General features: G+C 56.4%; 2 protein-coding genes and 1 pseudogene across 5 annotated transcripts in view; 1 reads left to right on the top strand and 2 right to left on the bottom strand.

Moving 5' to 3' along the window:
- The first annotated feature begins 201 nt into the window (after nt 1–201).
- Nucleotides 202–32,846, top strand: CTTN (cortactin). Of its 3 annotated transcripts, none has more exons than XM_035013491.1 (18): nt 202–271; nt 4,459–4,556; nt 6,722–6,808; nt 6,915–6,988; nt 8,713–8,842; nt 12,229–12,339; nt 13,506–13,560; nt 14,324–14,434; nt 17,012–17,122; nt 17,626–17,736; nt 18,542–18,652; nt 20,343–20,398; nt 22,832–22,901; nt 24,988–25,136; nt 27,520–27,609; nt 29,641–29,797; nt 30,582–30,653; nt 31,739–32,846. In XM_035013491.1, the coding sequence occupies exons 3-18, from the start codon at nt 6,722–6,724 to the stop codon at nt 31,873–31,875; spliced, it is 1,632 nt and encodes a 543-aa protein (XP_034869382.1). In that variant the 5' UTR covers nt 202–271; nt 4,459–4,556; the 3' UTR covers nt 31,876–32,846. The 3 variants fall into 3 exon arrangements, with proteins under 3 accessions (XP_034869382.1, XP_034869385.1, XP_034869384.1); XM_035013493.1 differs by having other exon boundaries at nt 212–271; nt 4,463–4,556; XM_035013494.1 differs by lacking the exon at nt 18,542–18,652.
- A 5,283-nt stretch (nt 32,847–38,129) lies between these two features.
- Nucleotides 38,130–38,594, bottom strand: LOC118016171 (annotated as a pseudogene).
- Nucleotides 38,595–49,473: 10,879 nt separating this feature from the next.
- SHANK2 (SH3 and multiple ankyrin repeat domains 2) overlaps nt 49,474–68,656 on the bottom strand; it is a 480,608-nt gene continuing 461,425 nt past the window's right edge. For both annotated transcript variants that reach the window (XM_035013495.1, XM_035013496.1), the window contains 4 exons: nt 67,535–67,646; nt 66,660–66,680; nt 62,864–65,273; nt 49,474–53,341 (listed from right to left, as the gene is read on the bottom strand). In XM_035013495.1, the coding sequence (XP_034869386.1) occupies nt 52,771–53,341; nt 62,864–65,273; nt 66,660–66,680; nt 67,535–67,646 (3,114 nt within the window). In that variant the 3' untranslated portion in view covers nt 49,474–52,770. The remainder of the gene's footprint in view (nt 53,342–62,863; nt 65,274–66,659; nt 66,681–67,534; nt 67,647–68,656) is intronic.

Consider the following 68,656-nt stretch of genomic DNA (forward strand, 5'->3'; position numbering starts at 1 on the left):
GGCGTTGACTTCATCCCCAGGTCGGCTCCGCAGCCCGCGCCCGGGCGGAGCTCGCGCCTGCGCCACCGGAGGGCGCAGCCCGTGCCACGTGGGCGGTGGAGGCGGCTCCGGCCGGAGGCGCCCGCGGCCAGCCGCCCACCCGGAGGGCCGGGGGCGGGGCCTCGGCGGGACCCGGATGCGGCCCCGCCCCCCGCGCGGAACCGGAAGTGGGGCCGGGCGCCCGGGAGCGGCGGGCGCGGCGGAGCCAGGGCCGGGCCGACCCCAGGCTGCGGTGAGCGAGCGCGGCTTCCTCTTGGGGGTGCCGGGCCGGGGGGCCCGCTCCCCTGCCGGCTGCCCTGGGCGCCGCCAGCCCCGGAACGGGAAGGAAGCGGCGGTCGCTGCGGTCTCGCCGCTCTTCCGCTCGCGGTTTAGGGCGAGGGCGAGGGCGCGGGCGGGGGGGGGGGGGCGCGGGCCGGTCGCTGGGCTCCGAGAGGAGGGCTCCGGGCCCCGAAGGGGAGAGGCTGGGGCTGCGGGGAGGAAGGGGGGCCGGAGGGTCAGACGGGGGTAGGGGTCCTCGTCTGAGTGCAGGGTGCCTGGGTCCCTAGGGGGGAGCCGGTGAGAGCCGAGGGAGAAAGACCGGGGGTCTGCGCGGGGCGGGGTCGGCTGGGGTCCGAGGGGCCGGGGAAGGGCCGGGGTCGGGCGGGGAGAGGCCTGGGGCCGGGGAAGGGTCCGGGTCGGGCGGGGAGGGGCCGGGAGTCTACGCCTGGCGGGATCCGCCGGCGTCCTAGGGGCCGCGGGGTCGGGCGGGAGGGGCCGGGGGCCGGGGTTTTCCGGTGCCCGCACCTACCGGGAGCTTCTGCAATCAGGTCAGTTGGAATGCAGCGACACGCGCAACTGCGGCTAGTTGAGAGGCTCTAAATGTGGAGCAGTCCCTCCTCTGGGTGTGTTGGGAGTCACCAGAAAGGTTCTTTGGGGCTGTTTGTTGTGTTTCCATCTCTTGAATATTACGGGAGCTCGATCGCCCCACTGGAGGGTTGGGAGAAGAGGGGACAGGGCCTCCTCGGACTGGAGTCTGTGGACGAGTGGGGCCTCTGGGGGAGGAATCCAATTTTCCGCTGACCGCAGCTCTGGAGGCATCCCGAGTGGGCGCTCCCCTCCCTGGGACTGCCCCGCCAGCGCCCCATTTGGGTTGCGTCGACTTGGCCCCGCTGTGCTCTGTCGGGGGTTAACCCCCTGGGTTCTGGCTGCCTGGTCCGGCCCAGCGGGCCCAGGGCTGGGAAGGGCTGTGCGTTGGGCAGGCCCCTGCTGTCCCTGCCCTTCTCTGACCGTGGGGTGAGTCACTGCCCCAGTGCGTGGAGGCAGCCCTGTCTCTCTCAGAAAAGCACTCCCATATCCCCGAGGAGCAGGAAGAGCCCTAAAGGCCACTTTCCGGTTCTCCAGAGTAAGAATAAAGAGGGAGGGGGTGCCCGGTTGTTTTTGATACTTTGTCTCCCAGTGCCTACCTCTGACTTTTGGGTGGATCATTTTGATGGGCTTATCTTTAAAGCACTTCTAAGTGGTTCTGATTGGTGGTTCATCTTTGTTGGGTGCGGGGCAGCCCAGGTAGGTGCTCGGAAAGGGTGTGGTCGAGGGCCTGAGTCATTGGGAGCACCCGGACTGCCTGGTGTGTTCCCCGGGCCCCCGTCGGATATGGCCTCCAGCACGGGCCTCGTCTTTCAGGTTTGCAGGTGTGCAGGCTGGTGCTCTGAGCAGACCCAGGGGAAGCATGCCCAGGCGCCAGGGGGCTTTTCTCAGCGGAAGTGCGGCATGGAGGAGTGGGTCTCCGGGCAGCTGTTTTGGCTCCTCTGGGCCTTGTTCTCGCTGCTTCTCTGCTGCCCTGGCGATTATGACCTTAATGGGAAGCTAATTCTGTCCCATCATCTAGAACCTTGTCCTGTAGAGTTTTCCACTCGGTTTATATGGCAGCGTCCAGTGACGTCACACTTGTGCGGTCTTGATGAGTGAGTACGTGTGACGTTTGCAAGGAAGGTCTGTTAATGGTGAGGGGTGTTTTCTGTTAACATTGTATTTGAGATGCAATTCACATACCGTATAATTCACCCATTTAAAGGGTACAATTCGGGCGCCTGCGTGGCTCAGTTGGTTAAGCCACTGCCTTCGGCTCAGGTCATGATCCCGGAGTCCCGGGATCGAGTCCCGCATTGGGCTCCCTGCTCGGTGGGGAATCTGCTTCTCCCTCTGACCCTACCCCCTCTTGCGCTCTCTCTCTCACTCTCTCTCTCTAATAAATACATTTTTAAAAAATCTTTAAAAAATAATAAAAAATTAAAGGGTACAGTTCAGTCATTTTGTCGTATATTCACACAGTTGTGCAATCATCATCACAATCCATTTGAGAATAATTTTATCACCTCAGAAAGGATCCCTGTTACCTCCTTCCAATACTAGGTAACCACAAATCTACTTTTTGTCTCTCTAGATTTGCCAATTCTGGACATTTCATGTAAATGGGACTATATGATACCTGGGGTTTGGTGTCTGGCTTCTTTCCCTTAGCGTGTTTTCGGGAGTCACTCGTGCTGTGGCGTGGTCAGGCCTTCCCTCCTGGGCGTTGCCAAATAACAGTCCTCTGCGTGAAGGGATCACATGTACCTGCTGCCTCACGTGGGCATCTGCGTTGTTTCTGCTTTCAGGCCATAATGAATAATGCTGCTGGGAGCGTTCCTGCGTGAGGTTTTGTGCAGACATAAATTTTCCTTTCTCTTGGGTCTGTCTCTGTGGGTGGGGATCGCTGGGCCACGTGGTAACTGTGTTTAACTTCTTGACGACCTGCCACACTGTTACTCATTTTACTTCACACCAGCCCTGTGAGGCCGTTCTGGTTTCTCCACACCCTCCTCAAACTTGTTATCGTCTGATTTTTTATTTTAGCCATCCCGGAATGAGTGTTGTGGTAGCTCACTTATGGTTTTGATTTGCATTCCCTTCATGGCTAGTGATACCTAGTATCTTTTTGTGAGCTTAGTAGCCATTTATTCATCTTTGGGGAAATGTCTGTTCAGATCCTTTCCACTTGGTTTTACAGTGTGGTTAATTGTCCTGTTTATTGTTGAGTTGTCAGAGTTCTTTCTTTATTTTGGGTATATGATCGGAAAACATTGCTTCTCTCAATCTGGGAATTGCCCCGAATCTCTTGCCGGTGTCTTCTGAAGCACAATGTTTGCGATTTTGTCCAGTTTATCTGTCGTTTCCTCTTCGTGCTTGTGCTTTTGGTGTCACATCTAAGAGCGGTTGCCACATTGAAGGTGATGAAAATCTGTGCTTATGTTTTCTTGTGAGAGTTTAATAGTTTAAGCTTAGATTTGAGATCTTTGACCTGCTTTGGGGTTAATTTTTGTATATGGTGTGAGGTAGGGAGCCAAAGGCATTATCCTTGGGTCCAAAAACATACCCAAGCTTTTACATGTTCAGTTATCTTTGTGATTTTTTTTTTTAATTTAAAATTTTGAGGGGGTAATAAATTGTTGTAGATTTGAGGCTCTTACTAGCTGCCCTTGGGTAGATTTTTATAGATGCTTGCTGATTACAGTAATAACCTCAGTCCCTAGCATATACTAAGCAGCCTACAGAAGGAAGTTAGGGTTTCCAGAGGGGACTGAGGAGAGAGAAGGAGTGAATAGTTGGGTCAGGAACTCAGTAGGAAACTGAGTGTAGGGAAGGCTAGCAAAGCACCATCCCTCCAGTTCCTAATGTGTGCCAAGGCTGCAGGCTGACGCAAGCGGCTCGTGCTTGTGACTGGCTTGTTCCTAGGGAGCGAGGGGACCGGATTCCTCCGCTCTGTAATGTTTAGCAGTACAGTGCCGGTGGAGGTTGTTGTCTCGTCCTCGGGAGAAGGTGGTGCGTCGGTGGCCCAGGGAAGTGGAGTCTTGATCTCTGTGCTGTAACCATACCCGCTCATTAGAAGCACCGCCTGTTCTGCGCTGCTCCCCGCGTCACCCCGCTTCTCATCCAGGTAGCCGTCACTGTGCGGCTTTTGTCTCCCAGCCACATCGTGATCCCTTCAGAGTTTTCCTTATGTTATTTTTTTAAACTCACAGTAATAGAATTTTATTATTTTTAGCAAAGTCATAATTTAGAATGAGCAAAGAACGGGGACGCGTCGGGATGATGGCCAACAGAAGATGTCTGCTAGTGATTGCAGCAGTAATTTCTGTTTGCATGAAGAAGAAACTTTATACAGCTATAAGCCTTTTGAAACTTGCTCTTTTCTGTATTTTCTCAATGTGTCTGAAAATCGATTGAGCTTTTAGGTTAGTAAGATGCAAATCTTGCCATCCTCCTTTCAGATTTCTTTACAAAGCCTCGTGAACCGTGGGAGGATGTCAGAGTTTCCTGAAAGGACCTGTGCGTACAGGGATTTGCCCAGACTGCCTGTCAGTAGACATCCGTCTGAGCTTTCTACTCTTCATCTTTTTGCAGACAGAATCCACTCCCAAATGCCTGGAAATTCCTCACTGGATCACTGGGCTTTCCACAGAGATTCGTGAGCAGCCTTTCATCTTCAGCCAGAAAGAAAGGTTTGTGCATCGTGAGCAGCCTAATCTTCTTCCCCCTCGGACTGTCAGGGTGGATCCCTGAGCAAGGAAAGGGGTGGGTGTTCTCCCTTTGGGTGTGCAGAGATAGGGACAATATTTTTCTGGGAGGAAATTGCGTTGTTTAAAAAGTAAAGTCAGGGCGCCTGGGTGGCTCAGTTGGTTAAGCGACTGCCTTCGGCTCAGGTCATGATCCTGGAGTCCCGGGATCGAGTCCCACATCGGGCTCCCTGCTCGGCAGGGAGCCTGCTTCTCCCTCTGACCCTCCTCCCTCTCATGTGCGCTCTCTCTCTCTCTCATTCTCTCTGTCTCAAATAAATAAATAAAATCTTTAAAAATAAATAAATAAATAAAAAGTAAAGTCAAGGGACGCCTGGCTGGCTCCATCAGAAGAGCATGTGACCCTTGATCTTGGGGTCTTGTGAGCCCCACGTTGGGTGTAGAGATTACTTAGAAATAAGTAAGTTAAGTCAGTCAGTCCAGTTTCCAGTGTTGCCTGCGGTTTAGAAATAGCAACGGGTTCCAGAAAACTCTGGAGTGGAGGAACAGGAAACATCTCTGTCCTGGGAGGAGCCGTCTGGCGTCTTGCTGTGGAAGGTGGAGGGGCTGCCAGGCAGGATGGTAGGAAGCAGGTGCTAGTGCTCACCTTGCCCTCGAAGGAGGCTGGCTTCCAGAAGGACCACTGGAGATGGGCTCTGCTGTGTTCTGCGGATGAGTCTACAAAAGCAACGGGCAAGACCTCTTTCACCTTTGCCTGAGGGGGAAACGTAGCCTCACGGTCGTCCCCGGAGACCCTGCCCTTCTGTGTGACCGTGTCCTCAGTGGTTGGAACCTCAGTGGCTTGAACTATGGGCAGCTGAAGTCCCACAGTTGGGTGGCCCCTTTCTAGTGTGGTGACATACGGGGCACACTTGACTGAGAGCGGCAGACTGGGCGAATCAACTTTCGGGCAGCTGCCCATGCATTTGTAAGTGGGCGCACGGGGACGGAGCGTATCTGGTTGCTCCTCCCAGGGCTGAGGGTTTAGTCTGTTTGTTCTCTAAAATCGTGTCAAAAGCGGGTTACATCTGGGAAATGCTTGCCGTGCCTGGGACAGCCAGACGGAGCAGAGCAAGGTTTGCGGTGGCCTTGGGGACAGTGTTGATTCTGCCTTACCCAAGATCAGGTGACTGCTCAGGTGACGGCGACAGCAGTCCCATCTGGGAACTTGAGAGCGCTTTGAGGCACCCCTCACTACCACCTTGAATTTGGACTTGAGGCCCAGCAGAGCTGGGGAGGGGGTGGTGCGGATCTAGATGGGAGGTTTTCGGGCTTGTGAGGGCCTTCTGTCCTGTCTGAATTCAAGCCACAGAAGCTTTCGGTTGATCGAGTTAAAGTAATCTTCCAGGTGCTTCCTGGGCTAGGTGAAATTTTATTAATACTTCTGGGGAAAAGGAGTCCGTTCTTCTCAGACATCGTTTTCTCTTGAAACTCTTAAAGATTAGATTTTACCTTTGCGGTTAGGAAGAGCCTTGAGCTGGGCAGCTGTGAAGCCGTCGTCCTCTGTGCCAGGTGAAACCGTCTGCTGGGGCGGAAAGGCGACAGGCCGTGCTCGGGGCTGCCCGGTGCGGGGAAGCGTCGCAGTCCACGTCCTGGGTACTTCCCCAGGTAGACGGTGAAGCGACCCTCTCGTTAATCACTTGAAACATTTGTTCACTTGTCGGAGTCTGAGTTAAGGAAGTCACTGTTAAATGTCCAGTAATACTAGAAATCAAAATGGGTACTTTTCTTTTTTAACTGTGGTAACGTAGGCTTTACGCTCGCGGTGTGGGGTGCTCTCCTGTTCGGTCAGTGCTGTTGTCACGACTCAGTGCAGGAGGGATGTATTCTTAAGGAAGTAAGTGCACGCGAGACTTTTTTATTTTCCAGAGGTGTTCTCATTTGAATTGAAACAGATTATTTCCGACCGGTGTTTCGGATGCCACTGGAGAACAGTGCTAGAAATGCAGTGTTCTGTTTCCTTCCTTTGGGGTGTTGTGGTCCACGCGCGGGGCTGGTGGACTCTCCCTCGCCAGCGTGGCTGCACCTCCCCGAGCCGGGTCGGAGTTGGGGGGCTGGGGGGCCGGGAGCCGCCTGCTCGGCCTCCGTGACCCCACACACTGCTTTTTCAGATGTGGAAGGCTTCGGCGGGCCATGCCGTGTCCATCACCCAGGACGACGGGGGCGCCGACGACTGGGAGACCGACCCTGACTTCGTGGTACGAGTCACCAGCCCACCTTGGCTGTACTTCTCCCAAAAGGGGCTTTCCTCTGCTGTTCCTCTGGGTCGTGTGAAGTCTGCTGATCCTTTCTTCTTCTTTTCAGAATGATGTGAGCGAGAAAGAGCAGAGATGGGGGGCGAAAACCGTGCAGGGCTCTGGGCACCAGGAACACATCAAGTAAGAGACTTTCTTCCTGTTGGAGTGAAAACGGCCCCCTGAAAAGCGGACAGCAGATGGGGCGGGGGCCCTGGCCTCTGTCCCTCACGCGGTCCCTCCGTCCGCTGTGCGAGAAGAGTGTAGGACACAGTGACGTACTTCTGCACATGTGTGCATGTGCATGTGCGCTCACATGCGCAGGGACTTCAAGTTCCCGCTGCGGACGAGTATTGTATTTACGATTCCAGAGTCCACTCTTCCAGTAGCCGAAGCTTCCTCACAGGATGCGGTCCCCTGCGCTCCCTCTGCAAGTGGCCGGTCTCTAACATGCACCGTGTTTTTGAATGCCTTAGACCTGAAACATCCTCCCCCCGTGATTTTCTTACAACTTCACTACTTTATCACTGGCCTTTGGGTCCTGGGAGCTGGATTCTAGGCACTGTATTCTCGCGAAAAGCCCAAAATAGGAGAACTGATGGTCGCCATTGTAGGAGAACATGGCCTTGTTCCCGACTTGGCCCTGCCTTGACCTGTCACCTCTCTGGGTGGTGTTTCCTTGTCAAGAAGTGTAGATAAAAGCAACTTTTAAAACGCACTCAGACTTTAGTGTAGGTCATGCTGGCTTCAGAACGTATCCGCCCTTTCCCTGTCGTGAAGGGCCGTCCCTGACCCTGTGACCTGTGGTGGCCATTTGCACCATTTGTCTTACTTGGCCCCACTATCTCTCAGGAAGATGAAGCCGTTCTTGGCTGAGAAAGAGGCGGAAAATCGTCCATAGAGAGGGTGAAGTCTGTAGTGTGGGCATTTTAGACCGAGTGTCCATTCCTCTCTGACCTACTGTGCCCACACCCACCGCAGAAGCCCGTGGAGGGCGTCGAGGGAGGGCCCTGGGCCTGTCTGGAGGGGAGCTGGCACCGTCGTAGGTTAGGCCGCCTCCAGAATGGGTTAAGTCACCCATTTCTCTCCTCGTTCTCTCTGTTCCTGTGGCTTTGAGACGTGTTGGCCTTCATAGGAGCTCCTGGTGGAGCAGCCCCTGGGACGGTTCTGGGTGCCCTGGGGTCCTTCGGGGGTGAGGAGCCGTGTTCTTGCTCCTTCTCCTGAGGGGCTTGGGGGGGGGGGGGGGCAGTGTGCCACTTCATGGTCTCCTGATGGTGACAGCTCCCTGACCTGCCAGATGTTGACCACATCCTGTGATCTGTTTGACGATCCCCAGCGTTTCAAGTAAAAAGTGGCTTTGGATGATAAATTCTGAAAGTCTTTCATTTCAGCTTTGGATATTTACAAAGCTGGAGTATTTCAAGTAAAGGGATGCTGTCTAAATGTTCTGTCTCACTGTCTTGGACCAGTGTCCTCAGGGTGTCTGGGGTAAGGGACTGCTGACTTTGTTTCCCCTTCTGCCTTGGGTTGGGGGCCGCTCACAGAACTGGTTCTCCTGGTCCTGTTACCTGATGAAACAGAGAACTTTTCTGCGTTTGAGAAAAAGTCCACGTTTCAGGATAGGTACTCGGGGGCTTGGGATGCCTCCCTTTAGGTGCCCAGGTTGGTTTCTTGGAGACCTGGTGGAGCAGGTGGGCCAGCAAGCAGAGGGGTCAGGAAAGCACAATGAAGGTGGGGATTTGGGGGCCTGGAATCACAAGATCGCAGGTTTGTGAAGATGACATCCCCTGTTCTCGTGTGTCCTTCTCGGAGGTGAGGATGCGCTTCCTTTCTATCCGTTTGTTTTTATTTTCTCTCTTTCCTTCAAGCATACACAAGCTGAGAGAGAATGTTTTTCAAGAACACCAGACCCTCAAGGAGAAGGAGCTTGAAACAGGACCGAAAGCCTCGCACGGTTATGGAGGGAAGTTCGGCGTGGAACAGGACAGGATGGACAAGGTGAGGCGTGGCAGCTGTGTGATGCTTCTCGAGGAGCCCCTAGTCGGCAGAGCGGGGGCTCCGGCCTCCTTGGATTAAATGTTTTGAGTCGGTTTCTGGGAGCTGAGTAGTGGTCCTCTGTTGATTGACCTGACTGGTAAACTGCTCCTGCTGTTGAGAAGCTCTTTTAGGATTCTCTTGGTTCCTGGGTGTGGGTGACGTGTAGGGAGGCCCAGGGCTGCTCTGGGCTTTGGGAGGCCCGCCCTGTGACCCGGACAGAAGCCCAGAGACATCTTGACTGCAGGTGTGGACTACTGCGCGCAGCTCAGCCTGCAGCCGGAATCGAATCCGGGGGCTCCCTCGTTTCCCACCACAGGTGAGCGTTGGGCCAGCAGGTGTGCTGACGTCCTTCGTGCATGAATGACCTTCACGCAGGAGTCTGGCGCTCCGTGTAACACGGAGTCCCTGCCCATAGGCCAGGAGAGAACACTCCCTCTGAGAACAGTGGGCGAGCCTCCCCTGAGCCATCACCGGGCGAGTGTAGGCATCCGGGGACGCGGTGTCAGCATTGTCGACTGAACACGTCAACCTCTGACAGCACTCTGCGTCTTCTCTGTCCTGAGAGGGAGCAGAGGAGCTCTGGAGGGCTGATCCTGCAGGAGAAGGCAGAGCAGGGGCCAGCGTGTCCCAGGCTTCGCCACTGAGGCAGTTCTTTACGTTCTTCAGACGTCCCTGTAGACGCGAATTTCCCAATCTGAACACTGTGAGATTGTTCTGACCCAACAGATGTCTGCCTTCATTCTGCGTAGAAGGGAAACCATCAGCTGATAGCGAGTTCTGGTCTGTAATTCCAGACCTGTCTCCCCGCCCCCCACCCACCGCACGCATGGATCAGATTCAGTGTCTGAGCTGACATGGAATGACACTGCGGGGTCACGGTGTGTGTACCTGTGGGCCCCAAACCAGGTCCGAAATTTGCCTAAGCTGGAGTTGGACAAAGTGCGAGCTGCAGGAAAGACACAGGGACGTTTCCTGGTGTGACTGTCATTTCCGGAGATGTCTCAACAGGGAAAGCGGGGAGCAGAATAATCTTTGGATTCTAAAAAAAAGCCTGGTAGCTTTTTGCAGTGCAAATAGACAACACCTTCATGTGCTTGGGACAGTGAAAGAATCAAGTAGGTGGAAGCTTTTCCCACCCCAAACAAAGCCTGTGAGCATGGGATTGTGGGCAGTTAGAAATGCATTATCAATTTGGGCCCCCAGGTCTGGGTTGGAAAAATGACACATTGGGGACATGTGTCAAGGAAGCGCTCCATGGCAGGAGCGACACGGTGTTCACTTCTGGCCTCTGCTACTGGTGGGATTGCCCCTCCTGCCCTCCCAGCACCGGACTTTCTAGTCGAGAAGCTTCCCTGAGGAGTCCCCCCTCCCGCCAGGCCACAGCGGCCCTTCCCCTGTGCCTTCTCCCTGTTGTCCTCTGCCCCCCCTCCACATTGCCACCTTTCCGTGGAGGCTCTTCAGGGCTGAGACCTGTCCTCATCTGGTGCCTGGCCGGGTACTGTGAACGTGTTCAGGGACGTCTTATGAGTGCCCATGCGGCACGTCTCTGGCCGATATGTTAGCGGTCCCCAGATGGCTCGGGGAAACACCCTCGTGCCTCTGGGGCCGGTAGAGTGGGTGGCGCCCCTTAAAGAGGAACCTGGTAGGGATGCTGATGTGGCTCGTGGTTCCTCCCTCCGCGCCTCACTGCACACTTAGGCGAGGGTAGCTTGCAGCTCCTGGGGGCATGATTGGACCAGTTGTCAGAAATAATGAAGATTCCCAAACCAAATAACTCTTACTTGTAACCTGTTCTCTCCAGAAATTGGAAAAAGCCCTAAGATCTCTGTGTTAAGAGTTGAGGACAACGCAGTAGAGACTTTCAGAGTAAGACCCATCCCGGGCAGGCACGGATTTGCCAGAGGTGTGTGGTCTGGGCAGGTGAGGCAGCCACCGGCCCCTGTCTGCGAGGCTTTCAGGCCCCCTGCCCTTCAGTCAGGGTCGAGCTGGCCACGGCCTAGGTGGCAGGCCTCGTTCCTGGTCCCAGCCACACCCCGGAGCTGGAGTGTGCATCCAGACGGTGCCCTGCCCAGGGCTGACCTCTAGTTACAGACATGACTTTGGTCAGTGGCGTAAATCCGTGTTGATAAACCAGTTTAGAATAATTGCCAAGCTGTCACTCTGGCTACATTTTTAGAAAAGTTTTCTTAAAACTTCTTTCCCCTCTTTCTGCTGAGATTGGTGCTGGGGGGCCCCTTCGGCAGGCTGCACCTCGCGGTTGCCCTATCAGCGCCTTCTGGGGGGACTCGAGGCTGCGGGTGGCCGGTGCGTCTCGGAGCTCGTCGGTCAGTCCCGACGTTGAGCAGCCTCGGGGCGAGGAGACAGGAATCCAAAGGTTATTCTGCTTCCAGGAAAACTCCACTGCTCCTTCCCCTGGGATACAACAGAACGGACTCCTGAGTTGCCTACGGAGGGTCAGCAGCGGGGCTGACCCTGCTTTAGTTCAGCCTGAACCCGGGTGTCCTATGGATCTCCGGAGACAAGCAGCGGGCATTTGAGGGGTGCTTCCCGGGTGGTGTGACTGTTGGAGCTGGAAGGAGGGTTCAGATGTGCCGTCCCCGTTCTGTGTCACAGGGCTCCGCCACCCGTGGTCACTGTCCACTCTGGGGGCGGAGCCGGGTGCCGGGAGGCTGGGCAGGGCTGGGGGCTGCTCAGGGTTCGGTAGTGTGTTCAGCTTTGCGGGCTGTGGGGTCTCTGGCAGTTTCCTGAATTTGGTGGCTGAATCTCAGAAGTGGCCTCAGTATGCAAATGAGCAGGTGTGGCTGTGCTCCAGAGACTATTTACAACGAGCTGGGTGCCCGGTGTGGCCCAGAGGCCGTGGTGATGGGGTCTGCACGGCGGCGGCTGAGTTCGCCTCCCTCGCCGAGGGCCGTGTGGGGACGCAGTGGTGCCCGCTCCTCACCTGCACAGGGTGCTCGCTCGGTAGACTAGTGGCCAGAAGTGTGTCGTAACGGAAGCACGCTGTCCGCAGCTCTGTCCGTTAGCAAGGTATTTCTGGTCCCCGTCCCTGCATCACGCGGTACGAACGTGCTTCGCTTCAGCCGGCAAGTAACTCGGGCCAGCAGTCTCCGTGGGCAGGCCGGGTGTCGCAGGCCGGGCTCGGGGCCTAATTGACCTTGGGGTCCTTGCCTTGTCCCCATTGCGTCCGAAGGCCCCGCCTGGCAGGTGGCCCGTCCGCCGGTGTTCACCCTGTGTGTGTTTCAGGGAGGAGCCCAGCCCAGACTGTGGGGGGCTGGTGCCGCATGGTCCTATTGCGGGGGTGGCTGGGCCGCCGGCAGCTAACACCCCCTCTCCGCACCCTGTTGCAGTCGGCTGTCGGCCATGAGTACCAGTCGAAGCTCTCCAAGCACTGCTCCCAGGTGGACTCCGTCCGGGGCTTTGGAGGCAAGTTTGGTGTCCAGGTGGACAGAGTTGACCAGGTGAGTGTATGTCGTGGGAACCAGCGCCCGGGCGATCGGGGAGTCTGCCGGGACGGTCACGGTAGCACGAGGTGCCTCTGGCTCGGCACTGCGGGGTGGGCGTTCCGATGGCAGGATTCCTAGAAGCACCCCCCTCCCTGCCCCCCCCGCCAGGCTCTGAGATGATTGGCTGGCTGGGCTAAGAATTGAGAACAGGAACGTGTAAGGATCTTTTTTGCTGTTTGCTGTAGAAATCCTCCGTGTTGGTATCTGTTCATCAGGTGGACTGGGGACAGCCTTAGATTTGCCTGAGAATGTGTCCCTGGGGACCATTTCTAGCCACTCTTGCTGCATGGACGTCCCAGTGACAGGGCAGTGTTCAGAGCGGATATGGCAGAGGGCCCCCCCCCCCCCCGTGCCCATTTCCAGGACTAAGGCCTGGTGTCTGAATCTCTGACCAAGGACTGTCAACACCTTTGTTTTCTATCATAGCATCTGAGAGCCTGGACTCGAGTTGCAGCTCAGTCTACATTCAGGCTTTGCTCCCTGTTAGCCGTGGTTCTGTGTTAACTGTACCACGGGGTGATGGTGCCTCTCTCCCGGGGCTGTGCGTGCAGATGCCCCCACCGCCCCCGTTCTCGTGCCTGATGTCCGTGTTGCTCTTGGAAGAGCTCACGTGCAAAGCAAGGTCACGTGTGGCAGTGGGTGTTGTCCCAGGTTGACATCGTGGGCCGGAAATCCACGAGTGGAACTTGCTGTGCAGCTTGGCCCACACAGCCCACGGGGCCGTGGTCCCACAAACATCAGACACCAGGGCTTGGGGCGCTGATTAGACCTGCACCTGGCTTAGGAAATCAGAGGTCAAAAAATAACGTGGTTCTTGTTTTTAAAAATGTTGTATGTGGGGCGCCTGGGTGGCTCAGTCGTTAAGTGTCTGCCTTCGGCTCAGGTCATGATCCCAGGGTCCTGGGATCGAGTCCCGCATCTGGCTCCCTGCTCCGCGGGAGGCCTGCTTCTCCCTCTCCCACTCCCCCTGCTTGTGTTCCTGCTCTCACTATCTCTCTCTCTGTCAAATAAATAAATAAAATCTTAAAAAAAAAAAAAAAAAAAGTCGTATGTATTGGGGGTTCAGATGAACAGATTTGGAGGTATTTAAAAATGTGTTTCCCTTTTTGTGGTACCTGCAGTCTGCTGTAGGCTTTGAATACCAGGGGAAGACCGAGAAGCACGCCTCACAGAGAGGTAAGCTGTGTTGTGCTTGCGGGGGGGGGGGGGGCCCCCCCCCCCCCTGGGGGGCGAGAGCACTGTCGCGGGGGGGGTTTCCTGGGCAGGGCCGTGCTCCCTAAGCATCTGGGTCGCGTGTCACCCTGGCGCCTCCCAGCCTGCGGCAGAGGCTGCCTTTTCTCCCTCCGAGCGGCGTTGGCCCGGGAGAGTCTGGTCTTGGGTGTGGCTGGCGGAAAGCTCATTGTCCCCCAGCAGTGGAAACCGGAGCCCTTAGCTCACTGATGCTTTGCTGTGCGTGTGGTCCTCAGACGGCGCCGGCTGACCTTCCAAGTCGTGCCGGTCTTGGAGAGCCTTTTTTGGGAACGGGAGCATGTCACTTTCTCAAAGCCTTTTTTGCGCATGGGTTTACTTCTGTGTCTTGCGTGTCATCGGATGGCTCCCGGAGCGGGCGCTCTGTCCGTTTGGCCCCGATGGACCTTCCCAGTCCCTTTGGGAGGGGATGAGCTGCACAGCTTGCTTTATTCGGATGATTCATTTCCCAAGTGGGACTGCAGCGCATGTGTGCCGTTGAGAAAGACACGCCCCTCTCGTGGTTGCTGGGGACCACGCTGGAGACGGAGTTGGTCACTCGTGGGTGACCCTGGGGGACGTTTTAAACTGGGTGCCGATCTCTTGATGAGTCCTGACTCCGACATGTGTTTGTCTTGCTCGGTCAAAGAGCCGAAGTGACAGTTGAGCCTGTCACCGGGCTTCTTTACTGACTGCTGCCCTGTCTCTGCAGACTACTCGAGCGGTTTCGGCGGCAAGTACGGCGTGCAGGCCGACCGGGTGGACAAGAGCGCCGTGGGCTTTGACTACCAGGGCAGGACGGAGAAGCACCAGTCGCAGAAAGGTCGGGCCAGCGCGGCTCCTGCCTTCCTCCCGCTCTGTCCCGTGTGGACAGACGTCCATCCGTACCGGGAGAATTTCTCCCCCGTGCCAGGCGGCTCACGGGACCCTGCGCAGCCTTTTTCACTGCGCGTGTGGGGACGCTCTTGTCCTGTTCAGGTCAGCGTCGGGGCTTTGTCGTACGTCTATCACTCCGTCCCCGTCATGTGGAGAAGCTGCAGACACGTAACCATTCCTTTTTAGAACGTGGAATTTAGGTCATTTATGATTTTTGAAGCTAAAAATCGACTACAGTGAATATTCTTGTCCCCGTGTGTCATATACATAAGTGATTATTTAAAAAAGTGAATTTCTAGAAAAGGAATTGCAGGGTCGAAAGGACGTTGAGTTTATTTTATTTATTTATTTATTTAAAAGATTTTATTTATTTATTTGACAGAGAGACAGACACAGAGCACAAGCAGGGGGAGTGGGAGAGGGAGAAGCGGGCTTCCCGCGGAGCAGGGAGCCCGACGCGGGGCTCGATCCCAGGACCCTGGGATCATGACCCGAGCTGAAGGCAGAAACCTAATGACTGAGCCCCCCAGGCACCCCAGGGACGTTGAGTTTAAAATTGCTGTGGCTACTGCAGATTGTCCTCACCTGCTGTGCTGACTTTTCCCTCCGTCGTTGGGAATCCTGCCCCGGGGAGGGGTGTCTCCATACAGGGTTTACAGATGCGGTCCCTCCCGCGGAGGCCCTGGATGCTTGGTTCTTCTGCGTTGTTTATTTCGTGTGGCCTGCATACTTAATTTTTTTTTTTAAAGTAATCTGTACACCCAACATGGGGCTCAAACTTACAACCCCAAGATCAAGAGTCACATGCTCCGCCGACTGAGCCAGCCAGACGCCCCGCACATGTAAATTTTATATGTAAAAACAGAGCGCACACGTCTTCTTTAAAACCCCAGATTTCCGTAAGAGGCAAAAAGAGAAGTCCCCACTGGAGGCACGGCTGGCTCGGGATTTCCCGGGGATGTAGCCGTGAGGCCTGCGGGGCGGCCGGGCCTCTGCTTTGCTGTGGGCATCTCTTCCTGTCACCAGGCCTGCCCGCCTGTCCTGAGACCACGGCCCCGGCACGAAGTATGCCGCACAGGGTCACTTTCAACTCGGCCTCCTCTGTCCACTTGGGGCAAGCCCGTCCTCCGCTGCCCGGTACGGCACGCAGCCTGTGAGTTGGGGCCTGCCCTCGGATCTGCTCAGGGCTCCCGGACCCTCTCTCCTACGAGCCTGTGAAGAAGATTAAAAGCTGCCTCTGGGAAGTCGGGGAGCGGAAGCCAGAGCCCGTGGGGCAGACAGGGTTCCTCTGCAGCCCAGGCCTCCCCCCGAGGGTCTGATCTTGGGTCTGTTCTGGGAGTGGCCCTGGGGGAGCCGTGCTTAAGTGTCAAGATACGTATTTCAGTGACGTTGCTTTGGGTAGAAGTAGTGTTTCTGGAAGATGCTCCGTGTGTATCTTTCTGCTGGCTTTAGTTGGTGAGGCAGAGGGACCTCGTGAAAGCTGGCCACTACGGCTGCGGGGCTCATCTCGCTCTCAGACATAACACGCGTCTTTCTTTCCTTTTTATTTCTTTTTTAAAATTTAAATTCAGTTAATTGACATACAGTATATTACCGTGTCAGAGGTGGAGTTCAGTGACTCATCCGTTGCGTATCACACCCAGTGCTCATCACATCTCCTGCCCTCCTTGATGCCCGCCACCCAGTGACCCCAGCCCCCCACCCCCGTCCAGTCCAGCAGCCCTCAGTGTGTTTCCTAGAGTGGAGAGTCTCTTATGGTTTGTCTCCCTCTCTGATTTCGTTTTATCTTTCCCTCCCTTCCCCTAGGATCCTCTCTGTTGTTTCTTAAATTCCACTTATGAGTGAGATCATATGATCGTTGTCTTTCTCTGATTGACTTATTTCACCTAGTGCAATACTCTCTAGTTCCATCCATATCTTTGTAAACGGCAAGATTTCATTTTTTTTGATGGTTGAGTAATATCTCATTGTGTATATGAACCACATCTTCTTCATCCATTCATCTGTTGCTGGACATCTAGGCTCTTTCCATAGTTTGGCTATTGTGGACATTGCTGCTATAAACATTGGGGTGCACGTGTCCCTTCGGATCCCTACATTTGTGTCTTTGGGGTAAATACCCAGTAGTGCAATTGCTGGGTCATAGGGTAGCTCTGTTTTCAACTTTTTGAGGAAATGTTTTCCCGAGTGGCTGCACCAGCTTGCGTTCCCACCAGCAGTGTAGGAGGGTTCCCCTTTCTCCACATCCTCGCCAACATCTAACACGCTTATTTCGTGATCTCCTTTGGAATGCAGGGAAGATAAGACAATTGTTAAAATCCGTTATACAGGCTGCTCTTCACATTTCTGTTGTTACATATACAAATAATACTTCCCACTGTCTCCCATATTAGTGATCTTACAGTGTGCCTGAAAGATTTTTGGTTTGTGTTGTTTTGTTTTTAATTGGGTGATAAGAGTACTTTCTCAAATCAGCTCCCCGATTGTGTTGCTGCTGCATAAACAGTACTTCCCTTGTTTGCAGATTACTCCAAGGGCTTCGGCGGCAAGTATGGCATCGACAAGGACAAGGTGGACAAGAGCGCGGTGGGCTTCGAGTACCAGGGCAGGACGGAGAAGCACGAGTCGCAGAAAGGTGCCTTCCACTTTCTCCTCTCCTCTCGCCTGCAGCTGGTAGCATGATGAGTGTTGGCCAGAACAGAAAGGGAGAGTGTCCCTAGGAACCCCTAAAGTAGATGCCTCTTTTTAATTAAATACCGCACTTTGAAATACAGCAAATCCATAAGTGCAGCTGTTAAATGAAGAAACCATATCCTGACACATCTCTGGCCCTGGCACCCCAGCAGTTGCCTGTAATAATGGCCACGTGTCGCACATCTGTGTTATAAACGTGGAGATGGTGGTGACTCGTGGGGGCTGCTTTAGGCTGCGTCCTTGGAGCTCTGTACGCGGGGTCCTCTTTGTGCTCACGGTGCCGAGAGTATAAATCAGGCTGCTTTCCAGACGTTGTCGAGGAGGCCTTCTTCCTGCAGGAAGAGAGAGAGGGGTTTAGCAGGTTATGTGTGTCTCACTGTATTAGGAACATGCTGCCCGGGCTCCCCACTAACACTAGATTGTGGCCTTTTCTTGTGCGTGTAGACTATGTGAAAGGGTTTGGAGGAAAATTCGGTGTACAGACAGACAGACAAGACAAATGTGCTCTTGGCTGGGATCACCAGGAGAAATTGCAACTGCACGAATCCCAAAAAGGTACATTTATTATGCCTACTCCTCCCGAGATCATTCCAGAGTTTGTTTCCGTCCACAGGTCCATCAGTGTGCTGTGTTTTTGCTACATTTCTGTCGTGTGTTGTTTTTCTCTCCACCGTTTGGGGTTGTCCTGTGCTTGCCACATTTTTGAAACGCTCCCCCGCTAGCGTAGCAATGAGCCCCCCCGCCTCCGGGAGCTGCTGATGAGGGGCACCGTGCCCGCCTTGCTCCCAGAGCATCCTGGGAACGCTGCTTTCTGCCTGCGTGTGCATTCCCATTGATAAAGTATGCTGCGGGGCACTGCCTCCGCTTGGAAGCGTGTTCTCGTCAGAACGAACACCGTCCCTGGGACCTAGGCTGCGGGGTGGGGGGGCCCCGTCACATGTGCCCCAGCCTCGCACCCACCCTTGCAGCCAGCACCCTGGGAAGTGGGGCCGACCCGCGGGGCCCCGTGATACTTGCGTACAACGTGTCTCTCTCCACACGCACAGAGATGCGCGCTCGTGTCTGCAGCGCGGGGAGGACCCCGGAAGGAAACCTCAAAGCATGGAGTGCTTTTTCTGAATTATTTCAGATGCAGCTCCTAACCTATTTCCAGATCTTGGCTGAAGCGTTTCGAGTTTCAGTGTGTCCTGTGACCTTGGAGCCGACTTTGGCCTCCTCGTGAGCCCGGGAGCCGGCTCCGAGCCCCTGCACTCCGCCGAGCCCTGCTTTCTAGACGATGTATTTGATGCTTGCTGAAACGATTCTAACCAAACTGTGTTTCCTCTCTCGGTTCTCTCCACTGTTGCTGGTGGATTTTCAGATTATAAGGCTGGTTTCGGAGGCAGATTTGGCGTTCAGTCCGAGAGGCAGGACTCCTGTGCTGTGGGGTTTGATTACAAGGAGAGGCTGGCCAAGCACGAGTCCCAGCAAGGCATAGTTGCTCACCAGCCCCGCCCACGCCTCCCGCTTCCCCCTCCTGTGTAGCCCCATCTAGCACAGACTTCAGGGGCTCAGCCTTCCGAGGTAGCCGCTGTCCCTTGCCAGGGGCACGTGGGTGTTTTCAACCCAGTTCTACGCTGGAGTGATTCTCACTTGCACCCCTTTCTGCTCCTCTGCCCCTTAGAGCTTTGTGTTTGGTAAGATGAGTAGTTTGCAGGGTTATGTCCTGCTAACCCCGTAACATGACTAGGGGTGGGGTGGGGTGCCCAGCAACCTTCTCCAGGAGCTCTTGCTGCTGACGTGACCGCTGGGAGTCACCCAGTGAGCTGTTTGGTTCCGCCTGGTCCCGAGCCTTCAACCAGAGGGAAGGTGGCAGCGAGGGGCCCGGGGCCGGCGTGTTCTGTGTGGTTTCTGTGTTTCCCTTGTGGTGGTGTCTTCGGCTGGGGTGGGGATGTTTTCTGTTTGTTTTTGTTTTTTGGGTGAACTTACGTATAAGTTCTTCACACAGAGCCGATAGTATGTGTTCAAAACTGAAAAGAAACGGGGAAGTTTTAGATGCAGATACTGGGACTCTGGCCAGTGCATTTGTCCTTTTTTTTTTTTTAAGATTTTATTTATTTATTTGACAGAGAGACCCAGCAAGAGAGGGAACACAAGCAGGGGGAGTGGGAGAAGGAGAAGCAAGCTTCCTGCCGAGCAGGGAGCCCGATGCGGGGCTCGATCCCAGGACCCTGGGATCATGACCTGAGCCGAAGGCAGACGCTTAACGACTGAGCCACCCAGGCGCCCCTGTCCTTCTTTAATTACCGTCCAAACTTGGCCTGAGTTCTGGGGGCAGAGTTCAGGCGTCCGGTGCCAGGGTCCCGGCAGGGCAGGAGCGTGTACTCGGGTCCATCCGGCGGACGGCCCGGGGACGGCCTTGGCTCTCTCCGTGGCACCAGGGCTGCATGACGGCGTGACAGTCATGCAGATCTGTGTCGCGGGACATAAGTATTCGGCCAGTAGAATTTCCCCGGGGAATTGTTTTTCTTTTAAAAAGCAAGAGAAGGGGCGCCTGGGTGGCTCAGTCGTTAAGAGTCTGCCTTCGGCTCAGGTCATTATCCCAGGGTCCTGGGATCGAGCCCCGCATCGGGCTCCCTGCTCTGCGGGAAGCCTGCTTCTCCCTCTCCCACTTCCCCTGCTTGTGTTCCCTCTCTCGCTGTGTCTCTCTCTGTCAAAAAAAATAAATAAAATCTTTAAAAAAAAAAAAAAAAGGCAAGAGAAGCCTGCGGTTGAGCCCCCTTGTAGCGCTCAGTGGAGCAGGACGCAGGAAGGGATGCGGCCGGTCAGCCGTTGCCGGGCGGAAGATTGTGCTCTTGAAGTGGTGCATTCCCCGGCCCGTGCTCTGGCCTCCTCGCTCTCATTGCCTCCAGCCCTCGCCCGGCACCCTTTCTGTCCCTTGGGAGAATGCGGGAAAGCATGCACACGCCTCTTTCTGCCTCGCGCCTGCCTGCCTCCTGAATACCATTGGTAGAAACAAAACTCAGCCTTGCAAGTAAAGACTCATTGTTTGGCGGTTCTCGTTTCTTTGCGCGCTGGGTGCATTTTCGTGGGCTGGTTCTGGATCTGTCTGCATGCCTCTGCGTGCGGCTCTGTGCTGGTCCTCGACCGCAGAGTAAGTGTTGTCTTGTGCTGCGTTTCAGACTACTCCAGAGGATTCGGCGGAAAATACGGGGTGCAGAAGGATCGGATGGATAAGGTGAGTATTTCCAATCCAGGGCCGAGTGTTTTCTGCGATGGGTTTGGGAACACACGGAGCTCTTGCTGTGTGCTGCTCTGGGGATGGTCTCCGGTGGGTGTCGGCTCACGTGTCCGGAAGGACAGACCCTGGAGCGGTGCTTCCCGTGCGCCAGGCCTGGCCTCGCATGCCGGGGGTGTCCCGTCCTGGGCCGTGCACAGCTGCGCCGTGAGGCAGATACTGTCCTTGCCTGTTCCATAGTCGGCGTGTGGCCGGGCCACCGCTGGAACCCGGGCATTAGACTCCAGGCCAACGTGACAGCCCAAGAGCGTGTGGCTCTCTGAATTCAGCTTAGTGGTAAACCAAATTGGAAATTGGGTTCCTTGGTCACACGGGCCACGGAAGAAGAGCTCCTGGCCACGCGTGAGTGCTGGTTCCACGTTGGAGCATGCAGCCCCGGAACGTCGGCCTCCTGCGGAAGGCCCACGGCACAGTGTGTGTCTAGGGTCAGAGCCTGGGCGCTGGGCCGCCTCCTACAGCGTTCCCCTCGAGATACCCCGTTCCTCTTGCCAGGGACTTTGTCCCTCCCGACGGCTTCCTAGCCTTGGCAGCTCGTTCTTAAGCGCGGTCGGATGGCCTTTCTAGCTTGCAGCCCAGCTACGTCAGTGTGGTGGGCTTACGAGCTCCACGCTGGGGCCTGGGAGCGGCTCCGTCCCCTCAGTTCAGCTGAACAAAGTCAAGCCGTCCCGCCCAGTCCTGGGCCTGGCCCCTGGTCACCGATGACAGGGCTGGTCCTCCTGCAGTCCTGCTCCATGGGGCTCACAGCTGGCCACACAGACATCGTCACCCGGGGGACTCTGCCACGTGACCGTGTGTGGGCCCCGGGAGTGAGTGGCAGGGCACAGGCTTGGAACGGGGTGGGGACTGCCCGGGTTCCCGTAAATGTGCGCAAGGGGTTCAGAGCCAGGCGGTGACACGAGGTTGTCCCTAGAGAGGTGGGTCCCTGGGACTTGGGTCTGCAGTAGTCCCTGGGGTGATGGAAATGGGTGAGAGGTGTCCTGCAGGCTGGACCAGGGGACAGGGAGCAGAGTCCGTGTTGAGGAGTAGCAGCAGAGGGAGAGGGTTCTGGTCAGGAAGGAGGAGGGAGGATGGGGCGTTGGGGAGACAGCACAGCTGGGACAGAAGCCCCCAGGGTGGTGGCAGAGACGACCTCAAGCAGCATAGTGTGCTGGAGAACTGGCTGGACGAGGCCGCCACCCCTTGGAGCAGTGGGGAGCAATCCAGAGGGTGCAGACACCCTCCGCTCAAGGCTGCGGGGCGGGGGGGGGCGTCCGAGACTGTTCTGGAAAGAGGCGTGGCAGACACGGGCAGTTTGGGCGGGCATCTGGGAAGGGGCAGAGGGTTTGTTGAGGGCAGCCCAGCAGCTGCACTTGGAGGCGAGGCAGGGATGGCTCAGGGACCCCTGGGTGTGCAGGCGCCGGGACTGGATGCCGCTGGGTTGGACGGGCAGGCGGGGGGCGGGGGGAGTGGGCTGGGTCGCGTCCCCTGTGCTGCCCGTGCTGTACCCCTCAGCTTCACGTGGCCGGTGAGCTTCAACTGCTCGCCTCCTTTGGGCCCCCTTCCTCCTTGTTCTGTGTGGCAGAAAAGCAGCTGTGTCCTGAGCCCCAAACGTGTTTCTCTGGGAGGTGTTTACTCACGGGGAAACTGAGGATGGCCGGAGGGACTGTGAGCCTGTCTGTGTGCGTCTGAGTCCGCCTCTGGATGGACGGTCATCACTGTCCCTTTGCTGTGACAGAGTTGGGTCCTCTACAGAACGGGAAGCGGGGATCTCGCGCATCAGGCCCCGTGAGGCTCCAGCGTGACCCACGGTGTTGTCCCTGGCAGAGCAGAGGCATCGGGGTCCCTGCAAACACGCAAGCCTCTCTCGGTGGCCGGGAGGGGCGGGGCTTGAGCACATCGTCGGGATATGATTGCACGAATGCCGATACGTATTTTGGGGGCGAGGGGTCAGAGCAGTTTTATCAAGTATGGGACACAGCGACGGGTTTCCCATACACCCCTGCTTTCCCTCGTGCACAGCCAGCCCCTCCTACTACCAGTTACCAGCACCGCCCCCCTGGGGGATGCGCTCGTTACAGCCCAGGAGCCTGTGCGGACACGTGTTCATCGCGCAGTGTCCTTAGGTGACGCCAGGCTTCGCTCTTGGTGTCGTACGTTGCGTGGGTCTGGGCAGATGCGTGATGACGCGTCCCCTCCGGTGCGGCATCACACGGGGTAGTCTTACCGCCCTGATGCCCTTGTGCGTGGGCAGAGAGGTGGAGGTGAGACCTCTGGGCGCTCTCGGCTCTTTTGGAAGCTGCAGGGCAGGCTCCCACGTTCGGGTGAGGTAGGAGCCCTCGCAGGCTGAGGAGGAAGGAAGGCGCTCCCCTGATTCTCCCGCTTCTGTCTTGGTAGAACGCTTCCACGTTTGAGGACATTGCCCAGGTGGCCCCTGCTTATCAGAAGACCATCCCCGTCGAGGCGGGTAAGTCGTGGCCGACCCCAGTGCCGCGGTTTTCCCAGGACGAACTTTTGCGCCGTGGGTGTTCCTGTCGTGGGCACAGCGTGGGCTGGGAGCGACGGAGAGCGCCCTTGTTCTGCTCACTCGGGGAGGGGGTTTTGCCGTGCCTTGACGGAAGGCCTGCGTGTCCCCGCGGATGCTCGGAGGCTCCTTTCGGACGCAGCGTGTTGCAGTGCTCTTCCAGTGGGGGTCTGTGTGTGTGGGGGAGTGCCTCCCAAAGCAGAGCTGGGCCAGCCACCCATCTGCAGGGGCCCCCCTCACTGCCAGGGACCAGGTTCCGGGAGGTTCTAGTGCGTGCAGACGCCTCCGGCTGGCCAGTCGGCCGCAGCTGTGATGTGAGGAGCGTGTTGCTCGCTTGTGCAGAAGCCGAAGTAGACGCTCTCGCCTTTTCTCTCTCTCTGGTCCCTGCGCCAGGCTGCTCCCAGCCTGTCTTCAGAGCTGGCTGCCACCAGAGAAGGTGTCTTCTCCCGCCTCAGTCGCATGGCCACACCCTGAGGAGCACTGCTGAGTTGGGGGAAATGTATAGAAAGTGGTAAATGGACGGTAGGAGGCAGAGCATCCCCATTGTTTCCTGTGGACGCCCCGGGTCAGCGGTTCCCAGACTTGGGGGTCTCGGGACATCTGACACTCGTAGGGATCCTTTGTGAGGCTTGTGTCTCTTGATCTTTGATGTAGTGGGATTAAAACATGAGAATTTAAGATTTTACTAATTCACTTAAAAACAAGGAAACATCACATGTTAACATCATAATACTGTTTATGGAAAAAATAACCACATTTTTGAAACAAAACTCACACAGAAGCGTGGCATTGCTTTGCGTGTCTGTAAATTTTCCTCGAAGACCTTTATTCTTAAGCTGCTTCTGCATTCGATCTGTTGTGGTAAAGGATGTTTAGGAAGGAGCTCTGCACTCCCCCAGGTACGCTGTCGGAAAAGAGAAGGGCGTTACCCTAGCTGCGGATGCTCCTTCGCAACCCTGCACTGGGACGGGCAGTGGTTTCCTGGTGCTCCCAGTGGGTCCTCTCCCTCACAGGCTGCCGCATGGTTCTGGAACACGCATTGGACGTTTGCAGAGTACTAGACCATTGAGTTAGCCGAACTCCCAAATGTTTTGTTTTTCATTCTGTAGTCCCCCCAGTGACATTCATTCACATTATCGTCAGTCTTACCAGAGTCCTTAGGGACCTGGGAAGTTGTCGTGCTCGGAGCAGATACAGGTTTTTCACAATTCTGATTTTTCTTGAAAGCTTGAATTTTCCCGTTGACGATAGATACTGCCGTTTTTCTTGATATGATAGACTGAGTTGATTCATTTTATTTTATTTATTTATTTTTTTTAAAGATTTTATTTATTTGAGAGAGAGAGTGAGAGAGAGAGCGCACAAGAGGGGGGAGCGGGAGAGGGAGAAGCAGGCTCCCCGCTGAGCAGGGAGCCCGACGCGGGACTCGATCCCGGGACTCCAGGATCATGACCTGAGCCGAAGGCAGTCGCTTAACCAACGGAGCCACCCAGGCGCCCTGAGTTGATTCATTTTAGAGAGAATGTCTGCCAGATACCAAAGATGCACACTCCTACTTTGTCAGTTATCTCAGGGCAAAATGATGTTCCAGGAAGAATCAGTGCAACTTGCAGCTCAGCGCACAAATCATTTTCCTCGAGACGGCTGCAGAATTTGCTTCTGTGGCCCCCTCCCACCCGCCACCGGGGATTGGCAGATGTACGCCCCAGGCTTGAGATCGACACAGCATCAGTGCTTTGTATGGCGTCATCGAGGGCACCGTTAGGGAAAATGTATTTCTTCCCTCCTGAGTGTGTGCTGGTGAAGAATCCAGGGCCGTTGGGAATGTGAAATACTCCAGATACCAGGCTCCCGCCGTCTGGCAGTCCTCCGGAACGTGCGGGAGACGGAGGCGCCGAGGCCGGTCTGGGATGGGCAGGCTGAGCGGGCCGCTGGCTCCTGTGGGGCGGGCCACCCTGGCGCGGGGCTGTGGTCGGGGGGACACACTGCCCCTCTCACTCCCAGCGTGCATCTCTCCTCCCCTCTGTAGTGAACAGCAGAACAAGCAACATTAGAGCGAACTTTGAAAACCTGGCAAAGGAGAAGGAGCAGGAGGACAGGCGGAAGGCGGAAGCCGAGAAGGCCCAGAGGCTGGCGAAGGAGAGACAGGAACAGGAGGAGGCCCGGAGGCAGCTGCATGTGAGTGTGGGGCCCGTGGTCCGGAAGGTTCTCCGTGGAAAACGTTTGGAACCCTAGTTTGAGGCTTGCTCTTAGGAACTGTAACTCTTAGCCACACACATGGCGGGGCCTTTGACCGCCAGGTACTAGCCGGTCAGCCGTGTTGCTCCCGTGCCCACCCGCCTCTGAAATTCTCCCTCCGCGGAGCCCCGGGCCCCACGTGTGCCTGGCGGTGTCCGTTCTGACCTGTGGCCCTCTGGAAGCCCCTTCCTCCTGGGGAGAAGGCCAAGAATACAGAGGGAACTCCCCGTGAAGGAGCAGAGCCGCTTTCTGCTTTCTTTTTCGACTCTCGCGTCTTTCTGCACCTGCATCTGTCGTGTGCATGCGTCTTTGTCCTGCTGTCCCCCAGAGGAGGCAGGAACGGGGGCTGCGGGAGGAGAGCGGGAGCGCCTGGGCGTGTTCCTCGGCCTTCTCCCCAGGCCTGGATGTCCGTGGCTCTGGTCCCCACGTTGCCACCTGCTGAGCAGGCCGCCTGTGTCCGGGGCTCCCCGTGCTGCGGCCTCGCCTTCTCCTGTGGACCGGGGACGGAAGAACTCAATGCTGCGCTCCCGGGTAGTCGTGGAGCGGAATGAGAGATAAAGCCCATGAAGTTCTTTCGTAAACCGGAAAGCTTTGTTCCATTCCATAGACGTCTCCCCCGCAAAATCAGTAGGTAGGGCTCCGAGAACCCCCATCGAGAGGGAACGGGGGGCCGAGGAAATGAACGTGCCGTGGGCACCAGAGACATGAACTAAATGCGCCCCGAAGGTGGTTCCATCACATGCAGAATAAGAGCCAGTTTGTGTAATTACGTCTTGTTAATTCCGTGATTGCTAGAAACTTTCCAAGTAAGGAGCTCATGAGTTGGGTTTTCTTGGTTGTTTAGCACATGGATATACAGACTACAAGGCGTTTTTCCTGACATCTCGGTCTCATCAAATAATCATTGCCTTCCTCACTTTCTGCCTGCACGTCGTGACGTCTAGTCCCGTCAGCATCTGGACGGCGCAGGACGAGCGGGTGGCTTGCGGATGGCTGTCACTGTGGTTCTTTCTGGCGCCTTTGCTTTCCCTTGTCTTGCTGTCCCTTTGGCCGTGTTGTCCTCCGCTTCCAGCCCCTACCCCTCGCCTCTGCTGGCCCCTGGGAGCCCTCCCTGCTCAGTCCTCACTCCAGAGTCCTCTGGGCCGTGGGGCGCTCCCGGCGGTGGGCGGGCAGGACTTCAGCACGAATGCACACGTACTTGACTCTCGGGTCCTGCTGGCTCGCCATGAGACGTTATTCTCTGCGGCCAGCAGCTGTGAGAGGGGCTGTCCCAGACCCTTGTACGGCAGCTCAGGTGCGAGCGGCAGCCCGGGTCTCGGGCCATGCATGCGGAGCCAGCCCGGACGGGACCCCTGCACGGGAACACGCCCAGGCCTCGGTGTTTGAGCTGTGGCCGGCTCCAGGCAGCCTGTGAACCTGACTGTCCCACTGGCAGCCCGGCGGGACGGAGGCCGGGGAGGGTTCAGGTCCTGCTTCCGCCGCATCCTGGTGCAGGCCCCTCGCGGTCCTGTCTCTTCCTCTGTGATGCCAGGCTGTCCGCACGGGTTTCCTGGGGCTGCCATCCCACGCGATCCCGGACTCTGCCTCAGAGCAACACACGTGGACCCTCTCACAGCTCTGGAGGCTCCAGAGGAGACCTGTTTCCTGGCCTTTTCCAGCTTCTAGAGGCACCCACGTTCCTGGGCTCGGGGCCCCTTCCAGCCTCTGTCTCCGTGGTGATCTCTTCTGATGGGTCGCTCACATGCCTGCCTTCTTCTAGATCCATCCCTGTGGTTACGTCGGGCCCACCTGGGAAAGCTGGGATTGTCTCCCACCTCCCGTCCGTAACTGCTTCTATCCTCAGTCCCTTTGGCCCTGCGAGGTCACCGCCTCCCGGGATCTGGGGGCTGGGGTGTCCGTGTCTTTGAGATGCCATTTTTCTGTCCACTACAGCCCACGCTCTGGCCCCCAAAGATTCCTGTATGTCTTATGTGCAGTACACACCCTATTTGTAGGTCCCCAGAAATCTCAGTCCCAACAGCAGCAGCTCAGAACCTCAAGGTCCTCGTCTGGTCACCTGTGCGAGGTCTGGGCCAGGTACAGGGTGGCAGCCTGCCTGCCCCCTGTGGTTTGCATGGTGACAGCAGGAGGACTGGGGGTCCCTGACGTCCTGGCTGTTGATGATGCGTGACCTTCACTTCACCTTGTCCTTAACCGTTTTGGGTGCTGAGTCTCCATGCTTCATACTCCCCACGCTCTGCTCCTGGCAGTGAGCGCGGTCCCGTAAGCCTGGGTGGACCCTTTTCTGGTAGCCTTCTGACCGGCGCTTGCCTTTGAATTACAGGAGCAAGCCCGAGCCCAGAAGCCAACGCCCCCAGCCTCCCCGACTCCTCAGCCGGCTCAGGAGAGGCCACCCCCAAGCCCCGTCTACGAGGTTGGTGTTTTCGTTCAGTGTGCAAATGAGTCTGACCCCCCGAACACATCCTTCGCAGGTCCATGCCACTGTCCGTGGAGGGGTCCCCTACCCCACTCTGCTTGGTGCCCCACCCGAGGGGACGGCCTGGGGAGGAGCCCTCGTGAGCGCTGGGGGCACGCGCCGCACGTCCAGCCTCTCTGTGTGTGCGGCCGCCCCGCTGGCCTTCCTGGCCGAGCCTGCTGCCTCCCGGGCGGGTCTCCTGATGCTGCGTAGATGATTTCTAGTTCATCTCGACTGCTCTCTGCAGCACTTGACACTGACCCCACTCCCTTCTGGAAACCCATTTCCCGGCACCCAGCTGCCGTCCTTCCACGTGAGCCGCCCTCCCCAGCTCTCCTTCCCTCAGTCCCTCTCGACCGTTGTGTTCCCCGGCGACTGTCCTTGGCCTGTAATCCTCATTCCCGTCATCGGTGCCTTGCGACTGCCCGCTCACGTCCCTCACACCTGTCTTCTCTCCTGGGCTCCGAGTTACTGGGCTGCCCGCCCCACCGTCCCCCGTTCCATCACGGGTCTCTGCCCGGCCTCTCAGGAGCTCCTCTGCTGCTGCCTCGGGGGCCACACCTGGCCGAGCCCTGTGTCCCGTCCCCTCTGCCCCGGCCACTGCCCTGGGTCCCCTGCCCACCTCTCTCACCGGGACATCCGCAGAGGCCTGGGTTGTGAGGAACAGAAGCTGCCTCAGCCCTGCTGACACTTGCAGGGGTGAGGCGTCCGGTAGCTCGTGAACCGGACAGCTCTGGGCAGCGAGCCTGGGTCTTGGCGTAGGCACAGTGCCACCAGGGCCCTCTGTGAGCTGCTGCCCCCTCGTGGTGGCTCTGTCCTCCTGGACTCGTAGGCATTGTGGCGTGGCCTTGGGGCTCGTAACCCAGTGGCAGGAGGGGCCTTGAGTCATCTCCCCTTGTCCTGTTCCACTGCTGGGCCGGTCACTGAGGAGTCGGTCCTTGGAGAAGGCGGTGTGACTTGCTGTCCCTAGTGGCAGGGCAGGTGGGTCCCGTGACCGGCAGCCCGGCCAGAACCACGTGATACGCTGGGGACAGCGGTGTATCCCGCTGGGATGGGATCCCCCACACCCCCGACCTGCTCAGGATGTGCGGGGCAGCCAGCATGGTGCCCCCACACCAAGACCCGGCCTCAAACCCTCAGGGCGTCCCCTGCACATCCAGGGCAGACTTGCCCAAAGAAGGCTCTGGGCCTGTCGCTCTCCTGCGGTTAGTCCCTTGAGTGGCTCGGTGCCTGGCCTGGATGCGGAGTCCCCTCTCCGTGGCCTCCCTAGTGGCTCTCACGGGCTGCCCGAGCCATGATGGCCCTTTGCCGGCGAAAGCCAGTGCCTGACCCCGCTGGTTCTCACTGGGGCATTTCTGTGTGTCCCTTGCTCTCTGAGCCCCCGACGGTGCCTTCAGATGGTCCCTGGTCGGAAAAACGAACTAAAGCCACTTGCTTCCGTTAGAGTCAGAAGTCACGACGACTGTGAACAGCCTGGCGTTGGTTTCCTCTGGGTGTCTGCGCTTGCCCGTGGCTCGCCGGCCCCCCTTCCCTTCCGCTGGAGGATTTGGGCAGACCCGAACCCGCCGGCTGGGGGTGGGGCTACGAAGCAGCGCGCAGAAGCCCGGCAGGCCTGGCGGGTCCTTGGGCACCCCGGGCAGCCTCGGCGGCCCGGGCCTTTACTCACAGGTCAACCTGCCCCGGGCCCCGGGGTTCAGCTGCAGGCACGACTCGGGGCGGTGCTGTTCCCCACAGGCTGTGTGGTTTCGTCACTGCAAGACTCTGGGGTGTCGGGGGCTGTGACGGTGGGGTTGCTCAGCAGGAAATGGCATGTGGTCCTCTTAACGGTGCTGTGCCACGATTAGAATCCGAGCGTTCTCAAAACGTGAGCAGACGGTGCCTCCTCACCGCGGGTCCGTGTTGCGACCCCCCTGGGACTGACAGGGAGCCCCGTGTTGGGGACCCAGCGTGGGCTACAGGAAATGTCTCCTTGACTCTCCCCTACCCCAGGACGCGGCTTCATTCAAGGCCGAGCCCGAGCCCGAGCCCGAGCCCAGCTACAGCATGGAGGCAGCCGACTACCAAGATGCCGGCAGCCAGCAGGGCCTGGCCTACGCCTCGGACCCCGTCTATGAGGCCACAGAGGCCCCCGGGCACTATCCAGCAGGTACAGGGGGAGGGGCGCCCCGCCAAATCCCTGTCTGTCTCTGCTCGTCTGTGAAAGTGGTGTCCGTCTCCCCGTGGCCTGACCCGCCCCACCTGGCCTGTGCTGGCGGGGTCCTCGTCTCCCCCGCTGGGAGGGCACCAGGCCCCCCTCCCCCGGGGCTCGGCGCGGCCTCCCATGGGGGTTATAGGAAGGCCGCGGCTGCTGCGGGGTGGTGGGTGGGGAGGAGTGTGAAGGGAGTGGTCTCTGCTGCTCTCCCTTCACGGTAGCAGCTCGGGCAGAGCCTCGCTCCAGGAAGACAGAGTGTCTTGAGGTCTTTCAAGGTGATTCCTATGAAATCAGAAAATTTTATACATGTTTCAGTGGGATGAACGCCCAAGTCGGTCTCTCATCTTTAAAGATGAGGTTTCCTTCCGTATATTTGGGCAGATTGAGCCTGAACCCGTCCGAGAACACAGCTCAGGACAGAGCCTTGGCTTTTCCCTGAGTGCGACGGGAGGCGTTGGGCAGCGCGGGGCCCCTTCTCAGAGTACCAAATACATACAATTTAACAGCCCGTCCTCTGAAAGTTGCCTCGGTGCCCACCCAGATCGTCACACGCCCCGGCTGGCGTCCGCGTTGGGAAGGGGTGGGTTTGCTCCGTAAACCCGGACTCCTTCCTCTTGCTGATCGGCGCCCCAGGCAGGGCTGGCTGAGAAAGGCGAGGAGGCACTTTGCAGTCAAATGCTCTGCCACTGGAGGAGGCACTTTGGTTAACCCTCAGCTTTTGTCCCGGTTTTTTTTTTAGAGGAAAACACCTACGACGAATATGAAAATGACCTTGGGATCACGGCCGTCGCCCTGTACGACTACCAGGCTGGTGAGGGACCCACGTTCCTACCTGCTGCTTGTTTTCCGCTGATGCTGCTCTTAGGAGTTTGACTCCCAGAGCGTTATTACAATTTTTAAGAAGTAACTTGTTTTGAAGTAATCTCAAAGTTACAGAAACTCCATTTTCCCCGCCATTTCTATGCCTCCTCGGACCCTCGGTTACTCTTAGCCACAGGGGTGCCCCAGGCCCCCCAGAGGCCCCAGTGTGAACTCCCCGGAACCGAGGCCACTGCCCACCCCAAAGCCTACTCCATCCAAGTGGGAGGGTCAGCCCTGAGACACCGTGAGGTCTGCTGCGGGTCCCATTTTTACCAGCTGTCCCAGCCACCTCTTGTCCCGTTTGCGCCGGTTGTCTCTGATCCACCCCATGGCCTCATCCTGGGGTGACCCGCGGCCCGCCTGAGGCTGTGCCCTGAGGACTGGGCGGCCCCGGGAGAGCTTCCTGCTTTTTACTGTGATGGGCCCCTCCATCTGTCCCGCACTGCAGTGTCCCCACCACCCGTGGTCCAGTGTGTGGGCCAGCGTTTCTCCTGCTGCTGCTGAGGGCTGTTGTGTGGTCCTCCCAAGATGCTGGGCATCCTCAGGCTGCCGGCCATCGCTCCAGGCGCACCGCCAGCCCCTGGTGCGGTGTGCCCGCGTCCCCCTCCCTGTCGGTGGTGCCTCCATCCTGCCCTAGGAAGAGCACGTGCCCCTCCCGTTTGCTTATATCTGTTTCCACGCACTTGTCGGCACGGGTGTGGATTTTGTGAAATTGGGCATCTGTAATTTTTACACCGTGGTACATTTACCCTTGTACCTGCCGCCCCAGCTGCCACCTCGGGCTCCTTCCTAGGCTCCCCTTGGCGCCTTGTAAGCACGCTCTCCAGTGGGAGAATGGGAGAAGTCTGGCGCCGGGGGCTCGCGTGCTCGGGGTGCTGTGTGAGGCGAAGGGCAGGGCAGCGGAAGGAAGGCCGAGCTCTGGGGGAGGGCTTGCTGGGCCGCCCGGCCGGGGGCCCGGAGCATGCCCCTTCCAGCAGACCGGGCCGGGCTCGGTGTCAGAGTGTCACCCTCCTGTCTCTCTCCCCTCTCCCGTAGCGGGCGACGACGAAATCTCCTTCGACCCCGACGACATCATCACCAACATAGAGATGATCGATGACGGCTGGTGGCGCGGGCTGTGCAAGGGCAGGTACGGGCTCTTCCCGGCCAACTACGTGGAGCTGCGGCCGTAGGTGCCCGGCGGGAGGCCGCTGTACAAACCGCTTTTATACGTGATCCTTCCGCTGATGCTCTTGGAAATGCTCATGCCACAGAATTCGCTAATATATTGTAATCACACACCTTAGGAGGACTCGGGTAATCGATTTTATGCATTTAAGGCATTTTCTTTGTTTCTGCCAAATTGACTGTCACGTGGAGCCACTTCGGGACCCTCGGCTGTCCGGAGTGCATGCTGTCCTCGCCCCACCGGTGGCGGTCGGGACCCCTGACACGCTGCCTGTGCTCGGACCGGCCGCGCGCTGGTGGGCGGGAGTCACTGTCCCCGGCAGAGGGGGGACTGGGAGCAGGGGTGCAGCGGGCGGCGGCTTTAGCTCTGGGTGGGAGCACCCCCGCGTTTCCCCAGACCCGCGCTCTCCCCCTCCCTCCCTTGTCCCTCCCCTGGCGCCTGCTGCCAGGAGGGCGGCTCCTGCCCCCGAAGCAGCGTCACCCGGTGCTGGTGCCTACCGCCCCCCCGGCGGCCCGGACGGCCCCCCGCCGCGGGAGGGCAGCCGCCTTCACTGTCGTACCCTGCCAGAAACGTTTTTCCCTCAAGGCACTCGTGTTCGTTGTGCCAAGATACCACGTCACGTGACAGTCAAATGCGATCGATGGACTTGGCTGAAGAGTGAAGCGGAGAGTGCGTTCTCCCACCCCGGACGCTCCCCGTGGACACTGCCCGGGAGCACATCGCCCTCCTGCTAGCCGGGGAGGCCAGGTCAGCACTGGCAACGGTCCGGGGCAGTCTTTCTGGAAGATTCTGTCGCGGTGTCTCGGGTGTTGGGGACGTGAGCGTCTACTTTCTAAAGTGCGTTTCTGCATAATCCTTGCTTTACCACAATTAGGTCAGGTTTTATATGCAATTATTGTATCTCCGTTCTTGTAGCACACATCATAGGTATGACTTTTTTTTAATTAAATATTCAAAATAAACTTTTTTGATCCACTTGCTTGTTGATGTCCCTCTGGTATTGGTCACTTTGTTCCACCTAGAAGTTGGCTTCCTGACCCTTGACCTTTAATTTATCAGCTTTAGACAAACTAAAGTTTCCCTTTTTAAGAAGCATGCTCCTTAAAGAGCACTTTTTATGAGGGGAAATGTGTTTACACTCTGATATTATTTAGACAGGAATTCCAAGCAAAATAGAAAACCCCATCTATTTAAAAATCATTAGGAATTAACAGTTCTCACAGTAAATCCCGAGGTGGTTATAGTGGGGCTGAAGGCACTGTTCTCCTTTGGGGTGCAGTACCTTGAGGTTCGAAGCAGCTGCTGAACGTGGGGCGTGTGGAGACTGGCGTGGGTGTCGGGACGGACAGACTCCGTGAGCAGGTCTGGACCGCCCAGCTCGGTGGTCGTCCACTCCCGGTCACGGGGGTTCTACGTTGGAGTCCCCCCAGCACGGCGGTGGAGGGGCCGTGTGCACAGACCAGGCTCCCCAGGTGCCGTGGGGGTAGGCGGGCCTCTCCTTGTGGACGTCTGTGTGGCAGGACGGCGTGGAGACTTCTGGACGTGCTGCCCTCACCGTCCCTGGAAGAAGCGGAGGACAGCGCAGATCCCGGACAGTCCAGAGTCGTGCCGTCCTCTCTTTATGGGAGCTGGGGGTCACTCACCGCCGCCACAGGTCTGCTGGGACCCCCTCGTCTTTTGGAGTATGAGGCACTTTGAAGGTACCTTCTGAGGATAGTGGAACAGAAAGGCAGAAAGGGCCTGGGTTTCTGACAACATCAGGGAGCTGCCCCACTAGTCTTGCATGCTTCAGTTCCTTTTTTTTTTTTGTAATGAGGCGGAGACAAACTTTTATTCTATCTAAGCCATAATTATTTCCAGTATCTGCTACAAGTGCAAACAGTTTCCAACTGATTCGCTAGGTCAATGAGTATGAAATTTCCCTCTTGAAAGTTTGCACACGAGAGCATGTTCTTCTAACTTTCACCAAATTCAAGTATTATAAAAATTTCAGGTCTCTGACCATCTTCTAAATGAAAATGCATATTCTTGTTGCTTGTGTTTCATTTTACTTCCAGGGAATGGCCCCCTTTCTTTCCTTCCCTCTCCTTTTATCATCTGCTTGCTTCCTTTCTTACACATGCACAAGCGACTCATGACAGGCTCATGGTGACCATTCAAAAAAGGACTTTCAATTCTGGAAATACCTGGAACTGAACATTATGATAACCTTCTTGCCATAAAATGCCAAAAACATTAGATAAATGGTAACCAACATCTTTTAAATGTAGAGCTGAGGTGGTAGGAAGGTTAAGAATATCCTCAGGAGCCAAACAGAAAGCTCGGCCTCCAGTCCTGATGAGCACGAGGTCATCCGTGTGCGGCAGGTGGAGGAGCCTGGAGTGGAGGGGTTTGCCTGCACACGGGCGGGAGGCATGGATTGAGGCCCAGCGGGGTGCACCGCTGGGACAGAGGACCCCAACAAAGCTGGGGCCCTTAGCGGGACATTGCCTCAAGGAAAGGGTAGCAGGGTAAGCCTGTGCCCGTCGGCAGCACCAGAGATCCCAGTAACTTGTCTGTCTAGCCTGCAGGTCCGGGTAGGGAAAAAGGTGGTGTGATGTTTGGTCAAGATTTTGTTCAAAGGAGATTAACTGAAACTGATGAAGTGGAAAAGGCAAGCTTGGCAGAACCCCCTGAGTGGCGCAGAAAGAATGGAGGAGGGCGTTAGGGCAGACGTTTTCCCAAACTAGCTGCTGGGGGTGACCTTAACTCAAGACAGCTTGGTTGCCCTCTCACTGAGCAAATGGCGATTTCCTACTATATCCCTGCCTCTTTGCTTAAGAATTGGGGATGCAGAGGGCTCCTGGGTGGCTCAGTCGTTAAGCGTCTGCCTTTGGCTCGGGTCATGATCCCGGGGTCCTGGGATCGAGCCCCGCATCGGGCTCCCTGCTCAGCGGGGAGCCTGCTTCTCCCTCTGCCCCTTTCCCCCAACTCATGCTCAGTCGCTCTCTCTCAAATGAATGAATAAATAAATAATCTTAAAAAAAAAAAGAATTGGGGATGCAGAGATAAAGAGTCTCTGGACAGGGGAGCCATGGAGCGACTGCTGGTGGCTCTGAGGTTTCCTTTTGGGGTCATGATGTTCTGGCATTAGACATAGGAGGTGGTCACACAACATCCTGAATGCACGAAATGTCATCGAGTTGTACACTAAAATGGTAAATGGTTTAAAGAAAAGGAGAGAGACTGTCCCAATCCTGTAGTTTGTAGGTATAGGGACAGACGGAAAATCTTGATACCATATGAAAGGCAGGGGTGCCATGGGCATCAGAGGAGGGCAGCTGGGCAGAGTCAGGGACAGATTCTGGGAGGAGGTCAGGCTTGAGCTGGGTCTTGGGTTGGGGGGAAGCAGGGTGGTCTGAGCAGGAGGACAGTGTGCGAGCAGGGCCTTGATATTGCTGAACTCTCAGGCACAGGTGGGTATGGAGAAACACCAGAGCTAGCGATCAGGTCATAAAGGGCTTTATCAGCCAGTTACGGGGATTGGGCTTTATTCTGAGTGCACACAGGAGTTATTGAAGACTTTCAAGCCCTGAAGTGATCCCATCTGTTTTCTGGAAGGATCAGTTAGGCATCTGAGATGTCAGCGTGATACTTAACTTCTTAGCACCGAAGTCCTTAAAGATGAATGTCATAAATAAAACTAAAGTGTTAGAATTTAACCCTTAGTATTTCAAGGGTTATTATTAGCTTTTGCCCTGTGTACTTGCGAAGGGAAAAAGTAAAAAAGCCTCATTTCATTTACTGAAAACAAAGAAAACACAGTATTACTTGGAATTGATCCTGGGTTCTCTACTCTGTTCTGTTAACCTATTTATCTTTCCACCGATGCCACACAGTCTTGGTTACTGTGGCTCTACAGTGAGCCTTGAAACTGGGTGGACTGATTTCTCTCACTTTATTCTTCTTTTCAAAATGGTCTTAGCTATTCTAGGTCTTTGCTTTTCCATATACATTTAGAATAATCTTGTTTATATCTATGAAAAATCTTGCTGGGATTTTTTTTTTTTTTTAAGATTTTATTTATTTATTTGACAGAGAGAGACACAGTGAGAGAGGGAACACAAGCAGGGGGAGTGGGAGAGGGAGAAGCAGGCTTCCTGCTGAGCAGGGAGCCCGATGCGGGGCTCGATCCCAGGACCCCGAGATCATGACCTGAGCCGAAGGCAGATGCTTAACGACTGAGCCACCCAGGCGCCCCTTGCTGGGATTTTGATAGGAATTACACTACACTTACATATTGTCTTCACCATGTAGAGAGCCTTCAATATAGAAATATGGTATTTCCCTCCATTTATTTACATCTTCTTTCATTTACTGCGTCAGCATTTTGTAGTTTTTAGTATCTAAGTCTTATATGTATTTTATCAGATCTACATCTAAGTATTTCATTTATTTTTGGCAGTTATGAACTCTATTTCTGTTTTCAGTGTTCACACATCCATTGCTTTTCTGTAGAAGAAATACAGTTGATTTTCTTTCGTTTATCTTATATCTTGTAACCTTGCTGTGCTTCCTTATAAATTCTAGAAAGTTTTTGTTGTTGTTGTAGATGCCTTGGGATTTTCTACACAGATAGTCACATCACCTGCAAAATGAGACCATTTTATCTCTTCCTTTCCAATCTATATGCCTTTTTTTTTTTTTAAGATTTTATTTATTTATTTGAGAGAGAGAGAATGAGAGAGAGCATGAGAGGGAGGAGGGTCAGAGGGAGAAGCAGACTCCCTGCCGAGCAGGGAGCCTGATGCGGGACTCGATCCCGGGACTCCGGGATCATGACCTGAGCCGAAGGCAGTCGCCCAACCAACTGAGCCACCCAGGCGCCCTCTATATGCCTTTTCTTGCCATATTGCCTTGGCTAGAATGTCTAGCACTATGTCGGGAGTGCTGACAGCAGACGTCCTTGTTCCCAGTCTTTGGAGGAAAGCGCTCAAGCTTTCCCCATTAAGTGGAGTGTTACCTGTAGGTTTCTGGTAGATGCTCTATTTACCCCTTTGTAACAGTATTGACTAGATGTGTCTTCCGGTCCTACCTTCATCCATAAACCGCAATGACGCTGTCACAGCTGGCCTCCAGGACGACCCCAGTGCTCCTGGGATCATGCCCCAGGGCAGCCCCTCCCCATAGAAGAGGGCAACCTGCGTAACGATAGGATGCTGGGAAAATGGCGGGGTGTCACCTCTAAATGTGAGTCATCGGAGACACTGCAGTTTCGGCCTTGCTCTCTTAGATCAGGGGCTCTCAGAGAAACCGGCCCTCCGTCATGAGGAAGCTCAGACAGCCCTCAAGGAGCTGAGGCCTCCTGCCAACAGCCATGTGAGTGTGTCACCTTGGAAACAAACCCTCTGTCCCCAGAAAGTCTCGGTCAACATGTCAGCCGACGCCTCACGAGAGGGGCTGAACCACAACCACCTCGCTAAGCGGCCCCCAAATTCCTGGCCTACACAAACAGTATGAGATAATCAATGTTTACTGCTGCTTTAGGCCACTCAATTTTGGGGTAACTTATAAGGCAGCAGCGTGTAACTAGGGAGATGTTTGAGTTTCTTATTTGAATCCGGCAAAGAATGGGCATGGGCTCCTTCATAGAAAACGACGCTCTGCTCACGGGCATACCCTGGTACCCTTTGTGAGGGGGCGGCTGTCAGGCCCTGCAAGGACTTATGAAAACGTATAGAACGCCCTTCACCCCCCCCAGTTCTACGTCTAAGGATTTATCCTGGTTGTACGTGCACCTGTGCATAAGGGAGACGCCCCCCATGCCCGTCTGCAGGGCCCGTGAGAGTGCGGAACATCTGTGCCGAGGGGCTGGGCAGCCGAGAAAGGGCAGCCCCCCCGGGGAACCATCACCAAGATGTGTGGGAGCTGACACAGGCGAGTGGTCCTGGGGGCAGCGGTTTGGTGATTTCTGGGAGCTCGGAGATGCCGAGATCCAGTCCCCAGGGAGCACCCGAGAGATGCTCTCACACACGCGGACTTGGGTATATTCACAGCAGAACTGCTTGGTTTGGTTTGTTTTTTATTATTTTAAAAAAATATTTATTTGGGGAGGGAGAGAGGGAACAGAAGCAGGGGGAGCAGGGGGAGCTGGAGAGGGAGAAGCAGGCTTCCCGCCGAGCAGGGAGCCCGATGTGGGGCTCGATCCCAGGACCCTGGGATCATGACCTGAGCCGAAGGCAGACGCTCAACCGACTGAGCCACTCAGGCGCCCCAAGTTTATACATTTTCGATTGGCTTGTGAGGCCAATAGGGATTCTTCTTGTCTAATTTGGTTTCTGGGAAGACTTCATTCGGGTCCTCAATGGTTATCTGATCAAATGGAATTATGTTCCTCATCTTCTCCAGCTCTTGTTCATATTCCTCAATCCTGGCCTTTGAGGGAGACTAAAACTCAGCACAGCTTTTCAACGGCTTTTTCTTCAGCATCCACCTGAACAGTGTATCTGTCCTCGGGCATGGGAACCTTCAGGACATTAAACTTCTCCAGGTCATCTACCATGCCCAGCCCTTGTCGTAAGCCCCGTCGATAGCAGGTGGATTCTCAGAAGGAGTAGCCAACCTGGAGGTAAGCATCTCCTTCCAGGATTTCAGGGAGTTAGCAATGGTCTTCTGGTTTTGGGGTATGATCTCCCCAGAAGTTACCCAGTCAATGGCTTTTAGAGCAAGTTTTCACCCAGCCATCATGAGATCCTTCACCAACCCCAGCAGTCCACGGTCCCCAGCAACAAGGAACAGAATGGGGTTTTCCTTGCTTTGTTTTTTAAATAAACTTTTAATTTTAGAATACTTTTAGATTTTTAGAAAGGTTGTAAATTTAATACAGGGAAATTCTTAAAATACTCCCTGCCAATTTCCCTTATGATTAACTTCTTGCTCAACCACCGTCCATCCACTTATTCAAACTAAGAAATTAACATTGGTATAACACCGTTAACTGACAGACTTTATTTGGATTTAAATTGTTTCCATGAATGTCCTTTTTCTGTTCCAAGATCCAGGATCCCACATTCCATTTAGAAAACTTTTTTTTTTTTTAAAGATTTTATTTATTTATTTGAGAGAGAGAATGAGATAGAGAGCATGAGAGGGGGGAGGGTCAGAGGGAGAAGCAGGCTCCCTGCCGAGCAGGGAGCCCGACGCGGGACTCGATCCCGGGACTCCAGGATCATGACCTGAGCTGAAGGCAGTCGCTCAACCAACTGAGCCACCCAGGCGCCCTATTTTTTTTTTTTTCTTAAAAAGGAGATGTATTGAGACATTTGCTTACCATATAATTCACCTAGCTAGTGTACAGTTTAATAGCTTTTAGCGTATTTGCAGAGTTACGGAAATACCACCACTGTCTAATTCCAGAACATTTCCTTTTTTTTTAAAAGATTTTACTTATTTATTTGAGAGAGAGAGAATGAGAGAGAGCACATGAGAGGGGGGAGGGTCAGAGGGAGAAGCAGACTCCCTGCCGAGCAGGGAGCCCGATGCGGGACTCGATCCTGGGACTCCAGGATCGTGACCTGAGCCGAAGGCAGTCGCTTAACCAACTGAGCCACCCAGGCGCCCCCAGAACATTTTCGTCACCCAAAAAGCAACCCATGCTGGGCAGTGGTTACTCCCTGTCCCCTCCCCCCATGCCTGACTCCCACTCATCTGCTGTCCGTGTCTGTGGATCTCCCTGTTCCAGACATTGCATGGAAACGGAATTGCATGATATGTGGTAATTTGGGACAGGCTTCTTTCACTTAGCACGATGTTGAAAAGCTTTGTTTTTATAGCAAAAAAAGAAAAAAAAAAATCTAAAGGTCAACAGATGAATGGATAAATCAATTTTGATATATTCATATAGTGAAGTGTATTCCACTGTGAACATGAATGATTTAGAGCTACATCTGTCCTCTTTGATGAGTTTCAAAAGTAATATTGAAATAAATAAGCCAGCTGCAGGATTCATGATTGCCAATAATTGTAATATCGATGATGAAGGCGGCCACCACTTAACTGAGAGGCAACTAAGTGCCCAGCACTGTTCTCTTTGAGGATTGCTAATTGATCATGCATGAAGTAGAGATCATTTCTATAAGGTTTTAAAATGTGCATAATAGGAGTGCCTGGGTGGTGCAGTTGGTGAAGCGTCTGCCTTCGGCTCGGGTCATGACCTCAGGGTCCTGGGATCGAGTCCCGCATCAGGCTCCCTGCTCAGCGGGGAGCCTACTTCTCCCTCTGCCTCTGCCCCTCCCCCTACTCATGTGCGCACACACCCTCTCTGTCAAATAAATAAATAAAATCTTTAAAAAAATAATGAAATGTACATAACAGGGGCACCTGGATGGTGCAGTCGGTTGAGTGATTCTTGGTTTCGGGTTGGGTCGTGATCTTGGGGTCGTGGAATCAAGCCCCAAGTCAGGCTCTGCTCACGGTGTGGAGTCTGCTTGGGATGCTCTCTCTCCTTCTCCCTCTGCCCCTCCTGCTCGTGCTTGCTCTCTCTCTCTTTCTCAAATAAATCTTAAGAAAATGAAAATAAAATGTGCATACTACTACGTGTTGTTTATGGACATGTATATAAGCAGTGAATGTACCAACCTGCATAGAGATGATAAATACCACGTTCAGGGCAGTGGCTTCCTCTGCAGTGGAAGGAAGGAGGTGGAATCAGGAGGGGACACAAGGGGCTTTGAGCGTCCCTGTGATGTCTGATGTCGTCAAGCCAGGTGGTGCACATGGGTGTTCGTTTCAGTGCCCTTTCAGTGTGCCCGGCATGCTTAATAATTTTAAAAAGAGCAAGACTAGTACAGAGCAGTGTGTAGAGTGAGCTATATTTGGGTTTTAAAAATTATTCATACACATATGCTTGCAGATGTATGTGCAAGGCCAGGAAAGAATCACAAGGAATCCATAAAGGCACAAGCTCGGCCGGAGGGGGGGGGGCGGTGCTCCCTGGGGTCTGGGGAGCCAGTGGGGAAGGGAGAGACTCTTTCCTGATCATTTTGGATGTCATACCATATGTATTTTTACCACTTGATTAAAAAGATTACCCAACCTGTCTTTGTTTATTCCCTTTGGCATGGGCAAGCCATTTCCCCTGTAAGACCTCATTTGTCCTCACAAGTTCCTGGGGCCACCGGGATCATCAGTCCATATTTCAGATGAGGACAGTGAGGGGCCCAGAGGTTGCACAACTCAGGGACTGGTGGCTGGTTCCCAGGTGAGGTCCCACCTTGGGCAGTGAAGCTTGGTGGGTGGATCATCCAGGGCAAGTCTGCCGGCTCCTTGGCACAGGACGGAAGCGGCCTCAGGCCCATGGTGCCCTCCCTCTGGGCATTCGGCATGGCCAGGTGGGCTGTTCTCCGAGGTGTCCCCTTGCAGAGTAGAGCGCTGCACGCTCAGCGCTACACAGCCACATGGGACATGGTGGAGCTTCAGCTGTCCCCTGATGCTGCATCGCTGGAGGGTTCGGAGAAGGTTTATTTTGCAGGGGTTGCTTTATAGAAGAGGTTCTCCAACTGTAGCAGGCAGGGAGGTCACCCAGAGGGCTTATTAACCCAGGTTGCTGGGCCCTGCCCCAGAGCTTCTGATTCTGCAGATGGGGAAGGGGCAAGAATCTGCATTTCTAACCAGGTCCCCGGTGACCCTGCTGCAGCTGGCCCAGGGACCGGATGGTGAGGACCCCTGCTTCAGAGCCTCCTCTCTGTACGTGGTAGACTGATGGAGCCACAGGGGACAGTCCAGGGACAATCCCAGAGAGCGGAGGTACAAGCTGCCCGCCCTCCAAAGGTCGCCTGTGTGCCAGGGTGGACTCCCACGAGCTGCACCGTCAGCACCACAGTCTGCCACCCACTCCTCACCCACTCCAGCCGGATGTGATGGTGGATGCAAGGCGCTGTTTCTCTAACTTCCCTTAAGACCCACCCAGGAGGGTGTCAACCACACAGATTCAGGGCTTCCTCTGGTCTAAAATAAAATAAAAAGGTCCTGAGCAGACCGAACCAGTTCACCTCATGTGAGCAAAACTTAACCAAGCTCATCTCGTGAACAAGAAAGCAGGTTATTTATTTATTTATTTAAAAGATTTTTATTTATTTATTCGACAGAGAGAGAGCACAAGTAGGCAGAGCGGCACGCAGAGGGAGAGGGAGAAGCAGGCTCTCCGCCGAGCAGGGAGCCCGATGTGGGGCTTGATCCCAGGACCCCGGGATCATGACCTGAGCCGAAGGCAGACGCTTAACTGACTGAGCCACCCAGGTGCCCCGAAAGCAGGTTATTGTGAATGCCTCTGATCATCATAAATGAAACCCACATTGTCTCCCCCAAATGGTGTAAGATACTCCTATTTACCCAATTCCCTGCCATCTGGAAACCCCCAACCTAGTAACCATTCTTGCTTTATAAGCCATCCTGTAATGCCACGCCCCTGAGCTTCCTACCACTTTCAAATCTGAAATCTCCCTGTTTGAGAACAGTTTGTTTCTCCCTCAGTAAAGTATTCATAGAGTAAAGCTCTCAGAATTTTGACACTTCCTACTGAAACTGGATGCTGGGGAGGAGGCCTGGTAATCTGCTCACGGACACTCCCTGGGAGCCGCAGGGAGGTGAAGTGAGCAGTTCCAGACCAGTCTCCCCAGCAGTGCCTGGGGCTTGCTGGAAAGGTAGAGTCTTTGTGCCCCAACCTGTTCCGGGGGCCTGGGCTGTACCTGGAAGCCTGAGATGGAGCTCAGCCCCCCAAAGAATTGCAGCCTCCAGAAACGGGGCCTCAAAAGTCTCCAGGGAGGAGCCCTCACCCACTGCTGGTGGGAATGTAAAAGGTCGGCCTTTGCAGGAAACAGTCTGGTGGTTCCTTGACAGGTTCAACATGGAGTGACCACACGACCCAGCAACTCCACTCCCGGGACGTACGCCCCAGAGATCTGAAAACAGGGACTCAAACACATGTACATGTGTGTTCACAGCAGTACTATTCACAACAGCCAGAAGATGGAGACAACCCACATGTCCATCAACCGACAAAGGGAAAAATGAAGCGTGGTTTACCCCTCCGATGGAATATTCTTCAGCCACAAAAGCTGGTGGCTGGTTCCCAGGTGAGGTCCCACCTTGGACAGTGAAGCTTGGTGGGTGGATCATCCAGGGCAAGACATGCTACACCATGCATGACCCTTGAAAAAGATCATGTGCAGCGGGAGAAACCAGACCCAAAGACCACATATGGTGTGATTCCATATGAAATGTATGGAATAGGCAAATCCACAGAGACATTAGATTCCTGGTTGCCTGGGACCCTGGACAGTGGGGTAGAGGGGATGACGGGCAGAAGGCTTCTCTTTGGCAGGATGGAAATGGACAGTGCTGATGGCTGTACGGCGTTGTGAATGTGTTTAATGTCACTGGACTGTGTACTTTCTTCCCTTTTCTTTTTTTTTTTTTTAAGTAGGCTTCATGCCCAGCGTGGAGCCCAACTCAGGGCTTGAACTCACGACCCTGAGATCAAGACCTGAGCTGAGATCAAGAGTCCGATGCTTAATCTACTGAGCCACCCAGGTGCCCCTGGATTGTGTACTTTCAAATGCTCAGTGAGGAAAATCTACCTGGACACTCTTGTGACCCCATATGCTCTCCATTCACGTTCTGCCTTTTAACACAGCCACAACTTTGTTCCTGGCAGCGCTGTGCCAAGCTGACTGCTCCCCTTCCCGGTCCGCCTTGCTTTTAGGGATGGCTTTAGAAACCACCGTGGCTCAGGACATGTTGGTAGACACTTCTGGGAAAGCATCGGCTTCCCTGGTAAAGTGAAGCAGACACAGCGGACATGGTCTTCCCCTCTTCTTCCTGACTTGGAACAGAATGCGATGTGTAGAGAGGCAGCAGCCTTTTGTTGCTGTGAGGCTGAGACGTTGGAGGGAGAGGCTGAATCTCAGACGTGACCATGTTGAGCTGCTGGACCAAAGCCGGGGGCCACCAAGGAGTGCCCGGCCCTTCATCCATGTCTCCAACACACCCTTATTGGGAACCTCCCGTGGTAGGCGCAGGGCGGCGAACTAGGTGGATAAAATCCCTGCCCTCGTGGAGCTTACGTTTTTGTGTCCTATGGAAAAAATAAAGCACTTTGGTTTAAGCCACTTTTAATGCGAGTTTCCATTATTTGCAGCCAAAGCTGTTTTTTATTAATACCGATCTGTTTCCAGGGATGGGGTGAAGATGCTCCCAGCTGTGCGAGGCAGCCCTGCCCACGCGACCAGCAAGCCCGGAGCCTCCGCCACGGGAGTCTTACTCGCCCCCACCAGCTGCACCCAGTCCCCCCACCCCCACAGTGGGCGGGGCGCCTCATGCACAGCCCGCCTCCTGGCTCCGGGGATTGGCCAAAAGCCGCTCCTCCTCCAGCTGGCCAATCACGAGTCCCCTCCTTTGCCAGTCGTGATTGGTCCTCGCGGGGCACGTGCTCAGCGGTCCCTCTGCCAGTCTTGATTGGTCCATGCCTGGCATGTGACGGGGGCGGGGGGGGCACGTGACCGACAGGCCCAGCGTCCTTTGCGGCCGAAGCGGCGCGCCGTGGCGGTGGCGGGAGGCGGCGCCGGGCTTCTCCCTCGTCCCGGGGGCGAGGGCGTGCGGGCGTGAGACCCCCTCGTGCCCCGTCCGTACGCTCGTCCGGCCAGAGCTGTGGCGGCGGCGCTCGGGGTCCACGCGGCTGCCGCCTCCAGAAGCCAGGCCTGAGGCAGGCGCCCCCCCCCGCCCTCCAGGGCTTGGTGGGCCCGCGGCTGAGCGCCCTCTCCCCGCCCGGCCACCCGCCGCCCCCTCCGCCTGGGCAGGGCTCCCACTGCTGCTGCCGTAGCGTCCCCGGGGACTCGGTGGCTCTAGAGGGAGCAGGTGCCTGGTGTCACGGGGCGGGGGGCGCGGGGAGTCCCGGGAGGCGTCCCTGCACGGGGAGGGTCGGCAGAGCGGCGGGCAGAGCCCTGCGGTCCCTTCCAGCTGCGGGAGGACCGAATCAGAGCCGCAGGCACGGGCTCGGTGGCGGAAAGGGTGCAGCTGCGGGAGGGCTGAGGCTGTGAGGGGCAGGGGATACAGCGCACGAGCCGGGGCAGGAGGGGCGGCCTCTCTCCCGGGGGGGGGTGGCGGGGCGGGGGCTCAATAAGCAAACTAATAGGCCAGTTTGCGGTAGTAATAAGGGCTGCGAGAAAGGAAGGTGGGGAGGTGAGAGTGGGATTGGGACGAGCTCCTCTCTGAACCCGGTGGTCCAGGAAGCGGTGTAGGCCCAGGGGAAGGATGTTCCAGATGCCGGGGGGCCCGGCAGAGAGGAGGCCCTGCTGTGGGAGTGTGGCTGGAGCAAGGTGAGCAAGGAGCGGCTGGGACAGGCGGGCAGGGGTCAGGGGGCGCCAGACGGTGTGGGCCCGGGCCTGGAGGGCAGAGCGGGGGTCCACGCGGCTGTTTCTGTGTTGTTGCTCTGAAGCCATCAGGCCTGCCCTTCATGCTGTATGCAGCCCTCTCTCTTGCGGTCCCCCTCCCTCCCTCCCAACCAGAAGGAGGCGTCACACTCTCCGCTTCCCCCCCTCGCCCCCACTGCTGCCCCGGGACGTTGGCCACCGGCCCGTGGGGGGGGGGGGGCTGGGCTCTCCCGGCCGCCCCGCCGGTGCTGGAGGTTCAGGCCATGCAGTCCCCCCCCAGAGCCTTGATGTCTTTACTGGGACCTTTGTAGCCACATTTATAAACTGTTGCCTCAAAACGGAGCCTCTGTTTTTAGCTTGCCCAGATGGCGGGCGCCAAGACCAAGGGAGGGAGCTGCCGCGCCCTTGGCTTTCTGTTAGGCTTCAAAGCCGCGTGGGCCTGTCGGACTCGCGGTCAAGCTCAAGCTGTGCCCGTGCCTGACCCCTTACTGCTCGTTCGCTCGGCCTTCCTCCTGTGCCGTTGAGGGTGATTGGGAAGGGGCAGGGAGGGGCTGCCCCAGCGCTGACTGGCGCAAGGAGGCCCTGGGGTGTGGGAGAGAACACGCCAGCATCGGGGTGCGGAGCAGTCTGTGGTTGCAAGCGGCAGAGGCAGGCTCTGGCGGACTTGGGCCGCAAAGGAACACGCTGGGCGGATGCTGGGTGGCTCAGGGCCGCGGGAGGAAGAGTCGAGCGGGAGGGCCTGGGAAAGACGGGGCCTGGTGAGGCCCGTCAGCCTTCGGGATGAATTGTCCCCGCTGCCTGTAGCCCGTGGCTGAGAGCATCCTTTCCTTACCAGTAAAGGAGAAGGTTCATCTTCTCCACACTGGCCTCGTGGATTCTTGAGACAATTGAAGCAGATGCCACATGTCACACATCTCTAAGCTGTGGGCCTTTTACAAATGTCAAGTCTTCGAGAAAGCCTGTGATCCCGAGGTCCTGGCTTCCCTGATCCTGGTCGAGGGCAGTGGGGTAAGCAGGTTGCCTCTGAATTCAGTCTCCTCTTTCCACACCCCTGCGGTGATTCAGCGGGGAGAAAGCCCCACCTTGCCCAGCCTCCTGGGCCCCTGGCCCTGCACAAATGACTTTGGAGGGTCAGAGTGGGGATGTGTCCTTGTTATCAGTGGTAGACCCTGACCCCACCAGCAGTTCTCGGGGTGCCGGATGGGGGTTCTCCTTCCTACTGATGGACTTAGCCATGGAGCTTCTGTAGCAAATCCTGGTTCTGCTGTCACCATGGACCGTGGCAAGACTTCGCTTCCTGTAAAATGGGGCTGTTTCTACCGCAGGGCTGTTGGACGCTCAGTGGGTGCAGTGCTCTGGATGGTTCCCCGGCGCAGAGTGCACCCGGGAGATGTAGTGTTGTTTCCAGCCTGTGCCACCTGTTGGGACCACGCATGGAAATAAACTGATCTCTGCCTTGTGCTGTGGTCGCTTCCCTGGCAGTTCAAAGGCTGTGTTCTCCTGCTCTCTGGGCCCTGGGGTTTGAAGAACACATTTAAGTCCTTGTAAGCTCCTTGGCAAGACAGACTATGAGCGGGCGGGCAGTGGCGGGAAAGCTTGACGGCTAGGAGCACAGGACAGGTGTGTCGCCACCAGATGCAGCCGAGATCAGCTGTCTTCGCGCTCGGATCCGCTCACCTGGCTGCCCCGGAGGCCAGCCTGCGATTTCTCTGATCCTCCTCTCCCGCGGAGCCCAGGGCTTGCCTGCCCATCCTCCTTGCCTGGTGGCTGTGCTTGGCGCTGGGGCACCCCCCTTTGGCTCGGGACACTACACGCTTCCAGCCGAGGCAGCAGCAGCGTGTGGAATGGGGGCCCCAAGAAGCCCCACCATCTCTCCCAAACCACCTCTTTCAGGTGCTCGGGTTCTCGGCTACATTTGTGGCCTGAGTGAGTAAGTTTGGGTCTCCAGGGGACTTTGGCCCGGTACACAGCAGCATCGACGCTAGTCTCGTGAGGCAAACAGGCCCAGCCTGCGGAGGCCCTTGCTCCCTTGAGACGCGCGTTTGGCAGAGAGCCCGAAGACGCGGCGGTGGGCCCGGCGCACGGCGTGTACCTGCCTCTCGACGGGCTGAGCCGTCTCCCTCCTGAGGCGCCGTCTGCACCCCGGACAGCCTCTAAGATGGCAAAGGCCCTCGCATAACTTGCAGCACAGGGAGTGTAGCGCCACTGGGCCAGAATTCGGGGACTTGCTACGTCCTTTCACTTGTCAAAGCGAAACGGACTATGTGCTGGCACTTCTTTCACTTGTAAACCTTGGAAGTAGTTCCGTGATGAGAGGCCTCAGTCACTATCGGCAGATATTTTGTTAATTTTTAACAAAAGCTGAAAACAACACTGCTGACTTGGAGAAGCCGCCAACAAAGTGCCGCCAGGGAGGCAGGCGTTGGCCAGGACTCCCGTCAGGACGCCTTTCTCTTCCGTGGGGACTCTCCCGCACACCGTGTGCGTTAAGTGAAAGTGACAGAGCAGAGAGCACTTTTGATGGAAAATTAACTGATAACACACTCTTATTTCAATTTTCTTTTTATTTTTTAATTTAAATGACTGTGTATATTCCACAGTCTTAGGATGAAGGCTCCAGAATCATGTCTACGTCTTCTCAACATTTCAGTTCTCGAATTGGTTTTTACTTTACGTTGTGCATTGATATGGGCTTCTCAGTTCAGAAAACAAGGCACTAGAACTATTTTATCAGCTACATTAATACAGTGAAGATATATGTATCCTTTCATTAAATATACAGCATTTGAATACAATATGGTTTTATGCAGATCAGGTTCAAAACACCCAAGGCACACACTTTATTTTTTTCCTTTTTTTTTTCATTTCTGTATTTATTTGAAGGCTCATATTAAAGTTTCAGAATTGCTATAAACAGAGAGTTCCAGAGTAGAAGCAATGGACAGTGATTGTTGTAATTTTAAACACAGAACGGTAAAGACTGAAATGCAGAGACGTTACAGGAACAGTAAAGAAAGAAAATCACGGATACAGCGCGGATTGGAAACTGAAGTGGTCAGGCCTGCTGGCGTCGGAGGGACCGATTTGGAAATGACCGAGTCCCCACGGAGCGCGGCCGCCCCCAGTGTAGCCGCGCCTGTGCTCCCCCAGCACCGTGGGATTTCCACCTGCTCGGTGTGTACATGGAGAGCTATGAGTACAGACAGACGCTCCAGTGCCCTGGTTGGTAAAATGCCTCAAATAAAGTACAAGTCAAAGAAAAAGTCTTCCATTTTTTTCCTTAAGACAAACTGATACATGTACCCAGAAGAGGTCTAAGAGAAACCACTGGAGGTGATGGGGCTGGTTAAGGGCTGGGAGAAACCACCGGACAGTGAGGCGGGAGGCTTTAGGGAGGGTGAACTACGCAAGATAGGAGGATTCGAATTTTTCATGAACATAGAAACACAGTGGCTGCTGTTCGAATGGAGAACGTGCCAACATAGAGGAAACTGTCCAGGAACTAAAGACATCAGGTATTCATTGATGAGACCAGAGATGAGGTTCAGTGTTTAAAACATACTTCCCTACAGACAAAGGGATAGCCCATGTCTTCCCGGCCAGTTCTTCGCCAAAAGACACACATTCTCTTGCCCCAAGCCTCAGGGCCTGCTTGCTGACCCAAACATGGCTGGCTGCACATGAACCAGAGCAGCCCGGTTCTGCCACCCCACCGGCCGGTGGGAAGAAGATGAGCAGGTGGGGGCGTGGGGGGCCCCCCTCAGCGCCACCCCCACTTCCGTCCCAAACCAAAGGAAGGACAGGCCTCAGCTGGACTCTTACAGTAGAGCTCACAGACGTGCACGCCGAAACGCACACGGCTCTGAAGTCGCACGTGTCTCTGCCCTGTGAAGGGTGGGAGCCCAGGCAGGTGAGCTCCGCGAAGGGAGGGCGCTTACTCTCTGAAGAATCGCGGTACCTGGTCAACCTCATGGAGGTGCGGTGGTGATCGTGTTCGAAGAGCCTACGTTAGACTGCACGTCGGCAGCTCCTGGTTCACCCAGACGGCTTTCACCGTGTGCAATCAGAGCCTCGCAGCCTTAGTGCAATCGCATATTTATTTCTCTTACAGGGATTTTGGTTGCCATACAAGAGATTGAAGGATCGGGAGGAAGTGCAAATTACAGGAGCTTGTTTTTTTGTTTTGTTTTGTTTTTTTTCAAAATAAAGTTTTAAAAGGAATAAAAGCACAAAAGTAACAGCAACACAGATAATGCGAACACAAGTTACACAAACCATAGTGTGAAACATATTAGTTTCTAAAAAAAACAAAAAAAATTCGTTAATGGGAAAAAAAAATCAATATTTGTGGCCCACACACACAAAGTCATTGCCAGATCACCTGGGTAATGCTTGCTTGTTCAGTAACTCAGGAAAAAAAAAAAAAATCACCATTTTACTAACTAAAGTACCACAAATAATCCACTTTGTGATATGTAAAGTTCAGCAAATCAACAGTCACATTGAGTCATTTTATATTATATGAATTAACTTAAAATGTGCACAGACACCCTGGAGAAGGTGTCTTGGCAGGTATACATAATTTACATCTTGAGAGATTTTGGTTTTGTATACACAATGTTACAGAGACTAGGCATGTAAATGCAATTTATTTAAATTACAGTAGATAACAAAAGTTGATCTTAAAACCTGGAGTAGTATTAACATGATCTTTATATGAGCAGTTTGACTTGGGTCCCACCATTGAGGAGGTCGTGGAATAGGGCCTGGTCCTAATGTGTCCAAGGGGGGCGGGGAGGGAGAACAGTGGGCGGCGATCTCAGTGAGGAACTATTGCTTTCTGTAGCAACACCATCGAATAGGGCTAGAGATGGGTTCATCTTGGCAACATGGGTTACTCTGTTGGTCAGTGCAGGTTCTGCGGGGTCCTGTGACTTTTCTAGAATAAGACAAGGCAAAAATAAGTGACTGCCCAGCTTTATTTTTTCTGTCTTGCACTCTGCTTGCTTCTGGTTAGTTGCCCGTGGCTTGGCGTCTAAGAAAGGGAGTGGCAGCCAAAGTCCAGTGAACCTAAAGCCACCAGATGGCAACCTAGCAGCGCCTTCCCTTCCTGTCCTCTCTTGTTCTGGCGTGTCGCCTGGCACTGAGCGTGGAGGTAATGCTGAACAGTAGACAGAGGAGGGAAGAACCGGGGTGAGCGGTGCACTGACTGAATTTTGCTCTATCACCAAATGGAAGACAAATAATGGCCCAACCACCACCTTTTCGTTTTCTGAACACTCGCAGGTGGCCTCAGCAGGCCACCCATGGCATCCCCAGCACACCCCACGACCAAGAGACGGAAGGTGCGCGGGACAGAAGCGCCTTCGTGTTCAAATGATTTCACGTTGGATCGGGGCATTCAAATACAGGTTGCCCTGCAGAAGGGTTTGGAACAGAGAAAGGTCCAAAACTCAGTTTCCAATTCAGGGGCATGTGGCTGGAAAAACTGTGTATGTGCGCGCGCGTGTGTGGTGCATGTTTGTTTTTGGAGAAACTGCTGCATTGTGAATTGTAACCACTTTTGAAGAAATAATTGTCCTTCGATGACGAAGTTCTAGCAAAGATAGAAAATATAACACAGCTCTGCTGGTTCAGATGCATCCAAATAAGGTTGATTTAAAAAGGTCATACTTTTATAATTCCACAGAAATAGTGTTATTAAATCACAAAAGTTTTTTTTTTTTTCTTTAACTTTCTAGCACTGAAGTGGCACAAAGGCTGCCTAGTAGACCAGCCACTTTTTTTTCTTAAAATATTGTGCTTATAAACTATCTGTACAACTATTTAAACTTGCAGTAAAGAAAGAAATTTTAAATTGCTAAATTTTATGTGTTCATTCTAGAGCTGTTCCAGACCTAATCAGACACTTGTGAGCATAAAGAAAAGAAAGGAAAAAAAAAAATCATGTTTTTATAATTAGAGATGGGCTAGGCTAGTTCTGAAATCATAATAAAACCCAAAACCTGCTGTTCAAGTTTCTTCCAAGTGTGGGAGAATGTGCTGGAGGCCTGGCTGGATGTCCGGTGGCTCCCCGTGCAGGTGGCAACCTCCCTTGGAAACCGGAGGTATTGTTACAGGGGAGGGGACTCCAGGGAGGAGAGCGGGCATGGCTCAGGAAGGCCTCACGAGAGGGGCCTGGCGCAGCCCGGGAAGCCTCCCTGGCTTTCCTTCCTTCGTTTGTCTGCCTGCACCCTCAGCCTGTAGCCCACCGTGTTCTCAGCCTGGGGTCCCACTGGGTGCTCAAGAAGCCTGTTGTAAGACAAACTGGGGGGCTGTGTGGACAGTCGGAGACAGAGGGGGAGAGCCCCCAAGTACCATCTTCCGTGGCCTCAGAGAGCAGAGAGGCTGTCTCGGCAGAGATGCTCACCCTGGGCCGGGCTTGGACCTGACGTCATGGCGCCCCACCCGGCTCCAGGGAAGATGCCGTCTCCCCCACCGCAGCACGCGCCCACCGTGCACCTCGTGTCCCACCCTCGTGTTAAAGTGGATGCTCGCCTGCTCTGATTTTGCAGAATGCAACACACTTTCAGTTTAAAAAAAAACGGCGAAAGGCAGAGAATCCCCTTCTCACCGTCCTGGAGACACTCCTGGCAGATGACTGACCCCTCTTCCCCTGGAGGGGACTTGGGACCCAGGCAGCTGCACACTGGCTGCTTCCCATGGCCAGGTCTCCCCTCCTCCTTGGAGTCGTGACTTTGTGCTTTGACTAACTCCGTGTGACATCTGTTTGGCCACCTTGGAATTATGCTAATAGATTTACAGAAATAAAGCTAAGCAAAGCCGGGCACGACCCCATTCAGACTCCCCACCATGACCAAAAACTTCATGGCCAAAGAACCACAGATGCACATTGCAGGAGGAGATGGGGTAAAGAATCCAGAGGAAAAAAAGATTCTCTACCTTTCGGGCCTAAGAAGGGGCACCGGACAGACAGGTCTGGGGTGTCTTACCGCAAGCAAAGTAGAGGAAAGAAAGGAGCAAGTGAGCTTTGAGTGCCCTCCCGGAGGCCACAGACTGAGGCGGGCCTGGGTGGTGAGAGCTGCCCGGAAAGCAGAGGAGGGAGGTCTCAGGAGGTATCTAGAGGACACTGGTGTCTGCCTGCAAGAGCAAGGGTCCCGTGCTAAATCGACGGGGGCGTCCCTGGGACCGGGCAAAGTGAGGTCATCTGCATGCTGGGAGGCAAGCTGTGCCTCTTTCCGTGGTGGCAGAACTCCTCCCCCCATGTCCCCTGCTGCACAGAAAGAGCCCGTGAAGCCCACGTGGAGAGTGGGGGCGTTTCAAGGCCTTCGCTCAGCCACACCTGGACACACTCGGCATTTCTTTGGGTACCAGGAGACAAACCCATGGAATGGGGTTGGTGCTCACAGACTGTGCTTGGCCGCCCAAATATTTCAGTAGAAGCCCATCTCTACTTATAACAAGAAGTCTGTAAAGGTGAAGAGCAGCCACCCTTATCTGTCCAGCAGCTGTTTCAAAGCCCTTTCTATGTTCATCCGGTGCCCGACCCGAGTCACCCCAAGATCTATTAGATCTTCCTTCTGAAGGTTTGGTAGGTGACTGCCGTCAATCTCATTGTCCATGAAGGTCTCTTTATGCTCACCCAAGTTTAGACTTTCCAGCCAATCCGCCACGTCTGGTTTAGTCCACAGGTGCACGGGCTTAGTCGTAAAAGGCTTATTTGAGATTGGCTGTTGCAGTATCGAGGGGGATGGTGACCTGCTGCGTCCCGCCGGGTTCAAGCCAAACAGGTCCCCGGACGGGGGCTGGCTTGGAAGGCTAAAGACCTCTGAGAGAGTGGGAGAAGGAGCGGCGGCAGCGGCGGAGAGGGGGGCAGGCAGGATCTCTTTACTCAGCTCTGTTGGTGACACCACAGGGCTCGGGGCACGTCTTGTTCCTGAGGTCCTACTCTCAAAGTCTGCAGGCCGGCTCTGCAGAGTGATGGGCTGCGAGGTCCCCGGGCGAACCGTGAAGGTCACCGTCGTGCTCCGTGTACCTGAGACGGTGCTCATGACCTCTGGACTTCTGAAACAGCAACAGAGACAAATATCACAAGCCGCATCGCGACGTGGGTCAGCGGGATGCAGACTGCCAAGGTCAGGGGCGTGGCTGGGGGGAGACACTCTAGGGGCAGCCTCGCTGGCAGTGAGCAGATGACTTGCCATGCCAGGACCGGGGCAGGGCGGAAGGGGGCAGGAGGCAGAGTTCTGAGAAGAAGCCACAGCGTGCCAAGGCGGCCCACTCCCCTGGCCCCTCGAGGGGGCGGCTGCCGGGTGGGGGCGCCTGCACCGTGCGAGCAGGGAGGGCAGCCCGGGGCGGCCAGGGAGGCACATGAGGACGGGACCTGCACAAGGTCCCGCTCCCTGGGTGAGACGTGTCTGGTGATGTCACAAGTACACCACCAGTATGAGCAAAGGACAGCTTTCGCCTCCGTTCTGGCACGTAGAAGGAAGAGCACCCTTGGGGAGAGACCCTCCCTCTTAACTGCCTGTCAGGCCTTGGGCTTTTCGGCTTGAAAGGACAAGTGCAGGGAAGGGTCCCTTGCAGGCTGGTCCTGTTGCAGTGAGTGGGAAGCCCCACACCGACTTGGGGGCACTCAGGGTTTGAAGAAACCATCCACGGACCCTGAGAGCAAGGAGTAATTTGCCAGAGTGCAGTCCGTACTGACCCGGAGGGCTAAGCCCAGAACGGCTGCGACTTTGGGTCCAGTGTCGGCGGGGCCATTTGATTGCGGAATGGAGTGGGCGCGCTGATGTTTTCTCTCCCCACATGAAGGCAGTGTGGGAAGCTCAGTGTCGGTAGGTAACGATCCTCACCAAAAAGCAGAAATCTGAAAGGAACCCCCTTCTCCCAAGTGGCCAGGGGAGTCCTTGGGAGTCCCCCATGTCCTTCCTGCTCTGGCCAGGCAGGTGAAGCCCGAGGGGTTGGAGTGGGGTACACTCGCGCCTCTGAGGCTCGGCCTTTACTGGCCTCAAGGAGACGCTGGATGACCTGAGGGGAGGAGACTGCAACTCAGTGCCAGGGAAGTCTCTGGTCTTTGTGCTCACCTGCGCAGGGCCCCCTCCCTGGGTCTGGCCAAAGCCCACGGGAGGCTTTCCAGCCACATACAGAGAACAGCCACGCCTCTGGGCTCTGGTTCATGCTCTTCTCTGCTGTCCCCAAACGGAAGGCATTATCCACGCTACCAGCCCAACAAAGCCACAGCCAACAGGGGAGGTGGCAAGAGTAGGTGTGTATTTCTTGTCTTTTGGGCTCATTCATGTGAATGTGGACCGACCACCCACCCCCTTCCGAAGGATCCCTCCTACTATGGGTTCCTCCTCAGGATTTGGACTTGAGATGTATGAAGCCTGGCTCCACCTAACACCAGCGTAGGCACGTTTTAGCCTGTGAGTCTCCATGTCTTCATACGTGAAATGGGCTCCTGTCCCTCCCAAGTGGGGAGAGTCGGGGTAGGGTGTGTTCGGGAGTGTGTGAGGAGCCGCACAGGTGTTGCGTGGCGGGTGATGAAAGCGGACAAGGACAGGGATGGGGGGGCCTCTGTACACGAAGGGGTGAGCTGGGCACGAGGCCCAGTCCGCCCGTCCTCTCCCTAGCTTTTCTTTGCTGTGGAGTTTTCTCTGCCACTGGTGTGTGGATACGAGCACCCCATGTCAGCTACCTGGGTGTCTCCAAGCTTGTGACACTTCTGCAGCGGATGGCAGTCTCGGCTGCTTCGAGGACGGGATGTGGAAGCAGCAGGTGTAGAGGGGCCTGGGCGGACTCGCACTTCGATCCTGACACAAGCACTCCCAGGGGCAGGTGGATGCGACTGGGCCAGGGACAGCCACCCCCAGAGTGTCCCCATGCAGCTTCCTGGAGGGCCGGGTGCCCCGGGTGGGATCTGGTACAAACAGGAGACCTCCGTCAAGAACCTCCGGGGCCGTGGGTGCTGGTTACTGGTTATACTGGCCGGTAAAGGCAGCCCATCCACCACTGCCAGGCTCAGTTACTCCAAATCCAGAAGTAGGAGCCCCGATGGTGCGAGCTGTGGGGACGGGGAGCCAGCACCTCTGGGACCGAGATCAGGTTCTTGAGAGAGGGGTGGAGCAGCAAGGGTTTAAGGAGAAAGCTGCATGTTCTGCTGCTCGAGTAGGATCGGAAGACCCACTCCACTTCCGGCTTGGGCCGAAGCGCGCGCTGGCAGGGGGTGCTGTGGAGTGTCCTTCAAGGCGGCCCGTGCCCTCCCTGTGCCTGCTCCACGGCGCTGGGGCACCTCTGTTTTGGGAAGACTCATTGGTTCTGCTTTGATACAACAATTAAGCTAAGGTGGTTGAGTAGGCGCAAAGCCGCTCCATCCAGAGGTGACCTGAGTTGTTCATTAGGGCCTAGAACCTTTGGGGAAGAGACGACGTTTTTGTAAAGTGGGTAAATCTACAAGAGCACCTTTGCTCAGGTGTTGCTTTGTCGTAACAGTCCTGATGTGCTTTTTCTAGAGGTGACACTGCATGGTGACAGTGTCCATGTCCCTGACTCTGGTTGGACCCACCAGGGCAGCACAGTCAGGGAGGGGTCCCCCAAGCCCGGGCCACACTGAGCAGCGGGCACCTCCGAGCCAGAGGGTGGCTGTCCGACCGTTTCTAGGTAGCTGGGATGGGTTTGTTTTTTTTTTTTTTTTTAAAAAAAAGGACAGCCTTGCAGGCAGCTGTGTGTGTTGTTGGAAACAAAGAGCAGGCTCTCCAAACACACTGGTGGGTGGGTGGGGGCGGGGGGAACAGCACACACCAGAAATCAAGGCAGTTTTGCGAGTGGCACTTACTTCTGTTCAGCATGACCCTCTTCTGTGAACACCCATCACGAGAGCACATGAAAATGACAGAATGGAATGGCTTGAGACAACACTGCAAAATTAATTAAAATTAAAAAAGAAGCTTTTTTTCGATGGATGAAATGAAAGCGGGGGTACAGATGTCGGCTGAGAATCTCCTGAGGCTGGTTCCTTTTTGGCCGGGGAGGCGGGCAGAGTGGGCAGTCCGCCTCGCTGGCCAGGACAGAAGATGAATACGGGCCTCACTTTCATGTTTAGAATGGGAAACTCACGACCCTGCCTTCTTTGGCTTGGGATAATGTGAACATAAGGAGGAAAATTATCCAGGGAAAACCTGATGAGAAAGCGAGGACCACAGCATCGGAATGACATGAGCCTCTGCCTGAAGTCCTCAGAGGACCAGCTCGTTGCTAAGACCCTGACGAGGGCTCCCAAGCCGTGTGTCCTTTGTCTTCTGCAGCTTGGCAAGCCTAAATCGACATTCCTGGTGGGGGAAGGCGCCCCGCGGGTACCTGTGCTTTGCTTCAAGTCTCCACCGTGAGCCGAGAGCCTGGCAACTGATGGTGGGGGGATGCCGGGTCCGGCCACGAGCTTGGGGCCGGCGGAAAGTCGCCATGGAAAAGAGTAACTAACCAGAGAGCCTGAGAAGCAGAGCAAAGGCCCTCCCCGGGCTGGCCCATCCTGCCCTCCTTTTCAGTAGTTTGATTACTCTCGGTTCATCACGCTGACATTATTCACTGGATCCTCCTGGCTGCAGAGATCGGTACGTTGCTAAGCAACCACTGGGTTCCCGGGTGGAACACGCAGGAATCTGTCGCCCTGATTTAGAACACAGACACGTGCACACGCACACACCCTCTCTTGGATCAGCTCTAGGCTGCCTTTTTAAATCAAATCCATATGGAAACCGAATTAAAACAAGAATTGAGAGCTGACACTCAGAGACGCATCGTTATTTCATTAGTCAGAACCAGTTAACTGGGGTGGGGGAAGGCAGAGTCAGGTGGCTTTTTCAGTGTGTTTACAGATTCCATCTGGCTTTTGAACAGCCACTGAATGTGGGCCAGAGGCCGCTCGGTGACGCCGGCGAGGTGTACCTGTTGTCCCGCACGCGAGCTGGGGCAGCGGCTCTGAACCCGTTTGGCACCAGACTATCCCAGCGTGACCGGTCCCACCTCTGCGTTTCAGTTACCAGGGCCTTCTTGTGAGGAACCCGTCTCGTGTGGACACGGCCCTTATTGCCAAAGTGCTCTTCTGAAGGGGCCCTGGGACGGGGGGGTGGGGAGGGCAACCGAGTCATTCCCACACCTGCCTGAGGCCCGAGCGCTCCGTGTGTCTCCCTGGCTCCAGGCCTGGGGCGTGTCGGTGCCTCTGACACCTAGACCTCACGGCCGCCACGAGCCCTGAGCACCACCAGGGGCCTCGGCCCACAGTCGGTGTGCGGTGTCCTTGTTGCCTGAACGGTGGGTGGATACTGGTTAGCTTGTGGCCCGACTGGGAGTGTGGGTGGGCGCCCTGGGTCCGCCAGGAGCCGGGGGTCCTCCTGCCAGAACGTTCGCATCCAAGCAGGTCAAAAAGGCACCCCGTTTTCAGGGAGCAGCATTCACCCCCTGACGTGCTCCTGCCGACCGATCCTAACATCCAGACGGGAAAGTGAGAACCTAAGAACCACACCTGTGATCATGGGGAAAGGCTGTAACCGGACTGGAATAACCTTCCTCGAATACGGTCTACAAGAAAACACCCCAAGAGCAAATTTCATGATCCCCTGTGCATAGTGCTCACCCAATTACCTACCCTTCCATTCACTGACATCTCCTTCCTGTTTCAGTTGGTGGCTGTGAAACGGTAAAACCCCTGTGACCCGTGACGGTGTCGAGGTTAAGGGAATGCCGTTCGGCAGCTTCTGTTGAGTCGGCTTTAAAGTCTATGCTCTGGGACCAGCTGGGCGGAGATAATTTTTTAACAACCCACACTGATTTATTATAAAGCCAGGCGGCTCTCAGGAGAATACTGCAGAGCCCGGGAGGCGCTGGAGGCACTGGCCAGCGAGGGCGGATGCAGGGGGCCAGCCGTGCGGGGCCTCGGGAGGATGGCTCTCCTCCTCCGAGCCCATTAGTGCCCCCGGGAGGTGGAGGCCAGGCCAAGAAGAGCTGGGTGACCTAGAGGGGCCTTAGGATCCAGCTGATGCCATGCCCTCTGGACGGAAGCTGAAGGGGGACCCCCACAAGCGTACGTCCACTGCTTGCTCCCCCCGGCACACACAGGGTGAAAACAAGACTGACTCCGCGGCCGTGGACTTGCTGGATACAGCAGCGCATCTGTCTTGCTCCGGAAGGGATGTCTGCGTTGTCTGGGCTGCCAAAGCGCGGAACTCAGGCAAACGGAGCTGCCGTTCTGGGATCCTGAGGCCCTTGGCCTTCGAATCTGCCCCTTGGTCTGCGGAGCGCAGGCCCCCTGGCCTTGCACACGGGCCCCGCCGCAGCCGGCGAAGGGCACCTGTTCCACCACGAGAGCTGCTGCGCTGGGCGGCTGCCAGTAACCGTGACACGGAGGTCTGGTCACGCGAAGCCTCAGGCGGCCGCCCTCTCACGGGACGCACACAGTCTCGCTCTCCCTCCCCACCCCAAGGCCCGCCAGCCCTCCCTTGGCACAGAAAGCATTTTCTGGCCTCCGGGCTTCATGCACGTTGTGCCTGTGCCTGGGATGCTCCACTCCTGATTTTCTGCACGTCTGGCTTCTTCTTTTATCTCTGGTCAGTCAGAGGTCACTTCCTTAAGGACTGTCACCTCCTTCCTGCCCATGTTGACTTGGACTTGTGAACATGTCCCTGTTCCTTTGTAGCACTTGGTGCGCTTTGGGTTTGTTCATTACTACTTGTCCATTTTCCCCTTGAGAGTACAGCTCCCCAACGGAGGAGACACCTGGGATGTGTTCCAGTTTGGGGATGAGTCCCGGGGCTCAGCACAGCTCCTGGCACAGGAGAGGTCATCGACGACTCTGCGTCTGCTTCCCAGCTTCCAAGGGCCCAGGCCTCTGCGGGTGTGCATCCCTCCTGCTACTCTCCACCCTCAGGCCTGGCCCTGGGCTCCTACAAAACAGCAGCTCAGGGACTCCCAGCCAGTGGACTCAGGAGGCCCTGGGCCGGGCTGGGCTTCCAGGCTCAAGGACGGAGTGTCCCATCAGCTTCCCATCTGTGCCCTGGAGCGTGTGGGGGGCACACTGGGCCACGTGACTTCGAGCAAAACACCACTTGCTCCACAATGGGGAGAAAACCACTCCTGCAGAGCCCTCCAACGCCACAAAATCCTCAGGGGTCGTCTATCACCAAAGGGGATAGGACATCCTTGCAGCCGTGGACAGTGCCTTCACCGCACTGTCCTAAGGGCAGTGCGGCTGGCCGTCTGCCTGACCCTGAGCTTCCCGGGAAGGGCTGGGGCTCCGCAGACTCCTCACAGACGCCCTCAAACCACAGCTTGCTTTGCTGTGACTCAGGCTGACACTCTCTTCAAAGATGAGGTCGCTTCTTGGAAAAACCAGGCTTTCCCCAGAGCTGCCTGGCGGCTCCTTCCTTAGTGGGGTGTGTTCAGACAGGGCCGAGGAGGCACCACCAACACTGGTACTCAGGAAAGCTACTTGATCATGTTCTCGCCCCTGTATTTGTAATCAAGACATCTCCAGATCCCGAGTCTTCTCTGGTTTGGGGGACTAAACCGGAGCTGCGTGGCTCAGGTCAAATTTCATGTCCTCAGGTGAGCGAGGGTCTCGTCCCACCCTGGGCTCTAGCGAGAAGTGAAGAGTCTCACCTCAGTCGCTAAGAAGCACCCAAGGGGGCAGGTAACCCCAAAGGGGTGAGGTCCAAAACTTGAGCTCTCTTGGGCGATTGAAACAGTTTCTGTGGAGAGAGGATTTATGCATGTGTCGCTTTTCATTCTCCCTAGAGAAATGCCTTTGCTTCTCCCCAGGAGGATGCCCTGCGTTCAGGTCCACGCCTCACGCTGCCCGAGCTCCGGGATGCATTTAAAAGTAGTGGGGAGCCACCCTGGCAGGTGATCTCCAAACGGGCAAATACCCGGGCTTGTCAACCGAGGCAAGACCCAGCAAAGGAGAGGCTTGCCCCTGGGGCAGATGCGTGTGCGAGGGGGCAGACCGGCCCCACCTAGGGTTGCTGCTCAGCAGCTGTCACCCACCTCACCCTTGTCAGCAGCCTCATGGCCACAGCTGACATCCGCTTCGGGCTTTGCCCGGTGAGGCTGTGAAATCAGCAAAGCCACAGTAGCTGGTGGAGTGCCCAGGGTGGCACCTGAAGGCGATGACTTTTCTCTTTGTCCCTGGGGCTCAGGGCCATCGGATGCCCAGGCCAACTCAGTGCCACCCTTGGCCGAGAGCCGAGAATAGGACGCCACCTCTGGGTGCTCAGCAGTGCCAGAGGCTGCCTGGTGACTGGCCTGGCCTACCGTCAGCCACCGGGTCACCAAAGAGAAGGGCTCCGGCATGCAGCTGGGCTCAGGTGAGCCGCAAAGGCCTGGGGACGGCCCGCCCTCGGCGATCTCAGCCCTGCAGACAGCTTGGGCAGCCGCCCCTTCCTCCCGGGCTGATCCCTGGCTCCTGCAACAGCTCGGGAGTGGAACCCTGAGATGCTCCCTGGGTCGGAAGTCGGGTCTCGGCCTTCCGGCGGGGTCCTCCTGGCCGCATGTCCACCTCTCTGACCTTCAGTCCGGTCATCTGCACACGGGAAATAATGGCAGGCCCCGTGTCAGCGGTGCCCGTGGGGCGTGGTGCCCAGCGTTTGGGGAGGCCTCGAGAGATGTCGGCTGATGTTCTCATTGTAAGTGAACTGGGTTATAAATAACAGAACAGACCGGAGGTGGCTGTTCTTGGCATCTGAGCATCGCTTGGAGGTGGTCCTGCAGCTGCTCTCGAGAAATCCAACAGGATTCTGCCAGGTGACGTCCGCTCTGAGGCCCCTCCCACTGAGGGAAATGCAGGCGGGGAAGCCCTCGGGACACATGCAGCCCGACACCCACTCTCCCCTGCGCCCCCAGGAGCTCACCCAGTTGGGAAGGGAGTGGAGGTGGCGGGCAATCCAGAGGCCCCTGGATTGGGGTGGGAGGGCTTGGGGCAGCAGGGCTTAGGCCTGAGCATCTCGAGTCATCCCTTCAGACTCTACCGAGCTCAGACAGTGGCAACGAGGGGAAGCGCCAGGCCAGGCCCTCAGCCTGAGTCCTGGCTCGGTCTCCCGCTGCGCACGGTGCCCAGCCACTCAGCGCTCCGCTTCCCACATCTGGAGAAGGGGTACAATGGGTACCCGCTCCCCTGCACTCACGGGCCAGTGTTCTGTAAAATGTGAAGCACTGGAGAGAAAGCATCTCCCTTCTTGTGCTTTCACGTGACGTAGCAACAAAGAACTGTATTCTCACATACAGGGAAAGGGCAAAACTGGCTAGTTTTAAGATTTTCCTTTCAGACTTTCGAGTATGTAATATTTGTAGGTATGTAGGTGCAGACGTCCCCCAGAAATGGGGACTTTTTGCAGACTTTGTTTTCAACTGGAGCTATTTTCTGAATGTCACAGTTAGTGGATGGAGTGTCGTCCCGCTTCTCTCTACCAAGGCTGGCCTGTCATTATTTCTCTGAGTGTACTGGGAGCCATCCGAGTAATTTATTTACATCCGCACTGAAGGGTAACTGGGAAAACTGGCTCTCGGCCCGCCTCTGCAGGTCCAACCACAGGGGGTGTCGCTGGTTAACGGGCTGAGACGTTTGAGTCAAACGCCTGTCCGGAGGGAGCACGACGAAAGACTCGTTAGTCAAAGCGACGAGATCTGGGAGCAGACAGCAGTGCGGGAGGCCAAGGAACAGCCGCGCGGGACAGTGAACAGAGCTGCGTCACGGGGAAGAAGGCCCAGCACGGTGAGGGTCCGGGGGAGCAAACCGCTCTGGTGACAGTCACCCCAAAGCTCTAGGTGGAGCGCGAGAGGCCTGCCGTAGAGCATGGCATGCCTCGCCAGAGCCTTGTGGCTCCCGTTAGAAGTGAGCCCTCATATTCTACCTCCAGCCGCAATGGCAGCACTTGACGCTGCTGAAACCGTGAACGGTCACCCCCGGGAGATGTGGATGCCCTCTTCCGTGCTGCCTGCCTGCTGGGCTGGGCTGGGCTGGCGGGGGCGGCGGGGGGGCCGTTACCCTCTGAGCTCACTAGTGAAGCCACAACCTGGCACCTTCCCCAGCTCTCCAACCCGTCAGTGACCGGAGGAAGCGAGAAGGATCCACGCACACTTAATCACACGCGCACGCACGCCACCAACCCACTCGCTCTCCTTTGGCATGGCTACTCCCTGCAACCAGCTGGGCAGAGCTCAGTTTTGGCTTCTGTGAGGCTCCAGGATGACCTTACAGGGGGTCCTGGCAAAGGTTTGGAGGACATGGAACGACTGGGACCAGAGCACGTCTGTGGAAGCTGCAGTGGGGCTGGCCTTGTGCGGCTGCGTTTCACTACAGGTCTTCACCTGGGGAGTGCCGCCTCCTGCCAGGATGGCTGCAGCGTGTGCACTCTGCCGGAGTCCGGGAGGGCGGGCTGGGCGCTGTGCAACAGGTGCGGCCAGCACAAAGGCGTTACGGAGTCCCCCTTCACGTCCGCTCTGGCTGCTTCCCGAGGGCCTTTCCTGGTCGGCCCCGACTGGACGAGGCAGGAAAGCCGGCACGGGGCAGTCTGCGTCTAAGCCACCTGCGGGACTTACCTTGGAGCGAGGCCGGCAGCCTTGGTTCCTGTGGGCGAATCCAGTCCTTCCCCCGGCTTTGCCGATTTCTCTCGGTTCATTTGCTGCAGGATTGAGTTCAACTCACTGATCACGTTTGCCTTCGGCCCTGAGCGAATTGGGCTTCTGACCTCAGAGACGTCCCCCCACAACTTGGAGGTCCTTGGTGGTGTCACCTTCGTGGCCCCAGGCTGGGCGCTGCCCGGCGGCGGCGGGGGGGCCGGGGGAGGGATGACGAAGCTGTCCACGTCCTCCTCCACTAGCGCGTCCTGATAAAGTGCATTGCTTTTGGGAATTATGGGCTTCACTTTTGGCTTCGGAGGTACTGGGGGCTTGTCCACCGTAAATGCTTGCCCATCTGCATAGACTGTGCAGGTGTCCACGCTCTCCCCGCCTTCAGAAGACAGGGTGGACATGCTGGACACTGTGGAGATGGTGCTGGTCGTCTCGAGATGGTGGTCGCTGCTGCTTCGGCTGTCCGCCTCCTCGATCCCAGAGTCCGTGACTGCGTCAAAGTTCTCGGGGGGCGGCAGGAATGAGGCAGGCAGGCAGTTGGAAAGGCCAGCCGGCTTCTTGCTGTCTGCACAGTTGGCTGGTTGGCTGGGGTTCAACGAAGGGGACTGGGAGGCGTCCTGTTTCTTCTGCTTGACCAGGTCCGTGAGAGCGGGGACAGAAGCGATGCGGTCATCGGGGATATCAAAACTATTTGCAAATTCCAGGGGGGGAGGCAATGGCTCTGTAAAAATAAAATCCTCATCCAGATCCACGGATGCCAGAGGGGGAGGAGGGATGCGGAACGGCAAAATCACCGCCTCTTCCACGGAGCCCGCCGCCACGACGGTCCTGCCGGGCACGGTGGCGGCGGGCTCGGGGCTGGCGGAGATCTGTAAAGCACCTTCGGTTTCGGGAGTGCCTTCTGGCACCTCGGGCAGCGAGTGGTCTGGCTGGGCCTCCACATCAGCTCTCTCTCCCTCTTCCTGCAGCCGGTGGTCGGTGGTGGCTGCATCCACGGTGTGGACCATCAGCAGGCCGGCCGATCTCTGCTGGGACGTGTCCACGATGTTGATGAGCATGTGCTTCTTGTCCTCGCCCTTCTGGTCCTTGCCCAGCTCCGTCTCGTACTTGTTCTCGGTCTCCTGCCGCCTCAGGGGCCCCCGCGTGTTCTGCCTGGTGACCGGGGGGAAGCCTGCTTCCACGCTGGGCCGCATTTTGGTATCGATGTAGAGAGGCTTGTGGAGGTCGGCCTTGGGGGCTTCCCCCTTGGGGCCCTGTTGGGACTCCTTCATGGCTCGGTCCCTTGCAGACAGCGCCAGGGCCAGCGGGGAGCTGGGGTCCAGCAGCCTGCCCGTGAGCGGGTGGACGTAATTCTCAGGGCCAGCCACGCTGCTGCTCTTGGGGGGCACGGCGGGGCCGCTCTCGGGGCCCTTGGCTTTGGGTGTGGAATTCAGCGGCCTGCCGGCCTCCCCCTGAGCTGTGGCCTCACCGCCACCCACCAGGTGGTTCTCGGGCTCCCTGGGCGGCGCCCCCGGCATGGGCAGCGACAGCGGCTCGGCGCCATCCTCCTCGCCGAAGCCGACCTCTTCGGGGAAGTTGGAGGAGCGCGCCCGGGGGGCGGGCGGCCCCAGGCCCACGTCCTCGTCCCCCAGGTCTGTGGAGAGGAAGGCCGGGGAGTTCCTCCTGGCTTCCAGCCGCTTCTCCCGGTCGCGGACGGCCCCAGCGATGGCGGCGGCGAAGGGGCTGCTGACGGTCAGGCTGTCATCGGGCCGCAGCTGGCCCGGCTGCTCGGGGGCCTGCGGGTCGATCTCCGTGCTGCTGCCCTGACTGCTCTTCCCGCTGCTGCTGGTGGAGGGCTCCTTCACGATGATGGTCGGGATGGGGATGGAGCACGTCTTCTCGGGGCTGTCCTCCACATTGGACTGCTTCACCAGCATGCCCTTCCGCCGGGCGGGCTTGGCGGGGACGTACACGGCTTTGCTCGCAATCCTCCCCACCTCCGAGTACGGGTTCTCCGGCATCTGGCCTCTCTTGTTGCGGAAGTTGGCCTGGGCGGCGGCGCTGCGGCTGTAGAGGTCCTCGGAGTCCAGGGAGTAGCGGTCCAGCTCCCGCCGGTAGTACATCCCCTTGTCCCTCATCGCCGTGGCCACCGTGTCCGAGCGAGCCGCGGGGGGCACCTTGGCAGCCGAGTTCTGATTGAACGCCGGCTTGATGGTCCCGTAGACCCTCGGCGTTGGGGACTTGGGGCAGTTGTAGGTGGTGGGGGACGGGGGCGGGGGGGACGGGGGCACGGACTGCGGTGGGGGGGGGATGTCCTCGGAGGTGTCCGGCATGGACAGGCTTCTGGTGAACTTCAGCATCGGAGGGGCCAGAAATTGCCGCTCTTCCTCCGTTATTCCTGCAAGGAGAAGGCAGGCTTAAGTTTTAAACTGTGACACTGACGCCCCACCAAGCTCCTAGCTCTGTGACACGCTACATCTGCACACGCACAACGAACCACGGTGCACACTTGTTCACAAAACACAGCACAAGCCACCACGACAAGAGCTTACGTGGCCCATCCGAGCCCCCCCAGGAAAAGACAGGAAACAGGGAAAGAAAAGAAAAAGAAGAGAAAGGTGCTGGGTTGCATCGAGTGCGTGCTGTTGAGATGTTCTGCATGCAGCGCCCACAGCAGCGGGTGGGAGGCACGTGCGAGGCCAGGCAGGTGCCCGGGGCCACGAGCTGCGTGCGAGCACGTGGGTGCGCGTGAACACACACTGGGGCTGGGCCGGGTCAGCACACATCTGTCCGGTCAGGATCCGCCAGGGCCCTGGGGCTGTTTCTGGCACCTGGGGGCCGATGCTGTCGGGCTGCCCATCAGAGGCCGGGCCCATGTGACGTGGGCAGGGCCGCTGCTGAGGGGCGTGAGAGCTGGCCTCGCCTGTGTGACAGGAGCCCGGTCGCCAGGGCACTGGCGGCTTGAGGTGTTGGCGCTCCCTCAGGAGAACGGCTGTGAGGCAGAGAAGGCCCTTCTGGCTCTTCAGCACGCCCGTGAGGGGATGGGGCCCAGACTGCTCTTTAGTGCAAGATGCCAACCCCAGCCAGGAGCGGCTTCCGGAGCAAACCCTGGGCCACTGGCCTCGGGAGCCTCCCCGGGTCCTGAGACCCTCTGGGCTGGGCTGAGGGGCCAGGCGCTTTCCACCGTCGCCACTAACCTGGGTCAGCATTCGGCTGACTTGGCACAAAGTCAGGCCGTGCCCCCGGACCTGACCTAGCGAAGCAGCGCCTGTTGGGTGTGAATGTGCCGAGGGGCCTGGTTGTGGTGATGGTGGGCGCCCGGCCTCGCTGGGCCTGGCTCCTCTGTGTGGGTTGACTGGGCAGGGCCTACAGACTCTCTCTCCGGTGGTCTGAGATACTGAAACGTCAACAGAATGCACTCCAGGAGATGGGAAGCAGACACACAGGTGGCAGGGACTCGGGTCTCATGCTGGGGCATGCAGGGGCTCAAAGAGGTAACAGAATGAATTACTTCCAATCAAAAACAACTTCTAGGACAAACTACAATAATTTATTCCAGTGAAAAGTTCCATTCGATAAGGGTATTCCCAATTTAACGTACTCCTGTGGGAGGGTATTGTGGCATCACATGGACGGACTGCTAAAAGGCCTTCTTGACCGTTGGCTACCCGTGGGTTGCCTGCCAGCGATGCTCCCAAGGAGTCATAATTTAAGAATACACCTTACAGAGTAAGTGTAGGGGTTGCATTCAGATCACACATTCCAAACCACAAGGTCCACTAACCTGATAGAAAGATTCTGCTGTCTGACAGGAGGAAATCAATTGTTATTAACCAGGTACAGAGCCAGGGACCCAGCCTGGCGTCTACGCTAGTCTGCGGTGGCCCCGCACGCCTGGGAGGGCGGGTTTCAGGAGCCAGATGGCACCTCCACCAGGGCCACTACCGTCTAGTCACTGCTGTGAGCCACCTCACACTGACCAAGGAGCCAGCCCCCCAAAGAGCAGTGCGCTTCCAGAAGTCAGCCCGCAGTGTTCCGAAGGGCCAGCCTGGGATGGCTGGGTCCGCCGGTGTCCTTCACTGGCCCAGCTCCTCTGAGAATTTACGTGGTAAAGACAGTGCTGGAGTATCTCACAAAGGGGCTGCCTGGCAGGGTCACGGTCACCTTGCCTGGAAGCCGTCAGTAGGTGTCACCGGGACATTAACAAGGAGGTACGCAGCTTTCTACGACACGCCGTACGTTGGTTTGTCCCAGTTCTAGAACCTGGCCCCACCACCCCCAGAAGTGTGTCCACCTAGCTTGCCCTGTGAAACGTGGCAGTTTCATTTCGGGCAATGCGGGGAACGTGGGGATCCCATTGAGCGGGGGACCCCCTCCACCTGCCACTCTGATCCCCGCGGGGCAAGGGAGGGGGCTTCCCGGACCACCCCGGTCTGCCCTCGCCTCCCTCCCAACACGTGCCCCCTCACCCTGCTGGTGTCAGCACAGATAATGTGCTTGCAGGGCTGGATTTTGTTCCAGCAGGTAGAAGGGTTCCAGCCTGCTGGGGCATTCAGAGGCCCCCGGTGGGTGGGCCTGGGGGGCGGCTCTGCCTGGGTGCTCTGAGGGCTTCTCTGAGAGCCAGGGGCAACCTCTGTGGGTGTAGGCCATGCTTCTTACCTATTGATTTCTGCCTTCGCATCGTACCTCGGGGGAGGCCCAGAAACGGGCCTTTCGGGCTCCCGGGAACCGTGGGCGTCATCACGGCGATCCCCTGTCGTTCATACACGGACTGCAAACCAGAGAGCCTAGAGTGAGGTGGGCCCCGACCAGCCCTACCCCTGGCCGCCAGGCCCAGAGGGTGTCACAGCAGCCCTGGGCAGCAGGCACCTGTCATCCGGCTTCCCGTGCTGCTTCCAGCAGCAAGCTGCGTCCAGCCGAGGCTGACGGGATGCACGAGCTTCAAGGACCCAGAAGAGGCTCTCCCTGAGTATTGCCCACTGGCTCCTGCCCGCTAAATGCCAATGTGCTCAGTGGAGCCGTGGTCTGGCCGACCAGCCCGAGAGAAGGGGCCAGGGCCACTGCTGTGTAGGGGAATGCACCCAGCGGCTGGTGGGGCAGGAGCCTCTGTCTTCCTCCGCAGGCCAGGTGCTGGTGAGAGTGAGCCAGTTGCAGGTGGGCTGGCCCAGCAGGAACCTCCTTCACTTGGGAAGCAGATTCCCGTGCAGCCCCCACCCAACCTGCCACTTCCCTGTCTGTACGGGGCTGCCGGCTTGCCCCCCCCACCCTGCGGCATCAGAGGGGGACTCCCGAGTCTGGGGGAAATGGGTGCAAGCTCTCGTGCATCTTGTGCTCAGGCCCCCAGAGGGTCTTCCTCCCCACCCCGTCTCCCCAGGGCTCAGGGCGGCTCCTAGCTCTCTGGGACCTGAGGCTGGGCTGGAGGGTGTTAGGGCCTGGGAGGGGCGGGGCTTGAGATGCAGCCAGAAGCTGCAAACAAGGCGGGCAGTGAGGATGGTGGGCAGGGCCTGGGGGAGGGTGGGTCCCGCCGGGGAGGGACCCCCAGGGGTTCTGGAGATGATGTGGTTCCCAGGGTGAGCATGTCCGTTGTCATCGCTAGCAGTTGCCTCTGTTTTAATGTGTGTCACACAAAGCTAGCCTATCCACTGGGCAATGTTCACGGGGGAAACCAAGTGACTCAATGTGAGGTGGGTTCCAAGAAGGTACTAAGGAATCGTGACCGGGACACTCAGACCTGCCGCCAGGCACAGACGGGGCGCAGGTGGCCGAGTCTGGGAGATGGTG

Source organism: Mirounga leonina, unplaced genomic scaffold, assembly GCF_011800145.1.
Source record: "Mirounga leonina isolate KUSES-001 unplaced genomic scaffold, KU_Mleo_1.0 Mir_166, whole genome shotgun sequence".
Taxonomy (NCBI): Eukaryota; Metazoa; Chordata; class Mammalia; order Carnivora; family Phocidae; genus Mirounga; species Mirounga leonina.

Bases quoted from the DNA above. Each gene is read 5' to 3' on its own strand.
- CTTN (XM_035013491.1), top strand. From the start codon at position 6,722: ATGTGGAAGGCTTCGGCGGGCCATGCCGTGTCCATCACCCAGGACGAC. The intron at 20,399-22,831 runs GTGAGTATTTCC...CTGTCTTGGTAG, and splicing joins AGAAGGATCGGATGGATAAG to AACGCTTCCACGTTTGAGGA. The intron at 29,798-30,581 runs GTACAGGGGGAG...TTTTTTTTTTAG, and splicing joins CCCCGGGCACTATCCAGCAG to AGGAAAACACCTACGACGAA.